The sequence below is a fragment of the Rattus rattus genome, chromosome 18 (assembly GCF_011064425.1).
Source record: "Rattus rattus isolate New Zealand chromosome 18, Rrattus_CSIRO_v1, whole genome shotgun sequence".
Classification (NCBI taxonomy): Eukaryota; Metazoa; Chordata; class Mammalia; order Rodentia; family Muridae; genus Rattus; species Rattus rattus.
Genome location: NC_046171.1, coordinates 811,547 through 864,306, shown reverse-complemented (window position 1 = coordinate 864,306; position 52,760 = coordinate 811,547). Strand labels below are relative to the sequence as shown.

The window sequence follows — 52,760 nt, the reverse complement described above, 5'->3', positions numbered from 1 at the left end:
TACGCGACATGCTAGCAAGTCCAGAAAGCCATTCATCTAAAATGACAGATGTGCCCCTGCCGAGAGGAAAGAGGCATGGGAGGAACAGGAAGCTACCAGCCTCTGACGTCACAGTGAGCAAGTAGATGCCAGACACGGCCTGCTGGGCACCAGGCTCAAGCAGAGAGTGGGCAAGCCACCGGGCTTTTGGTGGTATTTGGTCCAAGTTGAGAGGGCGGTGTGATGCCAGAGAGCAAGAGTGTGCTTCCTTCCTTCAGAAGTGCTGGGATACCTCATGGGTCATTGCTATTCCTGTGTGGCAGGAGCCAGGCCCTGAGGCTGGTGGGTGGGAAGACCTGGAATTGGATTCTGGGAGCTGGCTTCCCCTCTAGTAGTCTGTCTCTTTCACTCATGGCTGTAGGCACCTAAGACCACGAGGGATGGGTGAGGGCTCTCCTTGGTACAGAGGGTAAGCCATTGGCCCTGCAGAACACTGAGCTGTGTTAAGAGTGTGTGGGAACCCAGAGTATCCTGCAGGCCTGGTGGGCAAGAGCAGAAGCAAGATGGAAAAAAGAGTGCTGGGCTATAGATCTGTGGGTACAGTGCACGAAGCCTTGGGTTCAACCTCCAGCCTGTAGTTCCGGGACTCGGAAGATGAAGGCAGGAGGGTCAGAAGTTCAAGACCATCCTTGGCGCTATGTCAGATTCTGACTTTAAAAAAAAAGAAAGAGGTTGGGGATTTAGCTCAGTGGTAGAGCGCTTGCCTAGCAAGCACAAGGCCCTGGGTTCGGTCCTCAGCTCCGAAAAAAAAAAAAAAAAAAAAAAAAAAGAAAGAAACGGTGGAAAAGCATTAGACGAGAGTGGGAGAGACTCAGAGAGAGAGAGAGAGAGAGAGAGAACACACACTTGCCATTTTTTTTTCTTCCCATCCAAAAGCACAACCATATCCTCCCCCCCCATGGTACCCAACCCTGAACCCACACGCTCTTCAGTTTTACCACCATGAAGCGAGTGGTGGCTCTTGGGGATAAGTCAGATTCTGGGAAGTGATGTTGCACTTGATACTGAGGGGATGCCAGAGATTCGATCAGAGAGGTCAGTGAAGGAAGGTCAGCTTCAGCAAGGGACAGCCTGCCCACGCTGGGCCTCAGTGCCAGTAGAGAGAGAGAGCCAGGAGGAAGAACCGAGGCAGGATGCACTTTGTCCTTTTAATAAGCTCAGAAACTGCTCCTCCCACTCGACCCGTTCAAATTTCCCTCTGGCCCAACTCCGGTAGGTCTTTTGGTACCCTGCCCCCATCCTGGCCTATTCCTTTCTGAGACTCCTTCCCCTGAGAGACTTCCTTTTGCAGCGTTTTGGCCCCCACTGCGGTGAGCCAGGGGCGGGAGGCGGAGCTGGCACCGGGAGGAGGTGAGAGGAGGGCAGGCCAGAGCTGCCGTGGGAAATTCGGCACAGGAAACCCACGGGCAGCGTGCAGGGTCCTGGGCTCTTACTCGGTACTTTTGAATCACACAAACAGGCGCAAGGAGATCTCGGGTCTCCCAGCGCAGGGCAGCCAGGTGCAGGAAGGAGGGCAAGAAGCCGGGCTGGCTGCTCCCGTGCCCTCTCAGTCCTGACCTCAATGACTCCTCACCCAACCACTTCCCCCAAGATGAGTCTTTCTCCTTCATCTTCCTCTTTGTGCGAAGGAGCTGAAGAAGCCAAATTCTTGCTTCCTTGAGTCACCAAAAGATGTCACAGTCAATAGGGTAAAAATTCGAGGGGTTGGGGATTTAGCTCAGTGGTAGAGCACTTGCCTAGCAAGCGCAAGGCCCTGGGTTCGGTCCCCAGCTCCGAAAAAAAGAAAAAAGAAAAAAAAAATTCGAACAAGGGCTGGGGTGCCTTCCGTGGGTTCATGCAACAGATCTAGTATTGTTGATTGGGGGAGAGGAGAGGGGATACGGGGATGGGGTAGGGGTGGAGGATAGAGGCAGGCATGCAGACAGGCAGACAGACATATGAAAGAAGAGGACACACACACACACACACACACACACACACACGAGGGCAGAGAGAGGGAGATCTGGGGTGGCTGGGGACCCTTTTGATCTGAAGAATACACCCATTGCATCTGGCAGTGGCAGGTCCTGACCTAGCGGCTGCTAGGTCCCTGGGAGAAGGCCTATGGGATCTCCTGTTTGCTAACAACAGTATTTAAGAGCTGCAGGACTCTGGCCCTCATAGGAATAAACCCTCATAGGCTAAACCCGAATTCTTAGCTCTCCTCAGAGGGACTTATTGACAGGCTGCACTATTCAGGGCCTTAGCCTGAGAATCATTTTACATACTTGCCTGAAAGTGGGGGAAATGTGGTTCTGAAGCAGAAGAGGTTGAGGGGGGTGGTGGTGGGGGAAGCAATTACCAACTCTGGAGGAAAAAAATCAGAAAGTTGTACATAAAAACCATAATTACCATTTAGCTCAGCACTGAACAATACTTGTGTGATCAGAACAACAAAGGGTTAAGAACTGATTAAAGCTGGGCCGGGGTGGCAGAGCACTCAGGATGCAGAGGCAGGCAGATCTGTATGAGCTGGGGGCCAGCCTGGTCTACGAAGCGAATTCCAGGACATCTGGGGCCACAAAGTGAAAACCAGTCAAAAAAAATATATAAATAAATAAGTAAAAAAAAAAAAAAGGAATTGATTAAAAATCAAACTAGTACAGGACTGTGTGGGAAGAGAGAAAGGGGAGGAAGTAACCTTTTCGTTATCTCAAACCATAAGGCCCCCCCAAAAACGTCCCACTATTCCAATCCCCTCCACCGCAAGAGCCATGTTAATTTGTGGGACTGTCGGAGGCTCGTGGGTCATGTGGGAGGCACCTAGATTAACCGAGGCCCCACCTGGGTTAGACCTCTGCTTGCCCTTGGCCTGTGTCACTTCTCTTTCCAAACCACTGCTTCCTGCTCTCTGTGTGGTTTCCACTAGGGTCGGAACAGAGCTATTTGACATCAGCTAAAGGTCTGAGCTGCATTCATCAACTCACCCTGGTTCCTGCACTCTTGCTTCTCTGGGTCTTTTCTCTGCTCTTCTCTGTCTATGTGGGAGTCGTGCCGGTTGAGGTAGCCACAGACAACAAGCAGTAGTCAGATCCTTAAGATACTCCCTGACTTCCTCTATGCCTCAGTTTCCCTGACTGGGACACGTGACAGGGGCCTGCAAAAGGCCTGGCTCACAGCAGAGGTCCAGAACGTGTGAAGTCATCAGAAAGGGGGCAGTGGGGTAGAGTGTCTGTTTAGGGATGTGTGAGGGCCTGGGGGTCCATTCCGCATGGGCTATGTGTGTGTATGGGAGAGGGGTGTGGGTGAGATTCAACCCAAGTGATCATGGGAGTGGAGTCTGATGGAATTACCTTTGATTTCTGTTTGTGGAGTGAAAAGTCTTCATTCGAACTTTAAAAAATAACCATAATTTTTATGTAATATATTTTAAACTAAAATATAATTACATCATTTCCTTCCTCCAATTCCGTGCCATCCCTCCCCCCATCTTTCCTCTGAAATCGGTGGCCTCTGTTTCTTTTTTCTTTTTCTAAGTTCTCTTCTTTTTTAAAGAAACAATTTGTTTATTTATTTATTTAATGTATGAGTGCTCTATCTGCGTGTACACCTGTATGCCAGAAGAGGGCATCAGACCCCGTTACAGATGGTTGTGAGCCACCATGTGGTTGCTTGGAATTGAACTCAGGACCTCTGGAAGAGCAGCCAGTGCTCTAATCACTGAGCCATCTCTCTAGCCCACCTCTTTTCTTTATTATTGTTATATATATAAATATAAATATTTATATTTCTATATAACACATATATGCACATATAAATATATAGATATAATATAGATATATTATTGTTGTATATAAATATAAATATTTATATTTCTATATAACACATATATGCACATATAAATATATAGATATAATATAGATATATTATTGTTGTATATAAATATAAATATTTATATTTCTATATAACACATATATGCACATATAAATATATATACACATATACACACATCTATACATCTATACATATATAAATACACATATATACATATACATTTATAAATAAACACATATATGTATACACACATGCACGCACATATATATAAACATACATATATATACACATGTATACACACATGTGCGCATGCACACACACATATGTAAAGAATATTCTTTGGTGAAGGGTGACAGCTGTACTTACCTGTGGGTTTAGGATACGTTTTTAGAATGCAGGAAGGAGTTACGTTGGTATCGTAGGTTCTCTTCCGGTCCGTAACCTCACTTGCCCTGGGTAGTTCGCTCAGTTTCACCTGAACCTACACAGACACTTCTTTCTGATTTTTCTGAGTCTGCGTGTGCCTCTTTAGTTGTAATGGAAGGAATCGAGTTACTCTAGACCAGGCATGTGGTCAGACCTTGGGCTTCCCTAAGAAAAGAGGGTGAGAGGGCATGGTGAGGGTGACGTGGGTGGGTGACGAGGGGGAAGACAGGGAAGCCTCCATCAGGGAAGCAGCTCTCCTCACTGCCACCGAAGAAGGGATAGCTTGAGGGTCTGAGCAGCAAACATCATAGGGAGACTGTTTCTCATGCCACCCCTGCTCTGGACACCAGGAAGGCCTACAGAATATACCCCTTATTGGACCACAGCCCACTCTGGGCTTCTGTCAAGTCTAGTCATTCATGTCTTTGGACACACTGTTTTGTCCCTGGACCCATTCCCTGCCCACCCACACCTTTCAGCACTAAAATACCAACCCAAATAAACACCCCCACTTTCACGTGTGGGCAGTGTTAGGCAAGAGGTCAGCTCTGAGACTGACCGACAGTCTCCCCTCAACAAATAGGGTTTAAGGAACATTAGGTGAGGTGGGTGTGGTGCTCCATGGCTTTAAGACCAGCTCTCAGCCGGTGGAGATGGGGAATCTGAGTTCAAGGCCAGCCTGGTCCTCAGAGTGAGTTCCAGGGCTACACAAAAAGACTCTGGCTCAAAACCCAAACAACAAATAAACGAATGGTGGCGATGGTCTCTCTAGCTAGGTCAGCTTAAGGCTTAGAAACTGAATGTAAGGACAGTGGCAGTGTTGACGGCTGTTCAAGATCTAAAGAGAGCAGAGTCTGGATGGGCACCCAGACCTGGGAGGAACCAGTCAGGCAGCTTTGGACACTAGGATCGGAGAGATGTTAACGTTTCAGTTTCAGTTGACTCTTTCTGTGCATTTTTCAATGATTAAATGATAACTATGTGTTCATTTTATAAGAAGTAAGGAGGTTATCATAAGTCAACTTCACGGAAGCACTCAGGCCCTGGGAACCGGCCTTACCCACTCAGTAGGCTGACTCAATGGGAAAAGAGGGATAGAATCGGACCGGTCTTGTTGAAAGACCCCCGGAGTGGGGAGACCCTCACTCAAGTCTCGGGATGACGCAACCCCCCAAGAACTCACACAAGACCGTCCTTGTTGTAATTACATGAGGTTTATCGATAGCAACCAGTGCACTGGGGTCGAGACTCGTATCCCACGCAGGGGCAGTGGAGTTCGACCCCGAGAGGCTGGGAGAAGAGGTATTTAAAGGGAGAAACCACAACCTGAGGGGGCAGGGATGGCGTCATAGAATAACAGTGAAAAATCACAAGGAAGAACTCTCTGTCCCCCAAGATTGTTTCCTAGGAGAAGCTGTCTCTTACTTTTCAGATTGTTTAACTTCATGGTCCGCTAGTTCTTAGGAGACGTTGTTTCCTGCTTCTCAAAATTGTTCTCTAAGATTTATGGTCAGCTAGTTTCTGGGAGAAAGCTGTTGAGCTGGCCAATGTAATGATCCATTCTATAGCCCTAGGAGAGGCTTCTTGGAACACACAATTCTGGGGCCTAACCTGTTTTCTGCTCTAAACTTTGTGTCTAGGGGGGCAACTTTAAAACTTTTATCTTTCATTGTAAGTGACCCCTAAGGACAAGGGCATCAGGGCCACCATCTGGGCTCTCTCACTGGGGCCTCTCCTATCTCCTGTCCTCTCAGTACTTGGCACTTTATTGAAATTGTGACATGGGTCTTCCCCTTGCTCATTTCCTCCGAACCGCCCTGGGTGTCACCCCATGGTTTCCCACAGAACAGGCAGGGACACATACCCAGGACGGGTTGCTGGCCCTTCCTCCCCTTCAGTGTAGGGGTGTGGGGCTGCCTCCGTCTCAGGAGCTAAGTGTGAGCGGAGACCCCGGGGAGCAGGAAAATCTCAACTATGGAGATTACCTGACCACCAGTCGCACTAACATACCCAAATACAGTTTGGACTCCAGCCATCAACAAAGCCGGGAATTAGTCAAAGGTCACTGGGGCAGAGGTGACACCTACCCAGAGGGGGTCTCTCTGTCCATGGCACCAGTCTGCTTCCTAATTAGCCTAGGCCCACAGAATCAATGGTATCGATGTAGTGCCAGGAAAGTGTTAGTGATCCCCCAAAACAGAAGCCAATAGATACAACTACAGCAGGGTCTTTATTCTATTCGAGCTAGCTTGAGCCCCTCCAATGCACCACTGTCACGCAGGACAGATTTGGCGGTGGGGGAGCCCGAATGTCTATGGGGCAAGGCTCTACAGGAAGCAGCAAGCAGGAAGAACGTGTGCAAGCATCTAGCTGGAAAGCTACTGTCCCTTTAACATAATTGGCTGGTGCTGGAAGTCAATCATAAACTTAACTTCTGCTCCCCTCTGCATTGGTAGTTGTTAGGCAGGGGGTGGGCTTGTAACCTGGGGATACAGGTTTGTTGGGGGGAATAACCCGGAAACCCTGGTCTTGTCGAGGGTTAGCCTAGAAACTGGAGTAGGCTCAGGTTTTGTTGGGGTGGGGGGCAACTTGGAAACTAATGCTGGGTACCAGCCTGTTAGTTTGCCTGAGTTCAAACTTAGGTCAGGTTCTCTAAAATGGAGTCTGAACTTAAAAAAGATTTTAATACACACACATCAGTGTGACTGGGAGGTAACGGCACTAGGACACCCAAGCCTGACCTTTCCCAGCTCTCCCCTGATCACCAGACTTCAGGGAACGGCTGGGAAGTGGCTCTGGGCCGCTTTGCAGGTTGACCAAGTTCGGTGGTAGGCCTCGGTGCTCAGCAAATCCTCCCTCTGCCGGAAGCCGTGAAGGAGAGGAGGCCAATTCACTGCCCTACTGTTTTGAGCGGCTGGCCTAGCACCCACGATCGGAGCCAAATCAGGACTCTGTGTTGCAGGTTCAGTCACCAGAAGGTCCTGGGCCTCCGACGTGCTCTGTGTCTGGCCAGCCCTGAGCGTGGGCTCCCCGCCCTTCACACTGCGACACCCTATTGGGCCGTGGGGGCCTCTTTTCTGCCCAGCCCTGGGAATCTGTGAGCTGCAGCTATAAGCAGCTAGTGGTCACTTCCTCACTCTCACTTTTCTCTCAGTACTCAAGCAGCCCATTCTACACCCCACCCCCACTGTAGAAACAAACAGGCTTGAAAAAACTCAGGCCTTGGCTAAGTCACCCGAGGGAAGGGGGACCTATGCTCTTACCCAGCAAACCTAGCACCTCCCTGGGAGGCTCGAGGGGGCCATCCTCCCCGAGAAAAGCCAGGCAGACCTGTCTTGGATCAGTCAGTGGGGCTGGGGATGAACAGGGGCGCGATGATACAGTGTCCCCTCCCCTCCCCCCCAGTGGCTGTATCCGTGGGTGAGCCTGCGGGTGGTGGTTCACACCCACACTCTGGTGGACCAGGAGTGCGGTCGTGGTCTAGAGTCTGAGGGGGCGGGACTAGCCGGAGACAACAGTGCAGTCCTCTCTAAGAGCAAAACCAATTGGCCAGGAGCCAGGGGAGCGCGGGACACGAGCGCCCTCAAGCGACAGGAAAAAAGAGTAGTGAATTCTAAAGAATTAACTCACTGATTTGTGAGTTCCTTGGGACAAGGATGGCAACTGGTATGCCCTGGAATTGGACTTAAGCAAGTCATTCTCGGTGGGGAAACCTTGGGTCCAATAGACAGCCCAGAGCACAGGACTGGAACACTGCTGTTGACTGAGAAGGAGAAAACACTTGGCGGAGGTGGGGGTGGGGGTGTGTGCCCTAAGGAAAAGCCAGGGTAGTTTTCAGGGCGGCTCCGGCTGCAGGTCCTCTGGGGGAGATGAGCCAGGTTATGAGGTCATCTCAAAGCAGGCTTGTGAAAGAAACTTTAGTCACCTAATGTAATTGTCTCAGAGGCTTACTCCTGAATAAGCTCTGCTCTCTTACCGCTTTCTGAACTCTGGCTGTCTGATTCGACTCAGCTGTTCTGCCTCAAATGTCTCTCCAAGTTGACTGATTCAATCCGGCTTTTCTCAGCTTCTCACTAAATTGCTCTGTTTGGCCTCAAACTAATTCTGGGAATTTGTTCTAATCTTCTGACTCCGGCTTCGACAGCCTCTGCAACACGAACTGAATGGAATTGAGCTCAACTCAGTCAGCCTGCGCTGACTGCCTGACTGACTGACCTCAACTGACTGAACAGACCTCGGAGATCCTCTGTCTCCTATATGCTGGGAATAAAGGAGTGTACCACCAAGTCTGGACTTGAGCTTTTCTTTACCTGAAACTTGCTCTATACCAGGCTGGCTTTGAATTCAGAGACCTGCTTGTCTGTGTCTCCTCCGATTAATGGCCTATCTGTATTTCAGCCGGATCACACAGACCTAGGTCTTTGGATCTGATCCCTTGCCAGAGCAGCCATGTTGCTAGATTAACATTCCTCTACAGGACTTGGGAGTGCGGGGGGGGGGGGGACTCAAAGGGTATTAGGAAGGCCACAGAGAGGCTACTCGTCTCTTCCAAGACATTTGTTCATGCCCAAGTAGCACTCTGATTCCAGTACCCAAACAGAGACAAAGACACTCCTTCACTGTTCTAGTTTGCTTTTTGTTGCTATGATAAAACATTTAGTAAAGCCAAATAGGGGAGGAAGGTGTTCATTACATCTTTTTTTTTTTGTTGTTCTTTTTTTCGGAGCTGGGGACCGAACCCAGGGCCTTGCGCTTCCTAGGCAAGCGCTCTACCACTGAGCTAAATCCCCAACCCCGTGTTCATTACATCTTACAGGTTGGCTCTCCTCAGTGCGGCAGGAGCAGGAACCTGGAGGCAGCCGCCAAAGAGAAACCGCAAAGGAAAGATGCTTATTGGTCCCCTCCCTGACCCTCCTCTGTTACTTCAGACACTGTGGGACGCCCGGCTCTGCTTTGGGCTCATTTTCTCCCTACAAATCCCATCTCACTGTGGATCCCGAGCAGGGACATCCAGGAATCCAGAATCTCTCTACCCTAGAAGGGAAGAGGGCAGAAAGCTTCTACCCTGGCTGTGCCTGGGCCCAGCTTTCTTTTGTGCTCCCAACCATAGCCCACTTGGTTTTGTATTTTATTTTACAAGGTGTCATTTGGGCAAACAGTTGGAATCACCCTTCGTCCTTGTCCTGCGTTTCCTAAGCAGTACTGCACTGGGTGCACAGGGTTGTTGGGCATGGAGCCGACTGTGCAGGGAGACGGAGGCCACTCAGTTCGCTTGGTTCCCATTCAAGTGGAATTGCAAAGTCCAACTCCAGGATCTGTTTGGAGGACGAAACGCGATGCTGCACACAGAGACCCGCAGGAGTAAAACCGGCCTGAACCTGTCTCTCTACTCTACCCCAGACTCGCCCCATATAAACATGGCGTAATATGCACCCTACGCTTCTATCGTTTATTTCCCTGGCTCTATGCAAGAGCAAAGGTTCTCCAGCGGCCACACTAGCGCATATCTAACACGCTAGCGGTAGCGCTCGGCGTAAGCACAGCAACCGCGCACGCGCTACGGGAGACACTTCCGGGGATCGGCCGAAAGCCGCTCTACGCCGCCGCGGCTCTATTTCCGGTCCTCAGTGAGCACTTCCGGGAGGCACTTCCTCTAGTGTGGCGGCGTTGCTAGCAGGCAGAAACCTCTTGCAAAGATGGGGAAAGTGAGGGCGCTGCGGGCTCGTGTGCACCGGGCAGCCGTGAGGCCCGACAGGGAGGCTACACCCATCGCTGTACCCCGCGCCTTGGAGCCGGCCCTCCCACAAGCCTCGGCGGGCGGAGCGGGGTCGAAGGTGAGATGTGGGGCGCGGGTCGGGTAGGGCCAGGTCTCAGCTGAGCGGGATCTCCATAGAGCACCTGCATGGCTGGGGTCTCCGCAGAGCAGGAGCCCTGCGTAGCTGTGGGTTTCGGCAAAGCAGGGGTCCTACAGGCCAGGGTGTCGCCTGCTTTGTGTGTGTGTTCCTGCCACTCTACTTAGGGTCCTGACCCGGCCCACCTTTAGCCACCATGCCTTCTTGATTGTGGCGTGAGGCTCCAGAAGCGCTTCATCGCTGGGGAGAGCATCCCACTACGCTCTGGAAATGTCTCAGGACTCTAGCAAAGGCTCTTTAAAATCCTCACAGGGCTTGGAGTAAAGGAGGAGACATGCCTGAGGTTAGATAACCTGAAAAGAAGCGTTGTTCTCATTAACAGTCCTCCACCATCCACGGCCCCATACACCCAGGCAATCAGAAATCTGCTTTTGGCTTCTGCTCTGGACAGTCTGTGTGAAGGAGGGAGACTGTTCTCGTGTTGGGGTTTTTCACTCAATACGATATTGTCAGGGTTGCAAGATACATTCTACACACAGGCCACATTGTTTGCCTGGTGCTCCTCCTTTAGCTGCCTGCCAGTGTTTTCTGGTTTGCATAGGAGCAGCAGAAGGGATATTATTGGACCATCGAGCCAACGGCTTCCCATCAGTAATGCTAAAGTGCGTTTTGCAAGCATTTACTGCGTACCACGGATCCTATACCTGTAAAGCTGACCGTTTCTTTTGACGGATGAGGTTTTAAAAAAAACCATTTATGCATGTGTTTTGAGTACATGTATGTTTATACTGAATTTGTGCATGGTACTGTTAGAGGCCAGAGAGGGTGTGGATGGCTGTGTACCACCGTGTGTGTGTGTGTGTGTGTGTGTGTGTGTGTGTGTGTGTGTGTGTGTGCTGGGAACCAAACATAGGTCGTTTGCAAAAACAGCAAAGTGCTTTTAACCATGAGCATACATTTCTCCAGACCCTAGTTGAGATTCATTCATAGTCTCTCTCCATCTGTCTGTCTGTCTGCCCACAGGGCAGGGCACCTTCATGTGGCCATGATCTCTACAGAGCAGGGGTCCTGCAGGCTGGGGTGTCTCTCTGTCTCTGTCTCTCTCGTGTTTTTTTTTTTTTTTTTTTTTTTTTTTTTAGATTTATTTATTTATTATATATAAGTACACTGTAGCTGTCTTCAGATACACCAGAAGAGGGCATCAGATGGTTGTGAGCCACCATGTGGTTGCTGGGAATTGAACTCATGACCTCTGGAAGAGCAGTCGGGTGCTCTTAACCGCTGAGCCATCTCTCCAGCCCTCTCTCGTGTGTTTTTGAGACAGAGTCTCTCATGTAGCCCTGACTGTTCTGGAACTCACTCTGTGGACCAGGCTGGCCTCGAACTCACAGAGATCAGCTTGCCTCTGCCTCCCAAGCACTGGAGTAAAGACGTGAGTCTCTGTTCCTGGTACTCACTTGATGCTTTGGGTTTTGGGATTTTACTTATTTTTATTTTATTTCATCTCATCCTCCCATTGCTGTGCAGCCACGGATGTCTTATTTTCCTTTTTTTTTTTTTTTTTTTTTCAGAGCTGGGGACCGAACTCAGGGCCTTGTGCTTGCTAGGCAAGCGCTCTACCACTGAGCTAAATCCCCAACCCCTTATTTTCCTTTTAATCTGGTAATTTCCCCCCATTTTCGTTTTGCTTTGGTGACTTGGCCCAGGGTTAAGCCTTTCGTTGACAGAGATTGTTCCTAAGCCCCTCCGGCCAGCCGCGTCTTTGCCTCACTGGAAGGCTGCGTGGTTGCTTTTGTTCCTCAAAGATCCCAAGGACCGGCAGTTAGACGATTCCCTCTGCTCACTCCCGGGAGGGCTCATACGTGCAGTTGCAAGCAGCAGCGGTGCCTTTCCTCTCAGTTGCTCCTGGATCTGCATACGCCGTGCCCAGTCCCTGAGCTAGTGGGGCTCTGTCTACTCCACTTCTGGGAGACCAAGCTGCTCTGACTGTCCCGAGTCAGATGGAGGCAGGAAGGAACAGGCCTGATCTGGGGACAGGGACAGAGCTACTCTCCCAGGGCCTCCCTGGCTGAGAAGTAGAGGATTCTTGCCTTGGCATCGCCTCGCCACGTGACTCTGAAACCAAAGGTCAACTTGATGTTGTGTCCTCTCTCTTCTCTTGTCGGGGCTGCAGGACTGGGCATTTGTTCACAATGACATCTTCGCCAGGACCCAGATAGACCCTAGTGCTTTGGTGCAGAGGCTGGAGTTGGACCAGAAGAGTGTGGTGTCCCTAAAGAGAGGTGAGTTGAGAGGGCAGCCTCGCTGTTGCCTCTGGGCTAACCTGGGCTAACCTGTGCTTTTTAAAAAACCCACTAGTCATAGTGTTGTATAACTTAAATCCCAGCACTTAGGAGGCTGAGGCAGGCCAATCTCTACATTCAAGGCTACATACCCAGTTCCAGGACAGACAGGGCTATGGAGAAAGAACCAAACTTTTACTTTTACAGAAACAGAAGTAAAATGTACCAAAGTAGAAAGAATAGTGTTGAGTTCCTGCCCTTTAATAGTGCTGTACCTGCCCTTGGTCCTCACACACCGAGTCCTTTTGAAGCAGGTACCAGACCGTCCAGCATTCCATTCATAAATTCTTCAGCGTGCATCCCTGAGCACGCTTACACTAGATAAACTTACAGAATTGATGCTCTGCCTGTGTTGTCAAGGAGACAGAGAGCAGGAAGGCCTTGTGACCGCCAGTCCTAATTGCTGCTGACAAGTATTGTGACCAAACCCACTCTTTTATTTCCAAGACAGGGTTTCTCTGGGTAGACCTGCCTGTCTTGGAACTTGCTCTGTAGACCAGGCTAGCCTGCCTCTGCCTCCCAAATGCTGGTGTTAAAGGCATGCACTATCATACCTGGCTACCAATGGCTCCTTCCTTCCTTCCTTCCTTCCTTCCTTCCTTCCTTCCTTCCTTCCCTTTCTTTCTTTGCTTTCTTTCTTAAGACTGTCTTAGCCAGGGTTTCTTTCTTTTTTAAAAAATTTTTTATTTTTATTTATTTATTTATTTATTTATTTTTTATGAGTACTCTGTCGCTGTCTTCAGACACACCAGAAGAGGGCATCTGATCCCATTACAGATGGTTGTGAGCCACCATGTGGTTGCTGGGAATTGAACTCACAACCTCTGGAAGAGCAGTCAGTGCTCTTAACCACTGAGCAGTACTCAGGGTTTCTATTCCTGCATCAAACATCATGACCAAGAAGCAAGTTGAGGCCCCTGGAGGCAGGAGCTGACGCAGAGGCCATGGAGGGATGTTGCTTACTGGCTTGCTCCCCCTGGCTTGCTCAGCTTGCTTTTTGTAGAACCCAAGACCACCACCTCAGGGACGGCACCACCCACAATGGGCTGGGCCCTCCCCCCCCTTGACCACTAATTGAGAAAATGCCTTACAGCTGGGTCTTATGGAGGCATTTCCTCAAGGGAGGCTCCTTTCTCTGTAATAACTCCAGCTTGTGTCAAGTTGACACACAAAACCAACCAGTTATGTAGTCCTGGCTGTTCTGGAACTCATTATGTATATCAGGCTGGACTTGAACTCACAGAGATCCACCTGCTTCTGCCTCCCAATACTGGGATTAAAGGCTGTGCCACCACACCCAGCTCTACCATTGGCATTTAAAAAAAAAAAAAAGATTTATTTTATGTATGTGAGTACACTGTCCCTGTCTTCAGACACCAGAAGAGGGCATCAGATCCAATTACAGATGGTTTCGAGCCACCACGTGGTGCTGGGAATTGAACTCACGACCTCTGGAAGAGCAGTCAGTGCTCCTTAACCACTGAGCCATCTCTCCAGCCCACCCCCGGCATTCTTAACGATCAGTCCTGGTACATATGAAATGGTGGCAGATCCACCTCATAGAGATTGAGGTTACCGTATCCAGAGAGGTCCAGGCATTCAGTGAACGCTGGTTCCTTGCTCCTTATCCCTGAGGTGGGCTCAGCAAGATGGCCAGGCTAGGCAGCCCCAGAGGGGTTAGCTTGTCTTTCTTTGGGTCAGCGAGGTGGTCATAGGTTTGGCCTTACCATGGCAGTGCCTCCTTCAAGTCTGTCTGGCACTTTTCCTGTTAGCATCTCCGTTAAGCCCTGTTGTTCGGATGGTCCTGCAGCCACCCGTCACCCTCTGACCCGCCCCCACTTGATAGCAAAGCTTCCTCAAAAGGGTTAATGTAACAGTCAGTCAGGGAGAGCTTGGAGACGGCGCCTGATTGAATCCTTCAGAAAATGATGTTTTAAAGACCTTTATACCCATGTAAGTGTAGAAAACCTTAAATAAGGGACAAATCACCTCCGATTTCTCACAGCCTTTGTGGAGTGGCCTTCTGCCTCCTTCGTTGCATCCATTCCCCTGGCCTGCCTCATTGAGAGGGTCACAGGGACTGAAGTCTTAGCGTAAGGCAGAGATAGAGATGGGTTTGGGGGATGTGGGAGGGCCCCTCAGCTTGGACCATGTGCAGCCCTGGTTCTCCATGCCCGTGATGCCTCAGTTCATGTGTTTTGGCACAGGGTGTCCCAGGAGAAGGTGCTCCTGAATGTAGGACTCGTCCAGTCTGCAGCCATCCTTGTCCCTTAGGGGTGGTCTCTGAGAGACTTCAGCAACTGTCCCTGGTGTATGCATCACCTGTCCCCTAATCACCCCTCCCCTCCTTGGGGGGCCCTCTGGCTGGCTGTGTCTCCAGTTGTTATTCTGACCTTGAGTCCCACATGTCTGTCCTCAGTTAACGTTGGGCTAGACCTAGGTGACCGTTACCCCTCACAGCACCTCCTGAGGAAATAGACCTGGCTCTTCTCTGCCCAATAGCCCCAAAGATCAGCAGCTTGTTGGACATAACAGGGCCTGCAAGACCCATTGGGGACAGCCCCATGTGTAGTGAAGGACTCATTGTAGTGGGGCAGTGCAGGAATGAAGAAAGGACAGACACGCGTACAGGAAAGCTGGGGCTGGGTAGCTCTGGCGGGCTGTGCTTGCTCTGATGGAGGACACATAGGCAGTCCGGGAACTCAGGGGTATCTTAGGGTTTCCACTGATGTGATGAAACACCATGACTGAAATAACGTGGGGAGGAAAGGGTTTATTTGGCTTACATATTGCAATTCATCCAGGGAAGCCAGGTAGGAACTCAAACAGGGCAAAAACCCGGAAGCAGGAGCTGATGCAGCGGCCACGGAAGGGCACTGCTTACTGGTTTGTCCCTCCCCATGGCTCGTTCAGCTCAGCCTGCTTTTCTTATAGAACCCAGGACCACTTGCCTGGGGATGGCACCCCCCACAATGGGCTGTGCCCTCCCCCATCGACCACTAATTAAGAAACTACCATTCGGGGTTGCCTGCAGCCTTGTCTTAGGGAGGCATTTTCTCATTTGAGGCTCCCTCCTCTGGTGAGTGTAGCTTGTGTCAAACACCAAATAGCTCGCCCGAAGGCTCCCTGTGGGGCTGCAGCATCCATTGCAGTCAGTCGTTGCGAGGCCGGAGGTGAAGTTGGTGTCTCTACTCACTTATCAGTGGTAAACACTGTACTTGGACCAAAGGAAGACTTTGCTGTTTCTGTGGGTCTGGGGCCTTGGGGTCCTTGATATACCTATGCCAAATGAACAGTGCACATTTACTGAAGACTTCACATGTCCCCCTTGTCTGCTCTGCGCCCCGCTGGTTTCAGAGCAGTGCTGTGGGTGCTTTACCGTATGCACCACTGCAACGCCCCCTGCCCCTTGTCTCATCCTTGCCAGGGCTGAGTCAGAAATAACTCCACACTTCTGGCCCAGGGACTGAGGTGTCTATAGGTGGAATGGCCACCACGTGCACGTCACGCCTGCCCTACCACGTGCACGCACAGCCGCACGTCACACCTACCCTAACATCTGCACGCACGGCCTGCCATACCGTGTACAGGCTTGTAGCCCCGGGACGTGGTATGGCCTGTGTCCCTGTGAGTGCTTGGCCCGTGGCATCTCTCATCTTTCTGTCGGTGCCCTGGGAGCCAGCCCCCTTCCCGCCCCCCTGAGTTCCTCTTCCTGTGGCGGGCAGGATCTCCACCTGGGAGGTGCTGGGCTCTGCAGCTGTGCCCTGGGGCTTCTGACTTAGGTGACTTTAGCTCTTGCCCTGAGAAACGGGCGACAGTGGTCTAGAGATCCCCTGCCCCTGGCTAATGTCCTATGGGATAGAGGGTCTCCCCGTGGGACCCTGCACTCCCATATGGAGTGCTTTGTGATTCCCCTGCTCTTTGACAGGGGTTGAAGGAGCTGTGGCCGCCACCAGGAGCCGTCTTTCTCCCACCCCACCCTGCACATGGTGTATTACCTGGTGTGTAGTCCGCTTGAGCTGGTGCAGTGAGCCCGGCATGCTGCCGCCTAGCAGATGGTCACGGCGTGCTGTCCGTCTTCACTGACCTTGGGCACGAAGCTAAAACTCGACAGTGTGCTGTCGTTTCTCTGTGCCTGCTCACCAGAAGACTGCAGCAAACAAACCACTCCATTTCCAGATTATCATCTGGTGTGAGCAGGATGAGGCAAGCCCTGTGAGAAGAGCCAGGGTGGGGTAGGCGCTCCCAGAATGAAGGCTGTGAGAGCATGCGGACAGCCCTGCCTGCCGGGCGCTCTTGGAGATCGCTCTTGGTCATGGTGCAAAGGCCACTGGGAATTGTTGGGGAAAGAGGTCATTAGGAGCCCCAGGCTGGGCGATGTGGTCCCAGGAAACACAGAATGCACTTACACAGTCCCCTCAGGCATCGCGATAGGTTCCTGACCTTCCCTCTGCCTAGCCGAGTGAGTGCAATGCAGGCTCCCCTTCTTCTGAGCAGCAGCCCTCCGTGGGCTCATACTCTGGCCAGCAGAGGGCAGCAGAGCCTCATTTCCTTCTTAGGTCCTGGGACAGAGGACCTGGGGGGAAGCCACTTCCTCCTGTGTATAGAACCCTAGGAGGATGAGTTTCTTTAGGAATTTGTTTCAAAGGCTGCTGTGAAGTCAGGGCCATGACAGCCCATAGGACATGCTCGTCACTGTTTCCACTCAACCACAGGCTTAGCCTGCGCACATACCTGGGAGTTACGGGAACACACTCTAGGAGCAAGTCACAGCAAGAGTTGACCTTGGCTGCAGTGGTGTGTGTGTGCTGGCTGCTGGGCTGTGACAGTGCAGGAGGAGGAGGCACTAAAGCACTCTCTCTGGGGTGCCAGGCTGACATATTGGTGTTCAAATCTTGTTGAGACACCGACTCACAGTTGACAGTTATGGTCCAGTAACTGTTTCTGTGTGTGCGTCCCTTCCAGGGACGTTCCTTGGGACCCTGGTTACCTAGTTGTGGAGTGTGAAAGGGAAGTGTTTGTCTGTGCCAGCAGGGAGCCAGCCAGGGCTAGGTTCTGTCCTACCTGTGGCCACTTCTTCCTGCAGCTTTAGTTTAAGCTGCCTGTCGGGGCCTGTCAGACTCACCAGAGCTCGAGCATAGAGGTTGGTAACGAAGCAAGGCCACATCTGTGATAGCCACAGGAGCACGTTCCAAATAGCACGACAGGCCACACTTTGATCAGGCTAAAGGTGCCTGTTTTAAGGCTGTATAAACAGTTTAAGCACTCAGCCACAGAACCTGTAGTAGAGTGTGTGTGTGGGCTAACCACCTGCGTGCCCACCGTGCTCTGTGGTGGGCCGTGTTGAGTGCCCACTTCCATCCAGTAGGGATTGCCCTTCTGTGCTGGTGGTCAGGCTAGGACTGCTGTGGGACCTGTATCCGTAGACCCCAAGCAACAGGACCTAGTGGATAGGGCTCCTGGGGTCCTGGCATGCTATAATTGGATATGCTCCTCCCTGCCCCACTAGAGGCCTAGCCTTGGCTCTGTAAGTATGGAGCCAACCCTGTAGCAGAGGCTTGACCATTAGGGTCCAGCCTCTACTTAAGTAGAAGTAAGTATGAAAAGTAAGGGGTAAGCATCATTAGGACCCTGCCTTGGTGACCTGCTGAGCCTGGTCCAGTGTGGCTCCTGTATGTGATGTTATGTTAACTGTCCACCATGTTCACGTGGGGCCTTATGCGTGCTCCCTGGTCTATTCAGAGCCACATGCCCATTTGCTCTCAGGACCCACCTGGTCCTTTAGCCTTGGGTACTCAGAGAGTCCTCACTGCTTTGTCCCAGGCCATCTCACCTGGTGACAGGTAGCTTCAAAGAGATGTCATTTCTCCTCATACGCTCTTGTTTGGGACCAGAAGACTCAGGAGCTCTTCTGTCCTTACAGGTTGTCCCCAGCTGCTGGGGACCTCCAAGGGAGGTGACCTCATGCCTACCACCAGGACATTGAAGGCTGTTTAGCTGTCTAGGGGCATCTGTTCCCTGCTTGGGGTGTTTGGGACACTCGTTGGCCTGAGGAGGACAGGCAGGAGTGGGTGTCACCTGAGCATGTGCTGTGGACCAAGTGGCTGGGCTATTTTGGGTCCTCAGCATATTTCTGCTGTTGGAGGAGCTTGACTGGCAGTGTCCCGCTGAGGCTCTCAGCTCCTCACCACGTCGTCCATCAGTAGCTGGGCTAGAGGGCAGCTGTAGGTTTTGAGATAAAATGGGGGCTGTGAGGGGATTGTACAAGAAGTAGAAAGGCTTGCTTGTATGTGCTGTGTGCAGATGTCACCGTTCAGTTAGCAGATCCTTTCCTATGACCTTGACCTTTGACCTGGCTGCCTTCCGTCGGATACCCCTGTCCTGTGTATTTCCCAGACTCCACAGGGAGATGCCATCGTTTTAGGGCCTTGGCACCCCCAGGGACTTTGTAGGGTTCTCCTGGCCCACTGGTACCCAGGTGCCTTCCTGAGCCACTGCCTCTGCCCACAGCCAGGAAGCAGAGAGGGGTGGATATGCGAGTTCAACTCATTCTCCTTTTCTGCAGTCTGGGCTCCGGGCCTTGAGTGGAAGGGGAAGGCGTGGCCTGTGATTAGGGGTTAGGTCGTTCCTCCCACCTCCTTATCCTCATTAGACAGTCCTCGCCCTTTCTCCCGTTTATGCTTAACTTCGTGTCTTATTTGCCAGTCTGTGTACAGCGCACGTATGTACACATGCACAGGTGCAAGCACACGAGCTGCCTCATGTATCTGGAGGTCACATGGCAGCATGAGAGAGTTGACTGCTACCGTCTGCTGGTCCAGGGTTCAAACACTGCGGCTTGAACTGCCAGCACTGAGACTGCCTGACCTCTCCAGCCCACATGCTTTTTTTCCTGAAACACAGTCTCACACTGGTGCACACTGACCTTGAACTCACAGCAGTCTTGCCCCGGCCTCTCCAGCACTGCTTATCCGAGCTATGTTGTCATAGTACTGAAAAGCTGACCAACACAGAATGCTTGCCCCTGTCCCTCGTTGCTGTGGCTACTGAGCTTCCCCAGAGGCCTGGTGGTGACATCTCCATCTCTCTCTGGTGCTGGGAAATCCCAGTGCAGGGCTAAGGTCACTGCTGTTCTCGCCCTTCCTGTCTGTCCAGTAGCCTTGCTTGGTCTGTGGCAATTGGCTTAGGTCTTGCTTTGTTGCAAGTTTTCTTTTAAACATTTTGCTCCCTCAGGCTCAGCACCTGTTCCAGGTTCCAGTTCTCTGGTAAAGAAGCTGGGGCTGAGAGGTCCTGCCCCAGTACAGCAGTTGCTACTGTCAGGCCTCAGACATGCTTGCTGGGCCCTGTCTCCTGCCTTCATAGGACGACGGCCGCAGCCGATGTTGTGACAACTGGTAGTCAGGGAGAATCGGGAAGCAGCAGGACTTCAGAGCTCCGTTGTCCCCCACACGGCTAGGGCTGGGCTGCTGTTCTGTCACAGTGGCTCCTGGGAAGCTCCCTTTGTTTGGGCAGCAGCCACAGCTCATTCTGTGTACCTACTCCAGCCAGCACAGGCCTGCTGTGGTCTCCAGCATCCCTGTCACCATCATGGAGGCTCCCCATGCCTGTCTGGTTACTGCCTGCTTCTGGGCCTGTCTTTCTGCCCACAGGGAGTAACCGTCAGTCAGCCTGTGCAGAGTCCAGTGAAGCGAGGGTGAATGCAGTGCCAGGCAAGCGGGATCCGAGGGCTGTGTCAGGGCTCAGCTTCTGCATGACCTCAGCATTCCAAACCCTTTGCATCTGCAAGAACAGCCTGTTCGGTTCTGTCTCTGGAGCGACAGAGGGTAAAAAGGTCACATTCTAGTTAGCGTTCTGTTAGCTCGTTCCGAAGTCCTTCCTTCTGTGTGGTGCTGGGCATGCTATTGCTAGAGCTGGTCTCCACTGACCTTGGTGTTATTTTTACTTTGGAGTAATTGCAGAGTTACCAAAAGTTGAGAGAATCATCTAGAGAGAATTACTTCCTGTCCCCTGGGATGTCCTAACATTGGGTACTTCTGTGTGGCCTCCCCCCCACGCTGCCCCCAAACTGTCTTGGCTGTGCCAGGCCCATTTTTCTTACAAGTTTCCATGCACCTCAGAGAACCCCCAAGTCCCACCCCAGCCTGACATCCCACACTTAGGCCCGTTGTCACCTCACTTGTGGTTTGACATTGCTTCTGGTCGTGTGACATCTGCCTAGGTATGCACTGGAGTGCAGTGGAGTGCATTGGATTCTCCGTCTGTTGGACCAGCTGGAGGAGTAGCTACTGAGCCCTGGGCCCTCTTACCCCAGCCAGGCCCAAGCTGTGCAGCCCCAGCCTCTCTTCTAGGGGAAATAAGCAGTAGGCGTGGACAGCAGGAGGCAGCACAGCCCCAGGCTGGAAGCATGGGCACTAGACCCCAGCACCGTGACCCTAACTTCGTCACCAGCTGCCGAGGCTTTGTGCCCGCTCCCTGAACAAAGGCTGAGGTAGCTTACCAGGATCTCCAGCTTCTCCTGACAGGACTTGCTTCTGCCTTGTTTATCCTTAAACACACAGGTTCTCTATTGCACAATCCAGGAACATCTAAATGTATGAAATGGCAGGAGACTGTTTTCTACACGTGTTCTTGGAAGCTAAAACCATGTTCTCTCTGTGGCTAAAACCATGTCAGCCCTGGGAAAGGCAGTTAAGGCCAAGGGCATGGACCATCTTTGTGTCACTCTGGGACAGACTAGCAGCAGAGATTCCAGTGACCTGATCCCCACCCAGCCGCCCAATGCCCAGTAACCAGTGAGAGGCTCCTCTTTCTGCCTCGTAGTTCCTCAGTTCCATCCTTAGGGCAGGGCTGCCACTCTGGCTGGGCAGTGTCCCTAGCTGGCTCCAGCTGTCCTAGGACTGGGCTGAGGCCATCCTTAGAGAAAAGAAGCCTAGCTAGCATTGTCCCAGCCCCCTCAGAGCCAGCCCATCTGTGTCATCAGTGCTCTCTGCTCACACAGCCCCGGTTGTCTATGCCCCATAGTCAGTCAACTTCTGGTTAAATTGGACAGGTCCAACTGATGTTCCCACAGAGCATGCAGTGGTAGCCTTGGGTTTTTTCCTTTGAGAAGAGGGGCCATGTCATCTGGCTCCTGGTGCAGATATATCTCCACTTGTGTTCTTAAATGTCCCCAGGCAAGTAAACACTCAGCCGCCGAGAGACCCTCTGCCTACGGTGGTGACCAGCAGAGACTAGCAGTCTATACAAGGCCTTTCCCTGCCTGGTTCCTCATCGAGTCTAAGAAGGTAGACTTGACTCGGATGGCAATACTACAGACCCAGTGTCTAAGGAGGTGGACTTGACTCGGGTGACAATACTACAGACCCAGTGTCTAAGGAGGTGGGCTTGACTCGGGTGACAATACTACAGACCCAGTGTCTAAGGAGGTGGGCTTGACTCGGGTGACAATACTACAGACCCAGTGTCTAAGGAGGTGGGCTTGACTCGGGTGACAATACTACAGACCCAGTGTCTAAGGAGGTGGGCTTGACTCGGGTGACAATACTACAGACCCAGTGTCTAAGGAGGTGGGCTTGACTCGGGTGACAATACTACAGACCCAGTGTCTAAGGAGGTGGGCTTGACTCGGGTGACAATACTACAGACCCAGTGTCTAAGGAGGTGGACTTGACTCGGGTGACAACACTACAGACGCAGTGTCTAAGGAGGTGGACTTGACTCGGGTGACAATACTACAGACCCAGTGTCTAAGGAGGTGGACTTGACTCGGGTGACAACACTACAGACGCAGTGTCTAAGGAGGTGGACTTGACTCGGGTGACAATACTACAGACCCAGTGTCTAAGGAGGTGGACTTGACTCGGGTGACAACACTACAGACGCAGTGTCTAAGGAGGTGGACTTGACTTGGGTGACAATACTACAGACCCAGTGTCTAAGGAGGTGGACTTGACTCGGGTAACAATACTACAGATTCAGTGGGCTTGGTACATTATTGTCGCCATGGTTTGGAGAACTTTGTCACAGTTGTGATGGAGGTCCCAGGTCTCCTGGTCCTCTTTGGTGGGCAGATGGTGTCCTCTCTCTCTGCATGATCTTCCCTTTGAGTGCACCTGTCTCATGGTTTCATCTAAGAAAACGTTACCTTGATGGTCTCATTTCATCTGTAAAGTGACCTTGTTGTATTTAGACCACCTTTGTGTGCGGACCTGTGTGTGCCTTCAAAATTTTGGTTTGTTCAATTCATTTTGTTTCTATTGGTGTTTAGCCTGCAAGTATAGAAGTGCACCACGTGTGCTCAGTACCCATGGGAGTCAGAGGAAGGTATTAGATCCCCTAAAATTGGAGTTACGGATGGTTATGAACTGCCATGCAGTAGCTGGGAACTGAACCCAGGTTCTGTGGGAGAACAAGGGCTCTTAACCACTGGGTCACCTCTCCAGCCCCAGTTTTGTCCCCATGTCTGTGATGAAATCGCCTGTCCAAAAGAGCATGAAGGGGAAAGGGTTTGTTTGGCTCAGAATTCCAGGTTATAGTCCCATTACCTCAGGGTCATGAAGGCCACAGGAACTCAAAGCAGCTGGTCAGATTATATCCAGTATCGTAGCCCAAGCTGGCCTCAAACTTCAGGCAGTTCCCCTCCCTGGGCCTTCTGAGTGCTAGGGTTATAAAAGGCATGAGCTTCCAGGCCTGGCTGCCCGCCATTCTATTCTAAAGAACCAAGCGTCAGCACTGCAGCAGTGGATCTGGAACACAGTTCAGCCGTTACAGTAGGGATGTGCCCATCAGTACACCACAGCGGGTTATTTGAGGCCAGGAGCACAAGGAAGAGAGGACAAAACCAGGCAGGGAGGCTACCACCAAAAGCGAGGCAGGAGAAGCGGAGGTGAGAGGCTGTAGGCCGTGTTCCAGGGATGGGAGGTGCCTTGAGGACAGGAGGAGTCGCAGGCACTTTGTGTTCATGCTTGTGTGCTAATGCTGGCATGCAAGGGGAAGAAGGCATATCATGTCCAGGACCTGGTGTTGGCGCTGTGCATCCTCACATTCCCCCAATACATTGGGGCCAAGGGGGCCTGGAGAGCCTTACAGTGTTAAACCCCACAGGGACCCACTGCTGCATGGAGCCCGAGGCTGTTGATCACCTGGGTGCTTGCTCACAGTCTGCCTTGTCAGTGACCCTAGCAGGGATGAACAGACACTGACCTCATTTCCCTGTCTCTCTCCTCAGGTGCAGAGCCAAAGGCCATTGTGCCTAAGAAGGAAAAGCTGAAGCTTCGCCGTGAGCGATGGCTACAGAGTAAGTTCTTTCCTCATCTTGTGAGTTAGCCACACCTGCCCCGTCCTCATTCACATGCCTTGTCGTATGGATGAACGTGGACCCCATGGAGGCTGGTCATGTCCTTGTCCTCTGAGACCCCGATGGGATCCAGGAGGGCTCAGTAGGAAGCGTTAGAAGCAGCGTCAGTGGCTGGCTTCTCTCGGCCACATAGAGTCGGCAACAGGGCAGCACGAGGCGATCTGTCCCTAGAGAGGGCGCAGACCCGTGTGCGAGCCTCTGCGGCCTCCTCTCTTCCTCCCGTGCAGAGGAAGTTGTTGTTCTCCGTCCCTTGGCGATGAGAGCAGCCTGACTGGGCCTTGGCGATGAGAGCTTTAACTGCAGAGATAACGGGTACACTGTGGGTCAGAGCCCCCGTGCACAGGTCACCGTCTGCTGCTCCCTCAGGTCTGTGTGAGCTCGCTTCCTGTCGTTTTCTGATAGAGTCCACATGGTCCAGCCCAGCCTAACTGGGTAGCCAAGCCTGACCTTGAGCTCCTGATCTTTGGGCCCCTGTCTTGCAGCCGTGGGATCGCAGGAGGAAGGCGGCTCCTGACACGTCTGAGGTTAGGTTGGGCCTCGGTCTCCAGCCAAGCGTTGGAGCAGATGGAGCAGCTCTCCCCTCGCTCTGTCTGCAGTAGGCAGTCATTTTGTACAAAGCTGATCATGTGCGACGTTTCCTAAGCGTTTCCTTGTGTTTACTTGAAAATGACTGCTTTATACTTTTTCTCTTAGCCGTTGTCTTTCTTAGTGTGCTTCCGCCAACTCTGGGAGTTAATTCAGGACAGTTTCATCTCGTGTTCTTACATGCTTAAATGCGGTCTACCTTATTTTTTTCTTGAAAATAAGGTAATTTTTCTCAAAAATTTATTCTTGAAAACTTTAATAAAGGGGTATTTTGGAAGCAGTATTTATAGAAATTAGTCAGTTTCCTCAACAATTACTATTACTTTTTGGATTTTTTTTTTAAGACATTGACTGCTCTGGTAACTTTCTCACAATTCCTAGCAAAAGGAGTTGTTCTCTCTGGGGGCAGCAGGTGCCGAGGCTTCAGCGTGGGCCCTGGCCATGTCTGAGGTGTGCTCTTTTGGTATGGAAGTTTTTGTTGTGAGTTGATTTTTATGCCTCATGGTTTCTTCTAAAATAGTCTAATTTCATCAGTTTTCAGACTTTATTGGTAAAAGGTCATGTGTTGCCTATCCCTGCCTCTGTCCTCCACCCCCACCCTCCCCTGGTACCGGGGATTGAACCTAGGGACTAGGGACTAGGGTAGACAAGGGCCCTACCACTGAGCTACATCCCCAGCCCTGCTTTTGCATTCGTAGCCTTTTTGTGTGTTTGGCCCACATGCCTGCGGAGGTCAAAGGAAGGCATCAGATCTCCTGGAACTGGAGTTAAGTCTATTATGAGCCACTGTGTGGGCGCTGAGAACTGAACCCTGGTCCTCGGGAAGCACTGTTACCCGCTCTGTGTGTCGTCCTTTACACCTGTGTTCCGCCATTCCGGATGAGAGTCATAAAGAAGCTTCGTCAGTTTGGCTCACAAACCCTGGATGCTACTTTCTAGTCCTGCCAGCTCCTCCTCTGTGTTGTTAGCCTCCTCTGACCCCTGGCCTGGCTTTCTTTTAGATTTGGTTAAGTAGCTAGACTGTGTCCCTGTTGGCCTCTGAGTACAATGTTAGCTGTGTCTTCCTAACAGTTTACTTCTCTCTTACGGCCATTCCTTGGTGCATTCCTGTCCACCCACCAGCACTTTCTAGGTGCGCATCGAAGCAAGATGCGGGCATTCATCTACCTGCAGCAAATAGGTTGACTGGCACCGAGCTTGTCTGCGATCCCCTCTGTTCTCCTGTGAAGAGGACATTTACCTGGCATCAGCAGTGACCTCTGGCCGCTCTGTGCGGTACCACCTGCCGCCCAGTGTGAGGTGCTGTGTCTGGCGTCCCTTAGTACTGTCTCCTGGGAGTACCTTCCTGCCAGGCCACACTGCATGCAGCAGCAACAGCAGCCAGTGCCATGGCCGGGAGGCCCCACGCTGCCCACAGTCATCATTGCTGCCCTGTCTCCCGTTGTCGGTGAATGTCTCTGCCCTTCCGTCTTGTCTGTAGTCAGTAAGGCTGTGCGGCAGTTGCCCTGGTGTCTCTGTGGACTTGTTTTTTATTCCTCTTACATAAATACTTAGGAATGGAATGCTGGGTCATAGGGCAGGTGTATGTTTAGTTTTGTAAGCACTGCCAGACATTCTTCTGAAGCCGTGCTTCTTGTGTCCCCTCCAGCATCATGAGAGTTGTGGCTCCATGGCCGTGCGTACTGGTGGTGGCGTGTCTTCTGTCATGTATCTGGTGACCTGGGCTGCCGTTTCTGAGGTTAAGTTGGGCCTCGGTCTCCATCCGAGCATCTGGAGCAGATGGAACAGCTCTCCCCTGGTCTGGTCTGCACCGCCAGGCATAAGCATCTTACCTCCATACATGAGCAGCTCACCTCCATACATGAGCATCTCCCCTCCATACATGAGCATCTCCCCTACATACATGAGCATCTCCCCTCCATACATGAGCATCTCCCCTCCATACATGAGCATCTCCCCTCCATACATGAGCATCTCACCTCCATACATGAGCATCTCCCCTCCATACATGATCATCTCCCCTCCATACATGATCATCTCACCTCCATATATGAGCTTCTCACCTCCATACATGAGCATCTCCCCTCCATACATGAGCATCTCCCCTCCATACATGAGCATCTCACCTCCATACATGAGCAGCTCCCCTCCATACATAAGCAGCTCCCCTCCATACATGAGCAGCTCCCCTCCATACATGAGCATCTCACCTCCATACATGAGCATCTCACCTCCATACATGAGCAGCTCCCCTCCATACATGAGCATCTCCCGCCCTGCATGGGCAGCTCACTGCCATGCCCACCGCCATGCCCACCGCCGTGCACGAGCAGCTCCTCTTCAGTAACGGTCATTCTTCTTGAGGTGCTCTCTGTTTCTGTTTCTGAGCTTGGGGACTCTGTGCTGGGGACCCGCTACCCCTAGTCAGCTCTGTGTGCTGTATTCCTTGCAGACTGTCTTGCCCATTCATTTTCATAACTTTTTTAAACTACAGGAGTTTAATTATTAAAAATTGAACCCATAATTTTTTTTCCATATGTTTACAGTGTGTCTTGTTTAAGATGGTGTGGCTTAGGTTGGTCTCTGTGAGTTTGAGGTAGCCTGGCCTACATAGTGAGTTCCAAGACTATAGAATAGACTCGGCCTCAGACAGACAGACATAAAAGCACACCTAATCCCCAGTCATGAAGATTTTTTTCTGTTTCCCTCTGAAAGTGTCACAGTCTGTCACAGCCTGGCTTGTCCTTAGGCTGTGGTCCATCCTGAGCTGGCGCCTGTCTGCTGCGAGTTGGTGGGTGGCCCTGCCAGTCTGGTGCAGATTGGATTGTCCTTTTGAAGGTCACATGGCTTTCCTCTGTCCCTGCTTGTGCTGTGGCCCATGACTCTGAAGTGTCAGGTGGGACCGGCACACAAGGCCTCCATTGCTCCTTCCTAGCTTGCTCTGGGCATTCTTGGTTCTCAGCACTCTCTCCAGTTTCACTCTCTGTTGTTCTCCTTAACGACGACAACAGAAGCTGAGAGGGATTGTGATTGGGGCTGCACTGAGTCAGGAGGGTGTGCTGGCCACTCTGAGTCAAGTCAAGGAACATGACAGGCCTCTTGTCATTGGTCAGGGTTTCTTAATTACTGTCATCAGCGTTATAGGTGCTCTCTCCCTCCCCCTCCCCCTCCCCCTTCCTTCCCCCTCTCGCTTCCCCACCCCCATCTCCCTCTCCTTTTCCCTCTCCCTCTCTTCCTCTGTTGTGTTTTGGAAAATTTGCTTCTAAACGTTTTTTAAAGTACAAGTGATTATCATTTTCTTATTTTTTAGTAACAACCTATGTCCTGTGATCTGGCCCAGGACATGGCTCAGGTCTGGTAGCTATAATGGACTCTCTAGACCCCTCAGCAGTTGTCAGTAGTTGGTCTCTTCCACGGCTGTGAAGCCTGTTGATCGAGTGCCACAGTCTCCCTGCTGTCACTGTGAGGAACTGTCCCAAGCTCGACCTTTTCCTGCCCTCTCTCCATCTTGTTCCACTTTGTCTCCCCAGTGTCAGATTCCCCGGGAAGTGCTGTCCCTCCCTGCAGCAGCGTGTTCTGAGCATGAGGGCCCTTGAGAGAGTGTGTGTGGGTGTCCTCCAGGACCACGCTCTACGCACTGATAGCTCAGCTCCTGTGAAGTGCTGCTCTGACGCTTGTGTGCCCGACTGATGGACGCAGCTCAGAAGTTGCATTTCACAGCTGTGGTTTCCTTTTCTTGGATCCCAGTGGTGCCGTGTGGCTTTCCTGTGTTTTGGCTTTTTGTGGTTCTCTACCTATTTAGAGTCTAACTCACGTAGTTCATCCTCGGATGCAGGGAGCGAGGGGCAGCGGCAAGTGCGGCCACCTTGCTGTGTCCGATACTCTGCTCCAGGCTTGGTTGCTTGAGTGCTAGTAGACCTGCTCTCTTGCCCAATCTGTTTAAATAATGTTCACGTTGAGATTTTTATGGTGCTGAGACAGGGTCTTTCAGCATCCTGGACTGTCTGGGCGACCTTGCATTCTCATCCTCTTGCCTCTACTATTTGAGAGTTCTGTTTCTGTCTAGTTTGTTTGCTTAAGAAGAGGATTGGGATTACTTTCCCAGCTTGGTTAAAAGTGCTGTTGCATTGTGGGTTAGGGATTGAGGCCGGTCACTTCTCTCGACCGGTCCACTCCCCTGCTGTCTTCTGCCGCTGTCCTTGCCTCCCTGGTAGCAGTGAGCAGCCGGACGGGAGTGCCAGCCAGCAGGGGTTGGGCTACCTTGTTGAGCTCTTAGAAATGAGGTATTTCTTTTCTTGGATCTGTTTGTGGTTTCACTGTAACTTTATCGTGAGTAGATAGTGAGCTGTACCACTTCTCTTCTGGCACATACAGTGACCACGTTTCTCCCCCTTTAGCCAGCACTGCCACCATCATGGTGGGTCACAACAACTTCCAGACTCCAAACTATCCTAGCATGCCCTGGATCGCCCTGTCTCCCTCAGCTGTCCTTCTCTGGGTCTGTCAGCCTGCATGTGTGAGGGAGTGGCCCCTAGCCCTTCTTTCTGCCAGGGCAGTCCACCCCTCCCCTCCGCCCCCTTTGGGAAGGCGGCTGGTTTTGATGAGGTGTTAAGTGAACTGTTTGCTCTGTTCCACCTAGACTGACCAAGTCCCCCAACTTGTCACCTTATAAATCCAGTCTCTCGCCTGCACTGGGCCGAGGCTTGGGGGGCTGTCGCTGCCTCAGCGTGAAGTGATGGACCCTGACATGTTGGCCCTGCCTGGGGTGGTCAGGGCAGCCCTTCTGACCTGCCCTGGGAGGCGTCCTCCCAGTTGTAGAGGGTGGCAGTTGGCTGTGTCTTACTGAGGGAAAGGATGCCGGTCGCCTCACCCCCTCTGCTAGGTCACCCCATGTATAAAGTATCTGAATAGACGTCCTATGGGGCTGTGTACCCAGGGAGAGCGGGTTTCATCCCAGAACTGCACATACCCATAGCCACACACGGGCAAACAGCAAGGGGAAGGGCTTGTTCCATTAGCAGTTTGGAATTGAATCCATCTTTTGAAGAACATCAGATCCCAAGGCTGTGTGCCCTGCAGTGAACTTTCTCTTACATTAGAGCTGTGCATTCAGACCCGGCCACCCACCCTGCTCCCTGCTGTTCCCTGTGGCTGACAGTTCCACCCATGGGGCCACTCTCCCACCTCTTGCAGTCTCAGGGAGGTGCCGCACGGTTCTAGATTGCCCAGATAAAGGACACTGTGGCTTCTCAGTAAGTTTCTTATGACGCCTAGGGCCTGCATCCACCCGATGCCAGCCCCCCATGTCTGTGTGCCCAGGCCTGCACTGCACCCCTCAGAGAGGAGGCAGGCCTCTGTTCTGCAGCTCCAAGCTCATAGTCAGCCCTGTAATTAAAGTTTGCCTCTGTGATTAAGGAGAAGAAAATAACTCAGCTGGCCCTCCCCCCAGTCCTTTAGGGACACAGAGCAGGTGACAGCGGGGGGTAACAGAACACTGTGCTCTGTGGGAGTGAGCAGGCCTCAGGGTTCACACAGCTTAGTGGGTGCCTCGGCATTGGTGGCCCCCGAGGGGGCCGGGGAGTGGGGTTTAATTACCATATACTCCTGTCTCTCCCCTCAGAAATTGAAGCCATAAAGCTGGCAGATCAGAAGCTCAGGGAGGAACGGAGGCGCAGGGCCACGGTGGTGGTAGGCGACCTGCACCCCCTGAGAGATGCCCTACCTGAGCTGCAGGAGCTGGAGGCCGGCCGGCAGCAGTGGCAACCCCGACGGTGAGTGTCTGGCACCGGCCATCTCTTACAGAACTGGCCTGGATCGCCACAGCCCTGCATTCAGAGGGGAGGAGAGGGATTGACAGTGGTCTCTGACGTCTCCCATCTCCGAAAGGAGAGGGAGTCAATGCTCAAGCCACACGTGGCTCAGAGAGCCTCACTCACCCCTGCCTTGAGCCCTTGACTGTAGTGTTGTGGCAGAAGCACCCGGACCTACCCCTGGTGGAGGCCTGGCTAGCCCCCCACCAGTGTGTGCTTCCTCACGCCTTCCTCCCTCTGGCCGGCCTCAGTTTCCATACTGTGACGTGATCCACACAAGGCCTAGTGGCCTTTGCTGTGCACCTACCTGACCTTCCGGTGCTCCTTGTAGACAGCCCTGACATCCCTTTCTCAGGGAACCTTCACCGGACACCTGCCTGTGTTCCTCCCTCCCCTGATCCCCACCGAGGTGAGCTTCTGTCTGTGGGCACACTGCACGGACCTCGGAGTGGGCTGGAGCCCACACAGCCCTAAACTCGCCTGTCCCTGGTCACTGAAAGGATGAGGGGTGGGTGGAGGCCTGGGGCTCCGCAGTGCAGAGCTCTCTGTGGGGCAGGTGGAAGGAGGGGCCTCAGGACTCTGCTCTCAAAATGCTCCACCTAGGGTTTGTCTGTCATGACTGCTTCCTGGGGTTTTGTTTTTGTTTTTTGGAGAGTGGTGGTGGTGAGGGTTGAAACAAGGTCTCACTGTCCACACTGGCCTATGATTATTGTGTAACCCAGACTAACCCTGCTCTTAATGCAGTCCTCCTGCCTCAGCCTCCCAAGGGTTGGGATTGGTGTGTGAGCTACCACACGAGGCTTATTCCTTCCTATTTTGCCTTTAAATAATCTGCTAGTGAGTTTTCCTCCGAGGGTAAAGCAGAGGCCCCGTGCCCTTTTCTGTAGGTCCTCACCCTTGTCACGGGGCAGATGGGTGCCCTGCGGTAGAACCAGATGGCCAAGGGCTGGGTTCCCAAGATGGGGCACCCGTCCCGCTCAGGCCAGACATGGCCCCAGCTGAGCAGAGCCAGCGACGCAGATTCCATTCCTGTTCTTAAGCAAAAAATGTGACCCCAGTCAAGGGTCCCTTCCTCTTTACAGCTTCTCTTCTGAGAAATGTGCTTGGGGCTCCCAGACCCCGGAGAGCCACACAAACAGCCTGCTCTGCCAGCCCAGAGAGGAGTGTTCTGGGGCGGTGTGCTTCCCCTGGATTGCTTCCGCTGGGACGAGGGACGGCTCCCATCTTGCCCCAGCCCTGACTGCTTCCTCAGTACCGGTCCTTTGCCTCCCTCCACTTCAGGGCAGCTTCAGAAGCTCAGCATGGTGTGTGCCCGTGGTCTCAGGCCCTGCGTGGTTGACGCAAAGGTTGCTACAGACGCGAGGCCAGCCTGGGAGACAGCACAAGACCCCGACTCAATGAGGAGGAAATACCGAGAGCAGTTTAGGTTTACAGAAGAATGGCAAAGACAGCTGGCATCTAAGCTAGCCTCATAGCTTGTCCCGCGAGCCAGGATTGAACCATTTATACTCACACATCTAAAGCAGTGGGCAGGCTACGGAGGGGCCAGCTCAGGCTGTGAAGTTCCCACTGTGCGTGCCACCCCTCCCTCTCCCTCTCCCTCTGTCTGTGAAGTTCCCGCTTATGCACGGAGAGGGAGGGAGGGAGGGAGAGAGAGAGAGAGAGAGAGAGAGAGAGAGAGAGAGAGAGAGAGAGAGAGAGATACACACCTATATGAACACCCACCATAAAATGAAATAGTGATCAACAGGAAGAAACTTAACGTGCTGTCCTCCTGTTCCTCAGGCTGTGAGCTTTTCAGACTGAGACAGGCATTGGGGGGCGGGGCAGGATGCTGTTTGTTTGTTTGATTGTTGAGATAGGCTGAGTCAGTAACTGGGAAAGAGTCAAAACTCCTCATCAGCAGACCCTGCCTCTGTGGAGACAGAGGGGCCGGAGTGGCCACTTTCTTCCCCGAGGCACAGTGTAGAAGGTGACAAAGCCTCACAATGAGGATCCTGAGAAACACACCTCCACTGGGTGGTCCAGTGATAAACCATCCTTGCTTTAGGTCCCCGTGGGCCTGCGAGCCTCTGCTTCGTGCACTGGGCCATCACCCAGTGCTACTTTATTTATTGCTGAAAGTGTTCCGGCAGCAGCCACTGTCATTTCTTTCAGTAGCTCCCAGATGGCTCTGATGTGCCCGTCTGTGGGTGGGCGTGTCTGCGCACTTCCTCACTTTCCGAGGTCAGCGGGTGCTGGGAGCTCACCTCGGGCATCTTCTGCCTGGGCCTGGCACCAGGCGTTTCTCCAAGGAGCCTGGCTCCTTGCCTCGGAGAATGCCACACGGCAGGATCTGAGGCTGGAGTGCTGGTCACTCCGGAGTCTCACTTCTAATAGAGTAGGTAGGTGCTCCGGTCCAAGAGCCGACCCGATCGAGCGTGCGTGCGTGCGTGCGTGCGTGCGTGCGTGCGTGCGTGCGTCCGTCCGTCCGTCCATCCTCACCCGGGCAGCTGTGCGCATGCACCGGAGGCAGCTCACTCCTCTTTGGTGATTCTAGAAGGATTCCGTGGTCTCAGAGAGAGCTGTTACATCGTGGTCACCGTTTGTGTGGGAAAGGAAAGAAAACACGGCAGAGCGTGGGGAGTCTCAGCGGCAGGGCTGGAGGCAGGATGGGAGACTCACCCAGCACCACGGACTGCAGTGGGGACGTTCGCCATGCCAGGGACTGCCTTGGGCTGCCCCTCTCCATACCTTCATCTTGCCAGCCTCTTGGCCACCTAATGCCATACTGGCCCTTGAGTTCAGGCCCCAAGTATCTCTTTATTATATTAAATTGGCCTTGTCCGGGGCACTGCTTTTCACAGTGGGAAGGAAGATACTATGTCTAGATGGCTGCCGTACCAGGGTCCAGCTAGTTTCTGCCCATCTCTGCTCATGTCCTAGGCTCAGAGGAACATGATGCAGGACAGTCCTGTGACTCTCTTATTACCTGGTCCGATGCAAGTCCATGGTGTGGCCCAGCATTGCTGAATAACAGAATGGCCCGAGGGTGTTCATAGCACCCTCCAGGTACCCACAGGAGGGCCGCTCTCTCACTGGAGCTAGGCTGGGGGTTCTACAGAATTCCCGAGGTAGACTGAGGTAGACCATGTTGTCACCATCTAACTTAATTGTGAGAGACAAAGTTCTCTAGAACAAGCCAGGGATGGTGTTGTATGCCTTTAGTTCTGGCACTCAGGCCGGCAGAGACAGGCAGAACTATGAGTTCAAAGCCAACTTGGTCTACAGAGCAAGATTTAGGACATCCTGGGCTACACGGGGAATCCCTGTCTTAAATAGCAAAACCAAAACAAAAAAGGAATTCTCTGGGACAAGGTTTATGCCTTTCCACCCTTTGCACCTGAGAAGGTGCTTTTGGGTTTTTTGTTGTTATTGTTGTTGGTTTTGGTTTTGGTTTTGGATTTTTGTTTTTTTTTCAGGACAGGGTCTCACTATATGGCTTTGGCTAGCCTGGAACTCACTATGTAGACCAGGTTGGTATCAAACTCACAGAGGTCTGTCTGCCTCCACCTCCCAAGTGCTGGGATTAAAGGCAACGCCCAGCTCCTTAGGAGGTTCTGTGTGGCCCCAGGTGCATGGGTTTCATCAGGTGGCTGAGCAAAGCAAACACTGACAGAGTAAATCTTAAATAAATTCATTTAAAAAACAATCCTGTGGGATACATATAACTTTATATTTATCAAGGATGAAAGCATTTGCATCCTGATGAAATGACTGTGCCTGTTTAAAATAAAGACTTAAATCTTAGGCTGAAGTGATGGATCCGTAATTAAGAGCTCTTGCTGCTTTTGCAGAGGTCTCTGATCGGATGCACACTTCTGGCCTGTGTGGTCACCTGCACCATGGCATTCAGTCACACACACGTGCACACATAAGTAAAAATAAAAACAATCTTTAGAACAGTGTAAATCCCAGCTGTGTGCTGTAAGGATATGGGGGGGGGTCTTTATTACTTTCTAGGCACTGCATTTTTGTATTCTAACCCCAAGAGCTGAGAAGGGAGCTTCACATGGTCAACAGTACAGAGGCTGCTTCAGAAACTGCCATCCATCCATCCATACAGAACTCAAGTTAGCAACTCGAACAGCAGTTTTTAAGTCAAGGGTTCTAAAACCCACAGTGCAAAGACACCCTGGCATGAAGAACATTAAGAACACAGCACAAGCGTTTGTTTCCCCAGTGACACCGTTGTGCTTCTCTGAGAGCCAGGAGCCTCGTGCAGGGAGAACACAGTCATTCCTCCATGTAACTGCCGCGTCTCTGAGCCGAGGGACTCAGGCAGTCCTGGGTGGTACTGCATGCTGTGTCCATTCAGGACCGAGGCTGCAGCGAAGGTGCAAGATGCAGCTCAGGCGATCTCTGCCAAAGGCATCCTGGATGATTTTGCGTTTGGTTCTGAACTTATTTCTGGCTGTCGTATGTTTGGAAACCTAACCGTTTTTACATTTTTCAGTTATGAAACACCACATGGGGCTGTGCTCTAGGAAGTCCTCCGTCTGCCAGTGGAAGAACTTCACAGGGTTAGGCTGTGCTCTTGCTTCCAGTGTCTGAGTTCAAGATCTCTCTGTGCCCATGCAGAGAGTCCTATAAGACCTGGGCTGCTGCCACCATCCTCAGGGCAGATCTGGACTGCACTTAGGGAGACTTTCCCCATCATACAGCCAGTGGGACTGAGAGCTCACTAGCAGTCACCTGAGGCCGGGGTCCTCTGCGGGCGCTCACCTGAGGCACTAGCTACCACGCAGGTGCTCCTGGAGCCTCTGGAAGGGCTGAGCAAACAGACATGAGGTTACTATCCTAACAGAAAGGGCCAGGGAAAGGATTGTGTGCAACCTGACAGTCCTTCCCCAGGGCGGACCAGAGTCCAGGGTGTGAGAAGTCACTGAAGACCCAAAAATGTTGCTCATTCATATTTGAAAAGGAGCGTGACTAGATCAGGAGTCTAAATTAGGTGTTGGCCCAGGTCACAGTGGTCTGGTTGCTTCCCGTTCTGGGCTTCTCCTTCAGCGTGGCGTCTCTGAAATCGTCTTGTCCGGTGGTGAGCTCTGGGTTCCTCTTCCCGGCCCAGGCCCCTTGCTGCTGGGTGGAGTTATCTCTCCCTTTTCAGGATTGGACCAGGCTCCCGGGGATGTTGGGGAAATGCTCCTGGCGTGCCCCGAAGCCATCAGAATCGACCTTAGGAGCCGTGCTGCCCGGCACTGAGCACCAGGCTCTCAAACCACACCCCAGTCTCGTGATTAGCAGGCACCACCCTCCCGCCCTATAAGGTCCCTCGGTGCACTTTGGCATCTGTAGGCTGCATGGGTTGGTGCCTGGCTCCTAAGGTCACACTGGAATGGCAGGTGCCACACACCCCTAGTAGCATAGCTCCTCTTCTCTCATTAGAAGTGAGAGGACAGAGGTCAGACGCCCATGTCTTGTCAGGAAGTGCTGTGTGGTTTTAGAGGTAGGTTCTGCCCTGGCAGTGGAGTTGAGGGCCCAGGGCAGGCTGCTAGGGTGGCAGACTCGGGATACAGAAGTGACGTGTTTTCCTGGGGTGATAGACCTTTCTGTATCACATGGGAACCTTATGGAGTGAGACAAGACCCTGGATACGGTGGTCGTTGACTCTAGATATGGTAGCCAGGTGACACAGCTCGTGTAGATCCAGTCTCCACAGCCAGTGCACACTGTGGACTCCTGAACTCACACTGGTGGCCACCGAGATAAATTTTCTGGTGAAGTGTGTCGGACTGACTTGGACTCTGTATCCACAGCAGGGGGACCAGCAAGCCCAGGCCAGTGGAGCTTAGCCGGATGAGCACGGCCCAGAGACAGCAGCTTCTGTGAGTACAGCCCAGCCCACAGGGCCTTCCTCCTGATCATCTCCACCCACACCCACACCCAGCCCCTCCCCTCCCCTCTCTCCTGGCTTCCTTCTGATTACAGGTGGGAGACATTTCTGGGGATCAAAAACTCTGAGGTCCTTAGTTAGGCCTTGGGTGTCTATCTGAAGTTCCTCCGGGGAGAGGGGATGGCATCTAGTGTAGGAACTTCCTTTCCCCAGCCCCTGGGGTGTGAGTGCCGTGGGTTATACACACACAGTCCCGCACCTCGTCCATCGGCCATATTGCCCTGTTGCTGCCTCCCACTCTTAGGTGTGAGCGTGGACATGAGTCTGGCCTCTGCTCTTCAGCCTCTGTCGACTTGGTGCTGTGCTGTCTTCGGGGGAGCCGAGGCAGCCTGGATCTCGCCCACGCAGGCTGGTTATTTTGTCTGCACACAGCCTCTGTTAGTGTCGAGGGTTCTGTGTCAGTTTTTCCTGACGCCCTTCATACCCTCTCGATGTGTAGCTTCAGAAAGGCCTTTTTAATGACTACTTTTGGTTTTGGGAATCCATATAGAACTTTACAGCCTCAACTCTTTTTGTCCCCAGACCCCCATACGTTGCTGAGATATATCCTATCTCCTGTGTTTGTTTGGTTTTAGGTTTTTGTTTTTATTTTTGTTTGTGTTTATTGAGACAGGGTTTCTCTGTGTAGCCCTGGCTGTCCTAGAACCCACTCTGTAGACCAGGCTGGCCTCCAACTCAGAGATCCTCCTGCCTCTGCCCTGAGTGCTGGGATTAAAGGTGTGCACCACCTGGCTCTTGGTTCCCTTGTTTTGAGATAGGCTCTTACTAAGTCTGGTCCGTAGTTCTTACCCTTTAGCCTTGAACTCTCTCTGACTGAGTCGGGCAGCAGGGAGAGAAAGGGAGAGAATGAGCCAGGTGTGGGTCTGTGAAACCTCACACCCTCTGCCAGTGATACCTCCTAATTCTCCCCAGTCAGTTGCACTGACTGAGGACCAAAAACTCAAGCATACGAGCCTACGAGACGTTTGCCTTCTCTGCTGACTCACCCGACATCTGTGTCCAGGCTCTACTGAAGGCGGCCGTGCTGGGTTAGAGGAGGGGATGAGAGGACCTGACAGTGTATCTGAGAGGCCCCCGAGCTGCCTGTGTCCGCAGCTGCCCCAGTGTTCAGAGCTCTCCAGTGCATGTCTATTTTGGGCTCATTCGGGAGGAAGGCACCTCTTACATAAAGCAACTGCCATTGCTCCCTGGTCGTCAGCTTCTGCCTTGGCAGCAGCCGCTAGCAAATCCCTCTTAGACCTACTGGTAGGGTGACCTCACCAGGGGTTGGTGTGCTCAGCGGCCTGTGTGCCCCTGCCTCCTGCCGATGGTCCTGACACCCTGGTACTGTTCCTTGTGGTCACTCTGCTGTCTGCTCCAGTCTTAGGTGTCCAGGCCTGTCGTGGGGGCCCTGGGGGGTTCTTGTTTTCCCCGTGCTGACCTCTGCTTTCTTTTCTTTCAGTGAGGAAGAGAGGACCCGGTTTCAGAAGCTGCTGGCCAGCCCAGCCTACAGAGCCAGTCCCCTGCTGGCTATCGGGCAGCAGCTGGCACACCAGATGCAGCTGGAAGGTGGCAAACAGCTCTGACCCAGGACAGTGGGTGCCGTGAGATCCAGAAGACTCAGTGTGGGTGGAGGCCGCAGCTCTGGAATCCCGCCCTGTACCTGCACGGCTACCTAACCGGTCTTGAAACCTCGGGCAGGGGAAGGAGGAGCTACCGCTGAGGACAAATAAAACAACTATGGACTACGCTGGAGCCCATCTGTGGCTTCACTTCCACTTAGAGCCAGCCACTCCTGCATTTCCAAGGCTCAGCCGACCCTGGGATGGCTGTCCTGGTTCTCTGCAGAACAAGCCCAGGGTCCCCAGCCAGGGGCCAGAGTTGGGATGGTTGCTCTTGTAGGGATCACAAGGGCTACACAAGTGTGAAACTAGAGGCCTGGCAAGGAGCTCGATCCCGGAAGTCCCTGAGGCCTTAGCACTCCTTCCCAGCTCCGACTGGGGTCCTGGTCACAGCAGGGCACTCTGTCGGCCACCGTGCTTCTCACACCATTGCTTTCCACCAAGCCACAGCTCAGGGCTCGGAGCTCTCGGCCCAGGCTACTCACTGCCTTGTCCTGCTACAATCAGAGAAGCGGGAGGCAGGACAGCCCCGGCCCAGTAGTCTCTTGGCTGGATGGCAGGTTAGACCTGTGTCAGACACTAGTGGGTTCTCAGGGTGAGGGCAGCACCCATGGGTCCCAGAGCTCACACTGACACATGTCCCACCTTGCATCTGGGATGTGCTTATGGTACTGCTCACCCCCAAAGGTGCTCCCTAGCCTTTTACAGGGGCCCATAGCTCCCCAGCCCCTGTGAGTGGGGACAGGGCAGAACAGGTGAGGCTCCCGGGACTGGTATGGACACCTAGGGCACTTGGTGAATGAAAGTGGGTAAGACCGAATAGGCCTAAACTGCATGAAGCAGAGGCAGGCAGATCTCTGAGTTCAAGACCAGCCTGGTCTACAGAGCAAGTTCCAGGACAGCCAGGGCTACACAGAGAAACCCTGTCTCGCAAAAAAAACCAAACACACACACAAACAGATAAATAAAATAATAATAAAAAGCAAACTGGTCTGGACAGAGACTAAAGTTCCCTCACCAGAGGCCATTTCAGCCGTCTGCTGAGACACTGCTGGGGGAAGCAGGTTCTCATTAAGAGAAGTCGTGTGTGCCCAAACCCACCCGTGTCCAGCGCTGTCCAGTGCGCCTGGCACAGCTTAGGAGGTTTCTGTCTTCCTCGAATTGTACGTGTTAAGACTTCCGTGATGTGGCTTCAAGCAACTCTGGTCTGGCCATGACGAGCATCTTTTCACCCTGCTGGGGAACGTAGGGCCACCCTTCAGGGTCCTACTTGGGAGAGCATTCATGTTCGGGTCGGTTACTCAGCAAAGCAGGAGAGGAGCCAAGTGGACATCACTGGGACCACCTCAGAATCACCGCCAAAAGTGGTCTGAGGTGAGTTCTGAGTTCTAAGGCTTGGCAGAGCAGCGCTCCGCTGGCCAGAGGCTAGACACTGGGCGAGCAGGGCTCAGAGAAGGTGGTTGCTCCTTCTCACCACACAGTGTGTACTCTCGTGCAGATGGACACAGGAGGCAGATCCCAAGAAAGGGGCCCTCTGCGTGGCTGGTGGGAGTTTGCTGGATTTGTGTATCTCCTGATCCTTACAGAATAAACACGAATCACATAGTTATACTTTTCAGTGAGGCCCCTGGCTTACTGGATTTGTAGGTTAGCAAATGAAGTGACAGTGGGGACACAGCAGCACCTGGTCCCTCCCTCCACGAGGCCGAGCCTGACTTCCCTGGCCACACCCTGCTCACAACACACTGTGCTCTGCACTGGGCAGCAGCCACCAAAGGCAGCCTGAGGGTAGGCAGACAGTAGGGACAGGAGCCAGCAGGAGTCAGCCTTGCCTAGTCCCTGAGCTGGGGCGATGCCACTGGACCTGGACCTTGCCTATCCCAGGGGGCTGGCTCTTGTTGGGAGGAAGGGGCCACTGAGTGTGTCCTTGTATGGGGCATTGGAATCCTCCAATTTTTAGTCACATGAACTGAGTATTGCTCTGTGATGTCATCACCATGGGGCCAAGCCAGCAGGACAGACCTTTCCTCCTGAGCCTGTCCCCACATATTTTGTCAACAAACATGCTCAGGACAGGAAGAACTGTTGGGTGGCCCCAGAGCATGGGACTCCTGCTAAGCGGTGTCCCTGTTGAGCCCAGACCCCTAGCATGGAGAGTTTCTTCTGTCCTGAGGAGGACCGGGCCTGCCAGCTCCATTCTTAGTGGGGTATTTGGTAGTTGGGAGGGAGGGGATTGGGACACCAAGGAAACCTCCTCTCAGCTGCCAGTCATGTGACCTCAGCCCCCCCTTTTACGTCCCCACTGGGGTATTCCTAGCTGCCAAGCCAAAGCACCGAGTCTGGGCAGACCACATAGCTTATTACCCTTGCTTGCCGGGATAAATTACAGCTGGCCTTTGGTTCCGATGAAACCACTGTAAATCAGAAAGCATGGAGCACCCCACACGGGTTCCCTCCCCCCCTAACAGGCTTGGACACTTGGAGAAATAGGAGTCTCACAGGACTTGCTTGGTACTGCTCTGAGAGTTTAGAACCATGTTGGAGTGGCCAAAGAGTTGGGTGGTGGGAGCCTATTTCCAACCGGGTGGAATAATGAAACGGTCTGGAGACCGAATGCTCACAGCCCTGCCCCACACCATTCCTCTCTCTGCTCCAACCCCAGGATTGGGGATGTGGAGGGGAGAGGAAAGTCTGTGTGCTTGCACCACTCAGAACACTAGACTCAGGGCCCTCTGAACTGAGTATATTTCTTGTCGTTGAGATTGAGTCTAGCCGTGTAGTCCAGGTTGGCTTCAAACTTGTGGCAAACCTCCTGCCTCAGCCTAGCAGCCATTGGGATCGTATGAGTGTCCCACCTGACCCTGTGGACCCTGTCTGCAATGCCCCTATTTCCAAGTTTGCCCGAGCTCTTGACTCTCGTGAGAGTGTGAAGTTTCTCAGAATGGGAAATTGGGCTTGGCACCGGGTTGTTTTTTTTTTTAGCAGTTCTCTCATCTCTCTGAGATGGGCAGTCTGTAGAACCTCGCTGGGTTGAGAGGAGAGGTCTTGGGTGAGATGACAGGGATCTGGGGGAGGGGACGCAGCAGTCTGGGGGTTCAGCTGAGCAGCCTGAGGGTGCAGCACATACATATGTACATCTGTGCCGTGTGCCCTCAGTCCTTTACCAGCTATTTTCCCACGGTCCGTAAGGATGGCCAGTGGGTAGCGGGCTCTTTCTGTACGTGGATAGAGGGCGCTTCACTTTTCAGACTGCTCACAGCCACCCCTCTGTTCAGGGACCCCCTTTTCCTGCAGACTGGGCTATGGGCACCCTGGATTACCCCTAGATAGGGGTTTTCCAGCAAGAGGGGCTGCACATGAGTTGGGAAGGAGAAGAACGGGCTATGGGTAGCGTGCTGTAGCTGGCATTCCTCGGGTGCCGACTGCGGTGTACCGTAGAGTAGCGACTCCACCCACCGCAGGCTGGAATCGTAAACTATTGGCTGCCCTCAGCAGATAGCTGTACCCAAAAGGGCCACCAGGCCCAGCACTACAGCCCAAGGCATTTGGTTATGCTAAGTGAAGGACGAGACTCCAGGGAGGCTTGACCTGGATGGAGGGTGTGAGACGCAGGAATATGCACGGCTCCCAGGCTGTGCGGCAGCCCAGGCCGACATCTCACAGGCTTCTGTGCCGCTTAGAAGCCAAGTGTTAAATAAACACCAGGCGCGTCTCTTCTAGAATGTTCCTCCAACAGCGATAACATCACCATCAGACACTGGGAGGTGCTGGCTGGTGCCCAGGCCTCATCCACATGTGGCTCCTGAACCATGGGCTGGTAGCTATGGGCAGGGAGGGCCCCAGCCCTCTGGCTCTCTGCCACCCCCATGGCCTGTTTCCAGGGAGTACTATCAGCATGTGCTTCCAGGATGTTATGGAGCCGGCTGGCTGTGGTGATAGCAGACAGGCAGCCGAATTCTCTTTGAAGTCATTTGTGGGTGCCTGGGCTGAGCCCTGGCCCCAAGACCACCTAGTTTACTTAAAAAACCGAAAAACAAGCAAAACCATTTATCTTTATTTTATGTGGATGGGTGTTCTGCCTGCATGCATATCTGTGCACCACGTGGATGCTTGGTGCCTGTGGAGTTAAGAAGAGTGTGTCAGATCCCCTGGAGCTAGGATTATCGGACCATTGTGAACCACCGTGTGGTTGCTGGGAGTTGAACTCAGGTCCTCTGCAAGACCAGCCAGTGCTCTTCGCCGCTGAGTGTTCCTCCCAGCCCCCACATCTACCTTTTCTTTTTTCTTTTTTTCGGAGCTGGGGACCGAACCCAGGGCCTTGCGCTTAATAGGCAAGCGCTCTACCACTGAGCTAAATCCCCAACCCCTACCTTATTTTTAATAGAGCCCCAGTTCAAGTATGTTTTTCTTCCAAACCTGTTAAGATAATGTGGGCTAGAACAGTTGCAGGGTCATCATGGTGTGGATTCAGTCTGCCTCAAGATTAAGAACACCGCAACGGGGGAAGAGGGGGGGGTCGGGCTGGAGAGATGGCTCAGCGGTCAAGGGCACTGACTACTCTTCTAGAGTTTCTTGTTAGTCCCACAGACCCAGAGGCCTTGCAGTGTCTGTCATCCCTCAGTTTCTGTGTAGTCCAGACCATCCGGAAAAGAAGCCCACAGCAGGGGGAAACTGAGGTCTGTGGAGGAGAACCTCTCTCCTGATCGGCTCAGCCTGAGTCCTGAGCCCCTCTCCTCTCTGCCAGCTGCTGCCCTTTCTATAACCCCTTTCGTGACCCAAGGTTCAGGTGTGTGAGAGGCACAAAGAGCAAAGCCCTCGATGTAACAGGGGCAGCACCGACTCCCAGACAAGAAACATGTCCTCTACAGCAGTTCGGCCTACCGCAGGGTCAGGGATTGGACAGCTCCACACACACGGTGCATTCACAGCACACACTAGGTACACGCATACAGGCTCACCCAATAGACAGGATACCCACAGGCAAGCATTCAGGCCGTGGGAAACATGTTGGTGTCTGAGGCAGGCCTAGTGAGTGGTCCTGTTCTCGAGCTTCCTAGTCATTCTCCTCTTCAGACAGTGACGGATGAGTGTGCTTTGGAAGTTGGTTAATGAACTGGGATCCCGCACCGGGCCTCTGCTCTTCTCTGTTCAGAATCTGTAGACAGGCTACTGCCTGGAGGTGGTGTGGATCCTGTCGCCAGTTGCGGTACCTGAGGATTGGATGACTAATAGATGTCTAGGCTCCCACAGGCCCTCCAATTTCTCCCTTCGTTGAAGCAGCACCCAGCCTCAAGGCCTTGGGTTGAGTAATCAGGTTCCCTCACTACACAAGTCTCAGCTAGAAGGAGTTGCATGTCAGGACCTTGAGGGCCCTGTCCTTCCCCATGAGGTGGCTACAAGCTGTGTAATAGCAGGGTAAGCTGATGGGGTTGGGGGAGTCACTTCTTGAAACAAAAATCTCAGGTTCTGGTGACTCTTCTGGCTAACAGAGACCCTCCCACACCTGAGAGTCTTCCCTATTTCTCTCAGCTCCTGGTTTCCCAACTTAGCTTCTGCCCTGTGATCTCGGGAAAACGGGCACAGGCCGGGCCTGTAGGAAGGAGTAGCTTCCATCTTGCCTTCGGAGTGGCTCTGCACGGGCTGCAGTTCAATCACTAGCTCTTCTGCCCGTCCTTCTGTCTGTCCTCGGGGCCTGCTCTTCCCCTGCTGACTCACCTCTACCTCTGTTCAAATCATTCCGCTCTCTGCCCAGCCTCATCTACGGACAGCCCTTCCCGGGTTTTCTGGGTGTGCATGAGGCCCAGTTCCAAGGGCAGAAAGAGCACAGGGCAGTCTGTGAGCTACAGAGGAAAGTTCAAAGCGGGAGGCTGAGCGGCTGCACCTGAGACCCGGTCAAGTCTCAATCGGCATCCTAGGGACGGGACGCTGGCCCGTGGTATTCACAATGCAAACAGGCTAAGATGTAGTCCATCGAGGAATTCCAAGGCAGCCAGCGATCCCATTGGTCATCTACTAGCTGCTTATGCACCACACATAAATCTGGTGAGCAGCATGATCTGTCGAGGAGGAATCTGGAGAGTTGCCCGCTGTTCCCCGCAGCCTGGGGTACCAGTTCTGTTCTCATACTAAAGCAGCGGCCAAAGCCCCAACTATCATAGTCACACAGTCTAGGCAGGAATGAACTGGGCGGAGGGAAAATGGTGAAAGGGCCAGGAGAAGTTAGGATGTCCCCCGGTGATGGCTTTTTCAGAGATCCACCAGCGATGTCCACTTGTACCTCGATAGCCAAGGCTGGGTTACACAGACTTCCCAGATAGAGGGAGGCTGGGTAGCTGGGAGAGTGGAGGAGAAGGAAGTCCTATCCACAGAGACCACCCTGTCCTCTACTCTGGGGAGAGACTACCTGGCTTCCCATGTACATTGTCCTTGGCCACAAACAACCAGGAGACTGGACTTGGACCTCTCAAAGGACTCCCGTCATCCTGGAGGTAAGTCCCATCTTCGATGCCAGGAAGGGATTATTCACTCGAGCCAAGGCCACCAACTGTCACCACCCCAAAGCTCAGAAGATAGAGGAGGTACTGGCCAGCTCCGTGCCAACCACAGCGCACTGTCTGGTTTTGTGTGTCAACTCGACACAAGCTGGAGTTATCGCAGAGAAAGGAGCCTCCCTTGAGGAAATGCCTCCATGAGATCCAGCTGTAAGACATTTTCTCAGTTAGTGATCAAGGATGGGAGGGCCCAGCCCATTGTGGGTGGGGCCGGCCCTGGGCTGTAGTCTTGGATCTATAAGAGAGCAAGCTGAGCAAGCCAGGGGGAGCAAGGCAGTAAGCAGCGCTCCATGGCCTCTGCATCAGCTTCTGCTTCCTGACCTGCGTGAGTTCCTGTCCTGACTTCCTTTAGTGATGAATAGCGATGTGGAAGTGTAAGCTGAATAAACCCTTCCCTCCCCAACTTGCTTCTTGGTCATGATGTTTGTGCAGGAATGGAAACCCTGACTAAAACGCACAGGAACCTGATTTCCTGACTTGTGGGGTTTTAAACAGCCTTCAGGGACACCCTACCTCATGCCCATGCTTGCTGACGTCATGGGAACTGAGGGGGTAGGATGGAAAGATGCCTCAGGTGTGGTAGAGTCAGGTGGAAGAAGAAACCACCGCTGGGAGCCAACGGGAACTTCAGAGGATTCCGAATAGGGCATGAACGTAGGGGCCCAGGATACCTGGCCTTGACGAGGCAGGCCTACATCCTTTATTTCCCAGCCCTCCTGGTGGTCAGGAGGTCCAAGGAAGGGATAGCTTGTGGGGGCCAGAGCCTCAAGTCTCAGTTGGTAGCCATAGCCCATCTAAGTATGAGGCCTCCCTAGGAGTCGTCCACACCTCCTGTTCTTGAACTACACTGATCCCAAGCCCCAGTCTCTGGCCTGAATAGCACTGATCCCAAGCCCCAGTCTCTGGCCTGACTAGTGAGGGAACCAGCCCCTGGTAAGATTCGTTTTACATCTGCTGATGTTCACAGACTGCCGGGGAAAGTGGGCAGGAGGTGTCCGGCAGGAATATGGCTGTCACCAGGTTGTCTTAGAAGCTATGGGGAGAATGCCACTTTATCTGTGGAACTGTGTCCCCCTCCTGACCCCGACTGAAGGGTAGCAGTCCGAAGGCAAGTTGCTCCAGTGACCAAGAGAGGCTCGCTGAGTACGGCCAATGCTGCTCTTGGCTAGGCCATGGGCCACAAGGCAGACATACCAGCTCCCAGGCAACACACGTAGAGGGCGAACGGGGGGGTGGGGGGGTGGGAGGGGTGGGCAGATCTAACCCTGCTAAGCCTTTAAGGCTGTGGGGCTCTTGTCCCTGGAATGAGTGTCTCAGCGGATGTTCCAGATCAGCCCCCCCCCCCAAGAGATGTCTGCCAGCCTGGAGGAACAAGCCGCCCATCATGGGGGCCCAGAGCTGACCCAGGCCTGACTTCTGGAACCCTTGGCAGGGAACGCCTGTCTCGTGCTATCTGCGTTCCCAGGTGCTCAAAGACTCTCAGGCAGCTCCAGGGCTCCAGACACCTGAAGTGGAAAAGAAGGACCCTTGTCCTCTTTCCCACCTTGGGGCTCTGACCTAAGGTTGAACCTGGAACCCAGGGCTGGCCTGGGGGGCCCTGGCCAGGGCACAGCTGACTAGGGTTGCCGGATTGGGGTGAGCTGTGCTGTAGGAGATGCATATCATGGGTTCCTTGAGACCCCAGTGTCTCCTCCATCTGCTAAATTCTAGCTGGTTTAATTTCCATGCCCCAGCCTCCAGCAAGGACTCAGCTTCCTGTTGGCCCTGATGCTCAGCCAGAGACCACTGGACTCACTGATTCTCGGGTCTCCCAGAGGAGGGGTGGACACACCATCCTAGGGCTACAGGAGGAGGCATTTCTGCAAAGGGCCCAGCCTGTTCCATTGATCACTGCTGCTAGTCAGTATCATTCACTCTGAGGCCTGGTGGGACTCCAGGGGCCCTAATGTCTACCTCTGTAGTGCACAGACATCAGAACCACCAGCGTCTAGCCTAGGCCCATCTCCCAGCTCTCTAGGCTCTAGGGATACTGGGACCGTGCACATCATGAGTTGGACCTGCCCATACCGAGGGCCTCAGACCACAATACCTCATAGTCTCACCAGGGACGAATACCCAGGTTTAGAGACTGACTCAGAAGGGACTCAGGATGGCGAGTGTGACCAGCAGTTGGGTGACTTGGATTGGGAGCGCCCTGCTCTTTCAGTCCTGAGAGCTGCAGCTCAGCTGCGAGAGGACAATGCCTGCCCAGGCCTGTTCTCCTGAGGAGCCAGGCAGGGATGAGTCTGCAATGAGGCAGCCTGGGCTTAGGCCTGTCCTCAGCAGTGTTCAGGTGGCCCCCAAATTCTCAAAGGTCTGCAGCCCAATTCTAGGCCGCCTCCATTTTCAGGCCTTCTGCTACACTGCTGATGTCCCTCTGAGGGCCTGTCAGGCCATCCCTTTGACTACAGGGATACTATCCAGCTTCCTGGGCCTCCTGAAGTCCTCCAAGGTTGTCGTATCTAAGGAACCGTTCCTGCTGTTTGGTAGAAGAGCTCTGCATCCCTTTCTGGGTATGTGGGTCCTTTGTTCTTCCTCTCCAAGACTGTCAACTAAGAGTGGCCCTGAACCCCTGTGCCTCAGGCTGGAGAGATGGCTTAGTGGTTAAGAGCACTGACTGCTCCTCCAGAGGTCCTGAGTTCGAATCCCAGCAACCACATGGTGGCTCACAACCATCGGTAATGGGACCTGATGCCCTCTTCTGGTGTGTCTGAAGACAGTTACAGTGTACTTATATATAATAAATAAATCCTGGGGTTGGGGATTTAGCTCAGTGGTAGAGCGCTTGCCTAGCAAACGCAAGGCCCTGGGTTCGATCCCCAGCTCCGAAAAAAAAAAAAAAAAGTTGGTCATGGTGTCTGTTCAGAGCAGTAAAACTCTAACTGAGACACCCCGGTGTCCAAGAGATCTTGTGTCTGTCAAATCCCTTTGAGTTGCTGGTCATTTATGACGACTGCTAACAGTGTTACTATGTTTAGAGCTCGCTATGAAAAAACAGCCAGGGGCTGGAGAGATGGCTCAGCAGTTAAGAGCACTGATTGCTCTTCCAGAAGTCCTGAGTTCAAATCCCAGCAACCACATGGTGGCTCACAACCATCTGTAATGAGATCTGATGCCCTCCTCTGGTGTGTCTGAAGACAGCTACAGTGTACTTATATATACTTATATATAATAAATAAATCTTAAAAAAAAAAAAAACCAGCCAGCCAGCATTCTTCATGGAGGCCAAGGTAAGACACTGCTGGCTGTTCATACAAAGGTCATGTGCAGGGTTCATGACCCCGGGCCAGCAGCCACCTAAATGAAGGAGAGAGAGAGAGAGAGTGTTTATGTGTGTGTGTATACTTCAGCATCCTCAGGACAGCCATGTGGTGTGTATCTGTGTGTGAGTGTGTCTCTGTGTCTATGCATGTATATCTGTGTGTGTGTGTGTGTGTGTGTGTGTGTGTGTGTGTGTGTGTGTGTGTGTGTGTGTGCATACTTCAACATCCTCAGGACAGAGCCATGTGGTGTGTGAATGAGTGTGTGTGTTCTTAGGGCAAGCTCCCAGGTACCCTGTAGGTGTTTGCTTTCAAACATGTCCTCCGTTGGAAGAGCGATGAAACCCGTTATTCCTAATTGCATAGGATTTTTTTCTATCCAGCGGAGATGTGGACTTTCATTGAATTCTGCTCTGGGGCCTGTTGAGAAAACCATGTGTCCTATTATTATTTTTCCTTTTGGCAGGGCGAGTAGGTTATTAATTTTTCTTGTGCTGCAGGGCCTTGAGCTCCCAGCATCTCCAGTCGAGCATGGGGAATTCCCTTCCACAGGGATCATTTACTAACATCCTCAGGAGCCTCCCCACTCACACGTGACCCAACCTGCAGCCTTTTGTTCCTGTGGGACGTTCTGGGGGTACAGAGGCTTGTCTGGTGTTTGCATCCGGTCAGGGCCAAGGAGAGGCTCTCTGTATGAACTCATGGCTTGCTGGCTGGGAAGGCATGCCATATTCCAGCCTCTGTCTAGCCCCAGGCTGGGGGTTCCCTGAGGTTGGACTCTGCTTTAGCCAAGTACTACTAGGCCCTGGGGGGAGCTACGAGGACCTGTCTTCTCATACCAGAAACGTGTCCTGTCCTAACTGATCACATCCAGATCACAACCAGTTCCACGGTGAACTACCTACTTCATTGATCCCAGGCCCCTGGGTTCTGCAGAGCCCAGCACCTTATTCATGCAGAGGCCACACTACCTTAATGGAACAGTATGTGCTGGACCCTTACATGTGTTATGCTGGGCTGCTGTAGCCAGCCACCCTCCTGATCCTGATTTTATACAAGCCTGATTAACTATATTTCATATTTTGTTATTTTTCTTGCGTCTACTGAATATTAAAATTTTAATTGATTCTTTTTTTTTTTTTTTTGCTCCTGTTCTCTTCCTCATATCCATTTTCTCCTTTCTAGCTGAACAGCAGCCTACCCTCACCACACCCTGCTTCTTGGTTGTGGGACCAGCTATTTTGAGTGTCTACAGCCTTGACCACACCACCATGATGGACCACAACCTGTCGACGTGAGCCAAAGTAAAGCCATTCTCCCTTTGGTCAGGGTTGATTTTACCACAAGAGGAGTAGAAACAGAGACCCGTGCCATGCTGTATGTATTACTGTGGGGGCTGTTGTATAGTTTGTTTCCACATGAAAGGCAATGTGTAGAACATGTAGAGGGGGATTATGTTGAAATTGTCTCCAGTGGGTTTTTTTTAGTTTTTAATAATTTTTTAATGATTTATTTATTTATTTTATGTCTGTAAGTACACAGTAGCTGTCTCCAGACATACTAGAAGAGGAGGATCTCATGACAGATGGTGGTGAGCCACCGTGTGGTTGCTGGGATTTGAACTCAGGACCTCTGGGAGAGCAGCCAGCGCTCTTTCTTTTTTTTTTTTTTTTTTTTTTTTTCGGAGCTGGGGACCGAACCAGGGTCTTGTGCTTGCTAGCCAAGCGCACTACCACTGAGCTAAATCCCCAACCCTACAGCCAGTGCTCTTAACCTCTGAGCCATCTCTCCAGCCCCATTTCCTTTGTTTCTGCCTAGATCTTTGGGTTGGGGTTGTTCTTGTTTTTCTGGGACCTTGAAATGCACCACTGGATCATTTGTTTGAGATCGTTCTGACTTAAGTAAAAAAGTCACTCATAGCTATACACTTCCTCTCAGAACCTCCTCAATGCACTCCAGAAGTTACCATATATTTGCTTTTGTTTTCCTTCCACTCTAGGGACTTTTAACTCCCCCAACCCCTGTTTTCTTCAGCGACCCATTAGTTGCTCAAGGATGTTGTTCAGTCTCACGTATTTGTGTTCCTTTGTTGTGTTTCTTGCTTTGTTGGTTTCCATTTTATTGTTCTGTGAGCTGACAGAACACAAGGGATAGTTCAAATTCTTTTGTCTTTGGTTACAATCAACCCCTGGCCTGGAACCTGGTCTACTTTAGAGAAAGCACTGTGGGCTGCTGACAAGAGCGCCTTCTGTTTCTACTGGGTAGGGCCTTAGGTGGACATTTCCTGAGTCCATTTCATCTATGATGTAGTTTAACTCTGAGGGGCCTTTGTTGAGTTTTATTTTGGATAATGTATCTAGTGATGACGGTGGGGTACTGTATTGGGACCGTTTTATCCCTTGAGTTTATCAGTGTTTGTTTTATGGTATAGGGAGCCTGAGCATTCGATGCGTTTGTCCTTACTATTGTTATAGATTCGACAGATTGTTTTCGTTAATAAAACATGCTGGTGTTGGGGATTTAGCTCAGTGGTAGAGCGCTTGCCTAGGAAGCTTAAGGCCCTGTTCGGTCCCCAGCTCGAAAAAGAGAAAAAAAAAAAAAACATGCTGGCTCCCTTAATCTCTTCTTACTAATTTTGGTCTGAAATCTACTTTATCAGCTAAGCCAGCTTGTCCTCCGTTTCTGGTCACTTGGCAGATTGTTTTCTGTTCTTTGACTCTCACCCTGTGGATGTCTTTTGTTTCTTGGAGACAACAGCAAGTTGGCTGGCGTCCTTTCACGGCAAAAACCCGGAAGGAAGTAGGACTAGAAATAGCCCTCTTCACCGTGATAACCCTCTTCAACATGATGGAAACTATACAGTTTGGAGAGGTGGCTCGGAGGTTAAAAGCACAGACTGCTCTTGCAGAGGACCTGGTTCAGTTCCCAGCACCCACACTGGGCAGCTCATAGCTGCCTGTGACTTCAGCTCTAAGGGACCTGATACCTTCTACTGGGTTCCATGAACACCTGTGCCCATATATACCCAGACCTCCTTTTTTTTTATTTTTATAAATTTGCTTTTTAAGATTTTATTTTATTGTATATGAGTACACTGTAGCTGCCTTCAGACACACCAGAAGAGGGCATCAGATCTCATTACAGATGGTTGTGAGCCACCATGTGGTTGCTGGGATTTGAACTCAGGACCTCAGGAAGAGCAGTTGGTGCTCTTAACCGCTGAGCCATCTCTCCAGCCCCCATACCCAGACCTCCTAATACATACACATGGACGATTGATGTTCTATAATATTAAAAAAAAATCCAAAATCCATCCACAAAAACAAAACAGTAAAAGCCATTAATAATTAAAATATTAATTATATATTAATCATTCGATTGAATTTAAACAAATTAAATAAATATTAAACTAGTAAAACTACCAGATGAGGAAAAGATCTCCCATGCTCATGAGCTGGCAGAATCACTATTGTAAATATTGCCGTATTACTCAAATCAACCAATAGAAATGACATCCTTCACAAAAGGCTCTAGATGGTCAAAGAAATCCTGAGCAAAAAAATCAATACGAGGGGCTGAAGAGATGGCTCAGTGGGTAAGAGCACTGGCTGCTTTTCCAGAGGACCCCGGTTCAATTCCCAGCACCCACATGGCAAACCACAACTGTCCTCCAGATCCATGTACACCTTCGCATAGATATACATGCAGCCAACCACCAAATACACATTAAATAAATGCAAATAAATAAATCTGAAAGAGTGATACGCACTGCAAAGTCATTAACACAAAACCAGCATGATGAGATACAGACACAGACATGTAAACCAACTAATTGAGCCCCAACCACCCGATTCTCTACGAAAGTTCCCAAAAACTTACTGGAGAGGCTGATGTCCAGTACAGAACACAGAAACTCGATCCTCACTTCACACCCTGTATCGAAGTGACCCTGAACTGTGATGACATAAGGTTCCAAACAGTGGAAATGCTAAAGGAAATGCAGAGAAAACCCTTCAGGGTAGTGACACAGGAAACAGCTCAGAGGAGGGCTCTGCGCTAGCCCAGGAAAAACAGTGAAAGCCTAAGAAACCCCTAAGTGTGCACTGCAGAGGAAGCCGTCTTCAGAGTGAAGAGTGGTCCCGAGAAGGAAAATGTATCCGTTCCTCAGAGGATTAAGACATGGAGACAAAGTATCAACCAGTGACAACTGAAAGTGTTGCAACCAGCGAATGGGGAACAAACCAACCAGAGCCTTCAGAAGTGGCGCCAGTGACAGATAAATATACAAAGTGTGTTGTTACCCTTAGTGAACAGGGCTCCCTCTGTCTATCCCAGCAGTTAAGAGCGAGTTAAAATGCTGGCTGGGATATAGGTCAGTGGGATATAACCCAGCATGCCTGAGGCCCTGGGTTCAAGTGTCCATACTGCAAACACATAGGCATGCTGGCGGAGATGTCTAGCCCCGATGGAAGCCAGCTGTAAATTCTCAAACAAATAAACAAAACAAAACAAAAAAGCCCTAAATAAAAGTGGAGGTATAAGATCCAGCCATGCCACTCTAGGCACATACGTAAAGGAACGGTCAGCACACAAAGAGACAATCTACTCAGATGTGCTGGCTAGTTTTTGTGTTAACTTGATACACGCTAGAGTCATCTAAGATGAGGGAAGCTCAATTGAAGAAAATGTCTCTTTAAGATTGCCTTGTGGGGGTTGGGGATTTAGCTCAGTGGTAGAGCGCTTGCCTAGCAGCGCAAGGCCCCTGGGTTCGGGTCCCCAGCTCTGAAAAAAAAAAAAAGAAAAAAAAAAAAGAGAGAGAGATTAAAAAAAAAAAGATTGCCTTGTGGGCAAGCCTGAGGTACATTCTCTTGACTAATGATGGGGGAGGGGGAGGGGCATGGCACACTGTAGACAGTGCCATGAAGTGGAAACTTAAGGGCTCTTTGGGGAGTTGGCTGTGTTGGATGGTTTTTGTTGGAGCAAAGTGGAAAGGCTAAGGCAGACTCATGAAGGAATATTTTGCTGAAGTAGACACAGGAGAAAGGAAGTTCTCCTAAAGCAAGCACGTGAAAGGACAGGCGATGAGGGATTTTTTGCTAAGGACACACACGTATTGGTCTGTCTTTCATTGCCTGATTGAGCTGCATTTGT

The 52,760-nt window shown here is 52.0% G+C and overlaps 1 protein-coding gene across 1 annotated transcript; it reads left to right on the top strand.

The window, feature by feature from the left end:
* The first annotated feature begins 9,895 nt into the window (after window positions 1-9,895).
* Window positions 9,896-38,746, top strand: Fam207a (family with sequence similarity 207 member A). Its single transcript, XM_032888754.1, has 6 exons — window positions 9,896-10,112; window positions 12,304-12,412; window positions 23,700-23,768; window positions 30,034-30,184; window positions 36,022-36,090; window positions 37,600-38,746. The coding sequence occupies exons 1-6, from the start codon at window positions 9,975-9,977 to the stop codon at window positions 37,721-37,723; spliced, it is 660 nt and encodes a 219-aa protein (XP_032744645.1). The 5' UTR covers window positions 9,896-9,974; the 3' UTR covers window positions 37,724-38,746.
* The last annotated feature ends 14,014 nt before the right edge of the window (window positions 38,747-52,760 follow it).

Excerpts from the sequence above, each read along its gene's own strand:
- Fam207a (XM_032888754.1), top strand. The coding sequence starts at position 9,975 with ATGGGGAAAGTGAGGGCGCTGCGGGCTCGTGTGCACCGGGCAGCCGTG. Across the intron at positions 23,769-30,033 it reads CCGTGAGCGATGGCTACAGA|AAATTGAAGCCATAAAGCTG; the intron begins GTAAGTTCTTTC and ends CTCTCCCCTCAG. Across the intron at positions 30,185-36,021 it reads CAGCAGTGGCAACCCCGACG|CAGGGGGACCAGCAAGCCCA; the intron begins GTGAGTGTCTGG and ends CTGTATCCACAG.